Source organism: Pinus tabuliformis, chromosome Q (assembly GCF_031772625.1).
Source record: "Pinus tabuliformis cultivar Carrire ecotype Pingquan chromosome Q, CPIR1, whole genome shotgun sequence".
Lineage (NCBI taxonomy): Eukaryota > Viridiplantae > Streptophyta > Pinopsida > Pinales > Pinaceae > Pinus > Pinus tabuliformis.
In genome coordinates this window covers 975,491,148-975,563,236 of record NC_142296.1, presented here as the reverse complement: position 1 = coordinate 975,563,236, position 72,089 = coordinate 975,491,148, and positions in this window count along the sequence as shown.

The window sequence follows — 72,089 nt, the reverse complement described above, 5'->3', positions numbered from 1 at the left end:
GAGATGCACAACAAGAAAACAATCATGAAGCAAATGTGACAGGTGAGGTGTTACAAGATGCTTTGATTCTTTCTTTTGAAAATATTACTGATTCCTGGGTGGTAGATTCAGGGGCTTCATTCCATGCCACACCTGATAAGAAATACTTTCATGACTATGTTCAAGGAGATTTTGGACAAGTTCGTTTGGGTGATGATAAACCTTGTAAAATCGTTGGAATGGGTAAGGTTCTTGTAAAACAGCAGAATGGAAACCAATGACTATTAAAGGAGGTAAGGCATGTTCCAGATCTAAAGAAAAATCTGATTTCAATAGGGTAGTTAGGCGGTGAAGGTTGTGTGACAACTTTCACAGATAAAGCTTGGAAGGTCACTAAAGGAGCCCTGGTAATAGCAAAAGGCGAAAATGTTGGTACATTGTATTTATGCAATGGTATTTCTAACTCTGTTAATGCTTTAACTTCCAGAGGAGCAGATGCAGCATTATGGCATCATAGGCTCGGACACATGAGTGAAAAGGGGATGAAGATTCTTCACTCAAGGAATTTGTTGCTGGGTTTCAAGAATGTTGATTTGGACTTCTGTGAGAACTGAATTTATGGAAAACAGAAGAGAGTCAGATTTCTCAGAGTTGGGAAAGAAAAGAAGAACGAAAAATTAGAGCTTGTGCATACAGACGTATGGGGACCTGCTCAGGTATCATCTCTCGGTGGCTCTCGTTATTATGTTACTTTTATTGATGATGCAACTAGAAAAACTTGGATTTATTGTATTAAGAATAAATATGATGTATTTGATACTTTCAAGAAATGGAAAGCTTTGGTTGAGATTGAGACAGGAAAGAAATTGAAGTGTCTTAGATCAGACAACGGAGGTGAATATTGCAGCAAAGAGTTTGATAGGTACTGTTCAGAGCATGGAATTCGCAGAGAGAAGACAGTTCCAAGAACACCACAAGAAAATGGTGTGTCAGAAAGGATGAACAGAACAATCATGGAGCGTGCAAGGTGCATGAGATTGCATGCAGGATTGCCTTTATAGTTTTGGGCAGATGCTGTAGATACTGCTGTTTATTTAATAAACAGAGGACCTTCAAGTTCCTTGGATGGTGGTGTTCCAGAGGAAGCATGGACAGGGAAAAAGGTAAACTACTCTATTTTAAAACCTTTTGGTTGTGAGGCCTTTGTCCATATTGATAAAGAAAATAGAACAAAGCTTGAGGCAAAGTCAAAGAAATGTACCTTTATTGGATATGGTGTTAATGATTTTGGTTATCGCTTATATGATTATGAAAATCACAAAATCATTAGGAGCAGAGATGTAATATTCAATGAAAAGGTCTTGTATAAGAATCAGTTGCAGGAAAAGAAACAAGAAAAAGGAAACAAGGAATACGAAGTTCTTGATGAAATTACTGAAAAAGTAAAGGTGCCTGAAAATAATAATAATCAACAACCACAACAACAGCAACCATCACAACAACAACAGGCACCCCAAACACCTGAAAGTGGTGTTAGAAGATCTACCAGGACAAGTAGACCTCCTGAACGATACTCTCCTTCATTATATTATTTATTGTTGACTGATTCCGGTGAACCTGAATGCTATGAAGAAGCAATGCAGGTTGAAAGAAAGAAGAAGTGGGAGGTAGCCATGGAAGAAGAGATGGACTCCTTAATGCATAACCAGACTTGGGATTTAGTCAGGTTGCCTGCAGGAAAAACTACATTTTAGAATAAATGGGTTTACAGGCTGAAGGAAGAAGATGGAGGAAAGCAAAGGTACAAAGCTAGACTTGTGGTGAAGGGGTTTGCACAGAAGAAAGGTATTGATTTTGATGAAATATTTTCTCCTGTTGTTAAAATGACTTCAATCAGAACTATTTTAAGTCTTGTAGCAGCTGAAGATTTGCATCTTGAGTAGTTAGATGTAAAGACAACCTTTCTCCATGGGGATTTGGAGGAAGAGATATATATGTAGCAGCCACAAGGATATTAGGTGAAAGGGAAGGAGAAACTTGTGTGCAGGTTGAAGAAGAGCTTGTATGGTTTAAAACAGGCTCCAAGGCAGTGGTATCTAAAATTTGACAAGTTTATGTCTGAACAAGGTTATACTAGATGTCACTCTGATCATTGTGTTTATTTGAAAAAGCAAAATGATGGCAGCTATATTATATTATTACTGTATGTAGATGACATGCTTGTTGCAGGATCTAACATGCAGGAAATAAATGTGCTCAAAAGAAAATTGGCAAATTCATTTGCAATGAAGGATTTGGGAGCTGCAAAACAAATCCTTGGTATGAGAATAACTAGAGACAGGAAAAATCGTAAATTAACATTGTCTCAGAATGAGTACATACAAAAGGTGTTGAAAAGATTTAACATGCACAATGCAAAACCAGTTAGTACACCTTTTGCTAGCCATTTCAAACTTAGCAAAGAAATGTGCCCAAAGACCCAAGAAGACATGGATTATATGTCTAAAGTTCCATATGCATCAGCAGTTGGAAGTTTAATGTATGCAATGGTCTGCACAAGGCCTGATATTGCACACGCAGTGGGAGTTGTAAGCAGGTACATGAACAATCCAGGAAAGGAACATTGGATGGCAGTGAAATGGATTCTCAGATATTTGAGAGGTACCACAAATCAGGCATTATGCTTTGGTGGTTCAAACATATCCCTACAAGGATATGTTGATGCAGATATGGCAGGTGACAGAGATAATAGGAGGAGCACTACAGGATATGTATTTACTGTCGGAGGAATAGCTGTCAGTTGGGTTTCAAAAATCCAAAGTGTTGTTGCACTCTCAACAACAGAAGCAGAGTATGTTGCTGCTACAGAGGCTAGTAAAGAAATGGTTTGGTTACAAAGGTTTATGGGTGAATTGGGTAAGGAGCATGATATGGGCACGTTATACAGTGATAGTCAAAAGGACATTCATCTTGCAAAGAACTCAACATTTCATTCCAGGACAAAACACATACAGCTCAAGTACCATTTCATACGATCAGTGTTGGAAGATGGAGAGTTGAAGCTGGAAAAGATACACACTAGCCAGAACCCTGCAGATATGCTAACAAAAGTGTAACCAGAGAGAAACTGAGAATATGCTCAGTTTCAGTTGGTCTTCAAGGATGACGATGAAGATGAGAAACAGCGAGGTCCAAAGAGGAGTCATTGTCCAGCAAATGGAGCAACGGTGGAGTTGCTACAATCAGTCTCCAAGTGGGAGATTGTTGGGTGTGGAGCCTGATTATCTTCTATAGTATCGGCATATTGGACCCCAGTTCAAAATGGGGCGGCAACACCGCCCGTAAAATAATCACTGCTGTGGGGGGTCCAGGGGGGGGCAGCAGCGACTTTTGGGAGCCCCCCCTGGCGGGGGGTTTCGGGGGCAGCGCCCTCGAAGCTAAAAACAGCTGTAAAATTACCTTGTAAAAGTATAGTAATTTCTAGTCAATCTGGGCCGTTCATTAGGCGGATGATCTGACGGTAGAACTTATGTTTAGTTTAGGGTTTTTTCCCTAGAAGGCAACCCCTCTCTTTATATGAGGGCATTTTATTTGAGGTTGTGATATAGATGTGTATTCGGTGAGCGAGAAACAAAGAGGTGAGACAGTGAGAGAAAACAGAGGATATTACAACGGTTTTGCTGTAGGTTGTATCTCTTCATTTTGCTGGATAATAGAAAGGAAGGACTGGCTGTTCGGGGTGGACGTAGCCCAAACTGGGTGAACCACGTATATCTGTGTCTCTCTTGTTTTGTGCGTTTTCTGTGTTTATATTTCTGCAATATTTTATGTGTTCCATTGCTCCGTAATATATAATTTTCTAATAGATCGGATTGACTGATCCCTTTCTCAGTCACGCCGATCCTCTTTTGGAAAGTTTTTTAAATATGGGGCCGAAGCTTCCAACTCTAGAAGCTTTGTAACGGAAGTCTGGTAAATGGTTAGACTAGATGGAGCCTAGGAGGTTAGTTTGGGCTCCTTTCCCCTATTAGGATGGAACAAACTCAAGAGATAAAATGTTCTCCAATGAAGATAGGAACCATTTCCCATCCATACAAGCTATATAAACCTCTCTTTTTCCCAGGCAAAAGCTAGTTTTTAGTTTGGAGTTAAAATAATCAGCAAGACATCTATAGTTTGAAGTTTTCTATTGTATGTTTGAGGGAGCATAGTGTGATTTGGTGTGGTTTGAGACTAGAGGGAAAGAAGCCTTAAAACCTATATTGTTAGGGTTGTCCATGAAGTGCTGACATAAGTGTGGGAACCCAGATATGTCGGAGGAGACCAACAACATCAAGGAACCGGTTGTAATCTCTCTCTGATTTATATAAATGCAACTATCGATTGATTTTCTACATGAAGTGTCATTTTACATATTTGTGGCTTAATGTTCCTTGACCTGTTAAGTAGGTTGAATACAATATTGTATTCTATTACATTTGTTGTTTGCTATTTTTTTCTTGTTCAGGTGTTCAAAGGAAAGAAACGAAAGATAGCTAGAGTGAGGAAGCGAGATCATCACCAAGTAGAATAACGTTCTAAGAGGTAGGCCCTCTTACTTGATTCTAGCTTAAGGAGATCTTTCATAGATTGTTTGTTTGTGACTAGACCCGCTCTCTCGGCCTAGAGGAATTGTTTGTGTCCACACTTAGAATTTACCTGCATCACAAATTGGCGACCAAACTAGGGAGTCAATCCTTCTGTTTGATTGATTGTAATTTCATGGTTTTGTGTGAACTTTTCTAGTATCACCATTTCTCTCTAGTGTTCTCTGCTTTGCCTTGTTTACTACTCTGAGTTTGAAATTTACAGTAGCAAGTCTGGTTTTTACCTCAGGTTTTTTTTTTTTTTTTCCTTTGAATCCTCGGCAAATGTGGTTTTTTCTAAAACTGTCGCGCCAATCGGACCGAGTTTTGCAAAAACAGTCACGCCGACCCCCTTCTGGTGCTTGTTTTCAGTTAGGCAGTCACGCCGATGCTTGTAGGTGGAGATTAGGGTTTTACCCAGATCTCAACCAGTGTGTCGTGCTCTCCTGATTTCTGCCTCTTAGCTTCTTTTAGGCTATTTATCCCTGAATGGAAAGCTTGATTTGGCTTGGTTTATGTGCTTGTTGGTTTGCCTTTGTTTGCTTGATTTCTTAAGTCTTTGGATGGTTAGTGGCTCTAGGACATCTAGGTTGTCATCCATTCAGCTGATTCTAAACTCAATGAGTCATGTTGTTGGTGAATTTACTCCTTTCATTTCATTTGTAGTCCTCTTATTGCTTTGATATCCATCATTCGAGTTTGAAAAGTTTTGTTTGATTGTTTAAATGTATCTTTTCTGACATAGATCACGTTTCTTGTCTTGTTTTTGGTAGAGTCATTGCATCATTAGTTTGGAAGAAGTTCTCTTTGTATCTTTTCATTTGTTTTAGGATTGATTATTTCGAAAAAAATTTCATTGAAGTGTTTTATGAAAAATTTATGTTTGTCATTTCATGTAAAGTACACAATTCTAGTTTTCTGCATCAATATGTTACGTTAGTTAGCATCATTGAAGACTAGAATTGCATTTGCATTTGAAAAGAAAAAGAATTATCTCTACTTTTGAAAGGATTTATTGAAGTGCACTTGTTAGGAAAATAGGAATTGGGAAGAGTTTTTCATTATTTTGTTTTCAAAAAGTAAATTAGTGCAAAAATCATTTTTCTTTCAGTTGCTTGGTTGTTTGCATTTGATTGTGTTTTCTACCCTCTATAGTGTAAACAATTCATCGAATTGAAAGGTTCTTGTCTCCTTTAGCTGCATATATGATTTTTTGAGTCACATCGCTAATGCCTAAAAACCGAGACATAATTCAAGATAAACTTTAAAATGAACTTAATTAACCTAAGGCACATTTGAAACATAACGATCACATATATAAGGTCTAGGCTAGAGACATGTTCCAACGTCTTTAAACCTAGCAGCTGTCGTTCTCTTCGGCACTAGACAACGCTAGTACAGACTTGTGCTCCCCGTACCATCGAGTATATAAAGGGAGACCCCACTAGGCTGCAATCCTTTATCCATAGGAAGCCGAGTCTGCTGCCTTGTAAACATGATACACCAAACACAATATTTGGGGAGATCGCCTACCCATACTTCTAGGTATTCTGCAGTTCACGGTTCGCTAGTAATCCTTTCTACCTAGATCATCCTGAGTAGTCATTTGATCTTTTTTACTCTTTAAACTTAAGATATCATCCGAGCACTTGTCCTTTTGAGCTCGCTTCAAATCAAAAGTGACGGAGTCACCTTTGCTTCTTTCTTGACTCTTAAAACATGAAAGAGAACTAGTTTGTTTATGTGTCTTAAAAAATTGTTGCCCATGATCTCATAACATCCCTATTAGTCTTTTCTAGACCAAATCATGAGTATTCCTTTTAAAGTACATTTAAAGCCTTGGAATTTATCTCTATTTTCCTATTATTTAAGACAAAGCCATCGTGGTTGAACCATCCGGTTCACCTAGTTCCTCTTCCTCTCCTCCGTCTGAAAGATTGTTTGAGGAGCCATTTCTTGAATTACCGCAGTAACTTGAGGACCAAGGTGTTGAACTTGGAATTGTTTTGAGCATTCAACCTTTATAATCTTGTCCTCCAAATCCCTCGGATATTGGATCACTTTATGATATTGGACTAGAATCTCCGGATAACCCTATCTAGACTCCTGAGAGTCAGGTGACTACTGACAGTCAGCTTGGATTGGTTGTTTATCCTTTGAATCCTTTGTTCAACCCTGTTGTGATATCACCGCAGCATTTGTACACCTCGTATGATTAGCCTGGTATTCCTTTGGAATTATCCCCTTGAACATCTTCGGTCATTCATCGTCGCTTGTTTCCACCCATGGAACCCGAAGGCAAATTTCCAGTCTCCTCTCCGGGTCACTCAGAGGTTTCCACTCCACACACTGTCGAAGAGGAAGAAGATCAGTTTCCTCTTGAAGGTTTCCCCTACATGGGAAGCATTCCCATCAGTGTTTATCGAGACTTACCTCCTAATTATGTGACTTTAGCACAGTTGGTCTCAGGTACACCTAGCGCCTCTTCACTTTTTCATAATCCTGTTTGGGCGTATAGCGCTATGCCTACCACATGTCCATTCATTTGGAATCCGACCCCCCAATATACAATGATTTCTACAGTTACTTCAGTCCTAGTGCAACCCACCATTCTGAACCCTCTTGTCTCGTCAGTCCAAGTCACCAGTCTGGTGTAGCTGACAGTCTCAAGTTCTGCTTCTGTTAGTCCTTTGGTCCCTCCAATAAGTGCAAAGGTTGTGCCACCACCTGGGGGGCAGAATCCAAATGTCTCTACGGTGTTGGGCACAACTAATGTGAGTAGCTTACTAAATCACATGGTTGGGGTTAACCAACCTTCTTCTGGTGTTATTCAAAACCCTATTGGTCTTGCTGGATCAAGCAATGTCCAGTACCAATAGGTACAAAATCCTGTTGGTCCATCTGGGTCAAGCAATTTCCAGGATCAGCAACCTTATGAGGCTTAGATTCAGTGCCAAACTCCTTATGTTCCATATGGTTCCCAAGGAATGGTAAATCCACCTTACATTCTTCAGCTTGGTCTGACCACCATTCTCGGTGGCTATGGCGAGATACAGTTCGAAAATTTTCAAGGTTTCAATTCAGGAACTGTCCAAGTAACCTTGCAGTAGCAAGGACAACCTCTACAGCAACAAGGGAAACCTTCTTTGCTGCAAGGGCCATCCATGCGGTAGCAGGGGTTGATGATGCAGCAACAGGGACCACTGCAACAGCCACAGGCGCAACCCTCGCAACAGTTGTAGCAAACCATGCAACCGCAAATGCAGTATGTTCAACAAACCTCCCATCCTATGACTTTGCAAGGTCAACCTCTGCAGCTGCAAGGACAACTTTTGTAGCTGCAAGGTCAGACCTCGCAGCAACAAGGCCAACCTGGGTAGCAACAACCCTTATATACATATCAATAGGGTCAACATTTTCAAGGATAAGGTCAGGGTTAAGTCTTGCAGCAGCAGGCCCAAAATCCTCATGTCCAAGGGCAACAAGTTAAAAATCCTTTTGTCCAAGGACAACAGGTCCAAAATCATTATGTCCAGCGCCAACAAGTTGAAAACCTGTATGTTTGTGCACAACAAGTGCAAAACCCATATGTCCAAGGTCAACAGGCTCAACAGCCTTCTAACTCGTATGTTGCTTATCAAAAACCTATGGCTGGACAATTTCAAGGCTTTCAAGGTCAGAATCCTCCCTACAGGCAAGGTAACCTACAGTGGGGGAAAAATCAAATGCCATATGGACAAAACCCTCCACTATGGGGACAAAATCCTTACCAGCAGGGATGGGATCCTCCAGTTGGACCCGCTTATCAACCTCCAATGCCTTTCAATACTCAATTTCTGTTCTTGTCTACACTAGAGTTGCTAGATGTGTCTCGACTCACGAATGATCCAATTCTTCATTCGACATACTAGCCTCCGGTCCCATCCAAGATCCCAAGCGATTGTTTGAAGTGTGATGGGAAAGTGAAAGAAGATCCTCAAGCCCATGTGATGACATATCACCTTTAGTTCTCTTCGAATTCCTACGTTGATGATTATATTCGTCTCCATCTTTTCCAATGAACTCTCACAGGCGTTGTAGCCAAGTGGTACATCGAGCTCCCTCGAAGTACTTATTATGACTTCAACTCTTTAGCCATGGCTTTCCTCATGCATTTCCATTTTCCGGTTCACTATGAAACCAACACCTATTTTCCTACATTTCTCAAGCAAAATACTGCCACCCACATCTCCGATCACATCCATGAATGGAGACGTAGGCGTCGCCTGATCAAATTCGAGATTGCTAATCAGTTACTGACCAAATGGTTCACCAAATCATTCATCGCTCCAATTGCTCATGATATCGCTAAGGGTGGGTGTGTCATGGAGGAGCAAGCCATTTCTCATGCCTAATACTTAGATCTCGTTTACTCTCAGTATGGCACTTTGTATGAGTTATTACCTGCTGCTCCAAGGACATCATCTGATCTAATGACACCAAAGTCACATGATAGACCTCCTGTTGATGGAGTAATTGGTTCAGCATCCTAGGCCCCTGCAAAATCTTCTTCCAAATAGAATTCAGCCTCAAAAACTTCTTCCAATAGTCCTTCTCAGAATCCACCTGGCACTGGTAAAACCTCAGAGGTCCACATTGTTCAGTCTACCACAACGGACAAATCCTTGAATGGTAAGAAGAAAGGAAAAGTCAAAGGTAAAGCTGATGCCTCGAAACAGGGTCCTCCTAAGTCATCTACTGGTGATGCTTCCCAATGGAAGCCTAAGTATCCATGCCTCATTTGTGAGGAAGATCACTATACTAAGGATTGTCCCAGACGATCCGAAGTTAGTCAGTTGCTCAAAGGGACCCCAGCTATCCCGAAAGAGCCCTTTCCATCCCAGCAGACCCAAATGATATACCAGCCTCAGTCATCTGCTTCCTTGGGTTCACAAGTGTTCATGATGAGTACACGGATTAACATGGCTACCAGAACAAAATATTATCAAACTCCTACTCTGAGACCATGGAAAGAAAATAAAGGTGCCCCTTCTTCTTCTACCCCATCAAGTTTTGGTCCTCTCCATATAGAGCGACCTAATCTTGATTCCGTTGTTCGACCTCCTTCTTGAGGTGTTCTATGAAAGTCCTCGTACAATCCAAACGCTTGAGTCGCTCAAAATTATGACATTGTTGAGTATTTTGCTGAAGTACCAGCAGCTATGTCTACTCTCGAGGTCCTTCAAAGCTGTCCTTCTCAGTAGAAATCATTACTGTCGGCTATTGTGGGTATTGATCCTACTAATTCTAATCTTATTTTTTTTGACTTGGAAAACCACATTCCATGTTTGCCTCATCAAATTTCCTTTCTCATGTAGGTCATCGTCAATGATAAAACCATTCATAGGACCATCATCGATGAAGGTGCTTCCACTTGCATCATGTCTGTTTCTTGTTGGAAGGCAATTGGTTCTCCTACTCTGAACTAGTCCCCTAACACTTTGGAAGCTTTTTATGGGCACGATTCGTGACCATTCGGTGTCTTACCAAACCTTTCCATTACTTTGGAGGGCAAGACAGTGCATGTCGAAGTAGAGATTGTTGACACTAATCTCAATTATAATCTTCTACTCAGACGGTGTTGGACCCATGCCATGCATGTTGTAGGCTCCTCCTTGTTTCGTGTGATTAATTTTCCCCATCAAGGGAAGATAGTCACAATTGAACCACTGTTCTTCTTTTCCTCTTCCTCCTCAGATGGCAATGTTCCATATGTCAAGCACATCAGTCCTCCTTATGAGAGTTTGGAGGAAAGACTCTTTAAAGATATTTCTTTGATGGGTAACTTTCCGCTCCCACCTCCTCATGTTACCCCTATTAACATGATTTCGGTCAAGTTTGATCCTTGGGTCATTCCCTCTCCGGATCTTGTTGACACATGGGCTGAGGTAATGCCTTTAAGTCTCGCTGAAATTAATTACATGGAAATTGTTTTGGCTTCGCCTTCAGTATCCTCTAATTATCTTGTTTCGAAAACCTCTCTTGATGCGTATTCTCAATCCGCATGGCTTGGTGCTTTAGAATCTCCCGATCCCTTAGGTGAGACTTTTATTTCTGACGAGAGTATCATGGAAGTAATGTCTCTAGAAGAAGTACCTTGGAATGATACTCATCATCGTTCCTTGTTCTTGCCGAGCCTGACAGTCTTGTCTACTTGTCTCGAGGAGTTCTCTTCTCAATTCCCCTCCCTACCACTTTAGACACTGATCATGACTCATGAAGTTTGGTTAGAAGGGAACATGGGTAACATTACCCAAATGATGCCAATTGATATTTCTATCAAGCCTAGTGTCATTGAAAATATCCATATCGGGGTAACTTGTTCTCTAGAAGAGATCAAGCTCTATACTTGTCAATTCCAAGAGTTTTTTGATGTTTTCCTGGCATTGACCCAAGTATAGTCGTGCATGAAATACTGACTTATTCCCATGTGAAGCCCGTTCACCAACGATTTCGCTCAGTGCACCCTAGAAAAGTGGTCTCCATCAAGGGTGAAGCTGAAAAACTTCTCAAATCTAGATTCATTTATCCAATCCCTCTTATAAATTGGGTGTCAAATATTGTACCGATGACAAAGAAGCAAGGCACGATCTGCGTTTGCGTTGATTACCATGATCTCAATCGTTCCTGTCCAAAGGATAAATACCCCACTCCCTTCATTGATCAAATCCTTGATGAATGTGCTGGGAGTGAATTCTTTTCTTTCATGGATGGTTTTTATGGCTACAACCAAATCAACATTGTATTGGCTGATCAAGATAAGACAACCTTCATCTGTCCATGGGGTACTTTCGCGTACGAAAATCTCCCCTTTGGCCTTAAAAATGATGGGGTTACATTTCAAAGAGTGGTGTCTTATGCATTCCACGACATCCAAATCATCATTCAACCTTACTTGGATGACCTTCCCGCTCATTCTCATAAGCGCTGTGATCACCTAATCATCTTCAGAAATTTTTTCTTCGCTGTTGACACCGCAAAATTCGACTCAATCCACATAAGTGTGTCTTCTGCGTCGAATATAGACAACTCCTTGGCTTTATTGTCTCTAAGGTAGGCATTTGACTTGATCCTCTTAAAGTTGAGGCCATAGTTAATTTACCTCCTCCATCTTCGTTGAACCAACTGAAGAGTCTGCAGGGAAAAGCAAATTTCCTCCGTCATTTTGTACCAAATTATGCTGAGCTGGCTTTAGGGTTCACTTGGTTGCTCAAACAAGGAACACCCTTTATTTGGGATGAAATTGCCCAAAAGCCTTTCGATGACCTCAAGGATGTTCTCATAAAAGCTCCTTTGCTACATCCCTCGAATTATCATCGAGATTACTTCCTTTATCTGGCAATAGCCTCTAGCACCATCGCCATGGTGTTGGTACAAGATGATGACGAAGGCAATGAAAATGCTATTTACTACCTCAGTCGCAATCTCCTCGACACCGAGACACATTATGCTCACGTCGAGAAGTTGGCTTTGGCTATCGTCCAGGTCGTTCAATGCTTTTGACACTACATTCTCCTATGCACTACCACTGTGATTTCTGAATGCAACCCCATGACCTACATCCTGACTCATCAGTTGCTGGGGGGAAAGTATTATAAATTTATTGTCATCCTACAAGAGTTCAATTTGGCGTTCACGACTGCCAATCTAAAAAATCACTGGTTTTTGCCGAATTGATTTAATCCCTTCCTTCTACATCTCTTCTTACTAGCGCCACTGAGCAACTTCTGGATGAGACTCCTTTCCTAACTAGAACCCTCGACCCATGGTATGATGATATCATCATGTATCTCCATACATCCACCTTCCGTTTTGCTTTGACTAAGGATGATCATTGACGCATTCGACATCACTCCCAACCCTACCCTATTATTGGAGATACTTTATACCGCATCGGTTGATGAGCCCCATAAATGGGTAACTTATTGGGATCATTTTGCCTATTATTCTCCACAAATCCACCATTCTTCATAGTTTATGCATGCTTTTGAGTATATTTATGTTAATTGGATGAATGAGAATAGTCACTTGACCATGAAGGCTAATACGTGTTTATTGCAGATTTTTGGACAACTTTTGGACCAAGTTCAAGCATTTATGAGCCATTTGATAGCCAAATATGAGGGAACAAGGTTGAGGATTCATAGGAAGGGTGTCTTCTGCACTAAATGGCCCTTCCTCGAGTTCTCCACCATCAGTTCAGAGTTCAGCAGCCCACCGAAGTTGATTTCCAAGGGCAGCCGAGCAGCGTTTGTGAAGTGGCCGAGTACTTGCAGTTTTGAGCAGCCAAGCCTCTTGAATTAAGGAGTACTGTTGGAGGTCCTCATAGTGCATAAGTAGGAAGGCTTCCAACCTTCGTAGTTTACTACTTTTTGAACACTTTGTATTTTTCACTTTAGTGCTGCTCTACGTTTCAGCTCATTTTGGAGCTTCTACTGTAAAACATTTTTTTGTGACATGATTATTTTCTGAGTAATGGAAATCAGTTTCAGTTCACATCAGCTCTGAGCTTCTTCTTAGGAGTCTTTAGCTCTTGGGGTTGGTCCCAACCAAAGTGCCAGGTCTTCCTTTGTGTATTGTTATATGTTTCTGCTATTTTCATAAAATAATTTCTGCTAGTAGATTAAAATCTTGCTTGGTTACCTAGGTCATTTTTGATGATTGAAAAAGATTTTCATGTTTCAAAGTGATTTTATAGGTTGGTAACAGAAAATATCTTCGAAAAAGGCCATCAAGCAACCCTGGATCTCACCTCTCCCTCCTCGGGACCATGAGCTGAGACCAAGGTGTCCTTGCTGCCACAAAAACACTGTTCTTGCTTCTTCATGCAATTGCTAGTGTTAGTTTCTTAGTTGCAAAATTTGATACTAGATGTGATTACATGCTTAGATCCATTCGTGCTTGGTTTTCATAATTATTTTACATGATTTTATACCAATGAATTTCTGTTCATCATGGTTGCTAGTTCCTAGGTCAAAGTAGGTTAGAATAGCTAGATATTTGGTTTGCATGGTCTTTGTTTGGTCAGTTTCAAGAAATAGTGTGCAGAACACCTGTGATACCTCCCTGCCTACCCTTCCTCCATTAGTGCAACCTGCTCCATCCCCTAACTCAGATTCTTTCCCTTCATTTGCACATTTTCTCACTTTGACCTAATTTCCATATTTTTGTGCAACATTTCTCTATCCATCTTTGAACAAATCCAACCATCCTCATCACTTATTAGCTTCATTTTCCTGGTCCTAGACCCCTCCACATCCTCATCCAACCTCCATCTCCACTTTTCCACCTTTCTTCCACCATCAACCCTTCAAAATCCCCCTTCGCGACATCTTGTAGAACCCTTGCAGACTTCCTATAGAAGATCACATGAGTGGTTTTTTGAGGCCCGAACACTGTGAAACTCTCTGGAAGGGTGTTAGGGACCCCTTAAGCCCTCTTCTTACCTTCCCAACCTCCTGCAAGTGCCTACCCCATTTCCTTTCGCCAATCAACCTCTGCACAGTTAAAAACAATTAATGCACATGCACATATGATTTTTAAAAAACCACTCAAAAATACAAAAAGATGTTCCTTTTCAGATTTCACTTCAGAAGTAGCTTAGACACATGCACTTTACCTCCCCAAGAGTCAATGGCATCCCTTTCTGTAGTTTCATCCTCTTTTTTTTTGCACCAGTAGGGGTAGTCAGTAAAACTAGGGTTTGCTAGGGTTTGCATTTCCTTTCAGCTTTCAGCCTCTTTCTGCAAGTAGATTAGCTTCCTTTGAGTTACTTTCATCCATCACAGTTAAAAGCTTCTTATAAGAGCTCATATAAGTTGGCTTAAGCTCCTAGCGAATTTGTGCCAGCTGATCCAGTGACAGCCTGCGGCAAGAGCTAGTACTTGTGCATATAGCATCGTCGCTTCCAAGTTTGTTACGAACTACCGGGCTGATAAAAGTAAAGAAGGGAGTCCCAGGAGTTGCAGCAGTATTCCTGCAATACTGGATCCCACCATCTTTTTGGCGCCGTTTTTGGGGAAGTGCCAGAGTATTTGTGATTGCTGCTTTTCTTCTATTTTCTACTTCAATCTTCTGTTAAGTAGTTTATTTCAGCAAGCGTAGAGTAGTTGTTTCATTTCCATCCTGCAATTTCATTTCCACAAAAGTAGATTAGACATTTCCTGCTTTCGTTTCATTTCAACAAGCATAGATTAGGTATTTCCTGCTTTCATAGATTAGCATTTCAATTCCGCAATTTCAATTCTACAAGCATAGCTTAGCATTTCATTTCTGCAATTTCATTTCAGCAACATAGATTAGTCATTTCCTGCTTTCATTTCAATTCTGCATTTTCATTTCAGCAAGATAGATTTTAGTTAGTTGCAGTTCAATCTCTTTCAGTTTTGCAGGTACAAGCAGAAAAAACACCAAAACTCCACCAAAAATATTCCATTTCATGCCTTGTAGGAACAGAGACAATACAGGGAAATTCTTACCCAACACCCCCACCACATCACTGAGTCACCCTTCTCTCTTCTTCGATGGCAGTGATCTAGAAGAACCTATAGGTGAACCTCCAGAGATGTACGAAGATCCTATAACAGAAGAAGAGCAAGAAAACATTCCTCTTGAGACCATGGCTAAACACATAAATGGTATAGGAGATGAGGAGAGAATAGAAGGTGCCTTTCCCATCCGAGAGACCAACGAGGACATGAAAATGAAAAACATAAGTCCCTCAGCCTTACCTCACTTCCATGGATTGACCACTGAAGACCCTAATACCTTACTATTTGAGTTTTTTGTCCTTTGTCGAACTTATGACTATGCAAAAGATGAGCAAAAGTTGAAACTCTTTCCCTCTACCCTCAAGGATGCAACACTATGCTGGTTCATGGGGTTACCTGGAAACAGTATCACAAATTGGGCTCAGATGCAACAAGCCTTTAACAACAAATACTAGGACTACAGTAGGTCAAAGGAAATGAAGGGAGAGATCTTTCGGATGACCATGGGAAGTGATGAGTCCTTAGAAGACTATGAAGAAAGGTTCCAACTTAGTTATAAAAGGACCAGGTGCACACTTGACCCCGAATCTCTGAAGCTGGTTCTGCTCTGAGGAATCCCTGAAGACCTTCTAGATACCCTCCATTTTCTAGTTGGAGGAGACATCTACCAACTACCTTATGAGGACATAAAGACTGTGTTTAGAAACCACTCTAGGGCAGCCCGAAAAAGAGGTAGGGGGAATCCACTTTCAGCTAGTGCCACCTTCTCCAAGCATGAGTTTGCAAATCAGATGGAAGACCTCAAAAGTGAGATGAGATAAACCATTGCCATGCAACTGGATACTTTCTGAATCCAACAGAAGAAAGAGGAAGCTGAGAAGGCTTTGGCCATCTTTTGTCCCAGATGTACAAGGAAGCATCCTAAGAACAAATGTCCATTGCACTCAGTGGAGGTATGTTTCGTTTGTGAGGAAGACCACCCCACAAACCAGTGCCCAACCTTACCCGGACTTAAAGCCATGTACCAAGGGGCTGAAGGAGCCACTGAACCACTCTACTTCCTCAACCAAAGGAGGCCGCATGGATCCAGACCTTACCAGCAGGGGATGCAAGGGACATCCCAAACTTATTACAACCCCAACCAATCCGCTCACATGCCTTCTTGGGGCCCCCCTGCTCATCCTTCCTGGTCCGCACCTCCTCCTTGGTCTTATCCATCTCAATACCATACTCAACCTGCTGCTCATTCGTTTCACTCTCATGTTCAGCCACAACCTCAGTGGAATGCACCTCAACCGGGGTGGAGGCCCAAATTCAACTCTCCTCCCACTATTTTGCCTCCACCACTTGCTCAACCCCAACCATTACCTCCTACTCCTCCAAGACAACCCCAGATGCCTGCTCAACTGAACCCGAACCCCAATAACAGACAAGCTCAGTAGGTATACACTGGAGAGATGACATGCCCTACCTATGCTGTGGAGATTCAGGAGATCAACCTTTGATCTAGAAAGGTCCTTCCAGATCGCCAACCTCCTCCCCTAGAGGATGAGGAAGGGAAACGGGAAAGTGAACCAAAAGCCATTCCACCCTTTCTTGAGAGACTAACAGTAGCCACGCAACCAAACCCATAGGAGACTGAACTTCTGGGAGAACTTAAACAGTTGTGTGTGAAAATCCCTCTTCTCCACGCCATAAAAGATGTACCAATCTACAACAAATTGATTAAGGAGAAGTGTTTCAGGCACCTAGGCAGGCGCAAGAGAGATACCCTGACTATCAATGTCATAGGACAACTATCCGATCTGATGTTGGGGCAAATAATCTGTACAAAATATTTGGATCCTGGGAGTCTTGTAGTTGATGTCCACATCAATGGCACCATAATCCCGCACACCCTAATCGATCTAGGGGCTGCCATTAATGTGATAACCAGGGACACTATGCTCAAACTCAACCTTCAAAGTTCCTTAAGAAATACCTCGACAGTACTGCAGTTAGCAGCCTGCTCCACCGTGACTCCCAAAGGGATTGTGGAGGATGTCCTAGTCTCTGTTGATTCTTGGGAGTACCCTGCGGACTTTTTGGTCCTTCAGCCAAAGGAAAAAGTCACTAGATACCCCCTCATTTTGGGAAGGCCTTGGTTATCTACTACGGATGCTTACATCAGTTGTCGAGTTGGGAGCATGACCATCAAGAATGGGCCTATGTCCAAACAGCTAGTCCTATATCCTCTTGCCCAACCTCTGATAGAACATGACTTACCTCTCTGGTTGGAGGAGGAAGATGAGGATGAAGTCTACTCTGCACTAGTGTGCACAGTGGAAGCCACCCGGGGACGTCCTCAAACCGAGGATGACCTAATTGAGAATTTGATTCAAAATCCGCCTCCTGGTATGCTGCCATTAGAGGAGTTGGTGGAAGGTACCCAAGCCAGCGCTTTAGTGGACCTCTGTGTGGCTGATCCGACCTCTCCCAGAGTTAAGAATGTGGAATTTTGCCTTGAAAGAACCTTAAAGATCAGCTCATCCTTATCTCCCTCTCAGGAGAAGGAGTTGTGTAGCTTATTGAACCGCCATTTGGATGCTTTCGCTTGGAGCTATAAGGAGATGAAAGGAGTCCATCCGTCGGTCTATACCCATCAAATTTATATTAAAGAGGATTGTAAACTAGTCAGGTAGCCTCAGAGGAGAATGAATCCAGCACTTAAGGACATTGTTAAAGAAGAATTGCAAAAGTTGTTGGATGCAGGATTCATCTACCCCATCTCGGATAGCGAATGGGTTTCTCCTTTGGTGCTTGTGCCCAAGAAAAATGGGAAGTGGAGAATATGCGTAGATTATCGAGAACTTAACAAAGCTACCAAGAAGGACCATTTCCCTTTGCCTTTCATAGATCAAGTGCTAGATGGGCTGGTAGGGAAGAAGTTCTTTTCTTTCCTAGATGGGTTCAGCGGGTATAATCAGATCCAAATCAGCCCGGAAGACCAAGATAAGACCACTTTCACTTGTCCATGGGGTACCTTTGCCTACCAGGTCCTTCCCTTTGGGCTATGCAATGCTCCTGCCACTTTCCAGAGAGCAGTACTGAGCATATTTGCTGAGCTGGTTCATGATTCGGTAGAAATATATATGGATGACTTTACTCCTTATGGGTCCAACTTCCAAGAAGCATTGACTAACCTGGGAAAAGTTTTAACCAAGTGTATTGAAATGAACCTGTCCCTCAGTCCTGAAAAATGTGAATTCCTAATGACTGAAGGGACCGTGCTAGGTCATACAATCTCTCAGCAAGGATTACAGGTGGATCCTAACAAAATTGCTATCATCCAAAAGGTTCCACCTCCTCAAAAGGTAAGAGATGTTCAGAGTTTTCTAGGCTTAGCAGGATACTATAGAAGATTCATTAAAGATTTTAGTAAGTTAGTCTTGCCATTGTTTGGTCTTTTGGGGAAGATGTTGAGCTTAAATGGACTGGAAACTGCTAAGAGGCTCTGGATGAGTTGAAAGATAAGCTGGTAACTGCCCCAATCCTGAGAGGTCCCAACTGGGCCCTACCTTTCCACATCCACACTGATGCCTCGAACAAAGCCATAGGGGTAGCCTTAGGACAAGTTGAAGAGAAGCTACCATATGCCATATACTTTGTCAGCAAAAACTTGTCCAAGGCAGAATTAAACTATACTGTGACCGAGAAAGAGCTCCTAGCTATAGTCCATTCCCTAAACAAGTTCAGACACTACATCACTGGTTATCAAACATTTGTACACATTGATCATGTTGCGATAAGGTATTTGATGAATAAACCTGAGGTGAATGCTCGTATCATTAGATGGTTACTTTTATTGCAGCAATTTGACTTAACCATTGTTGACAAGCCAGGAAAGGAAAATGTTGTTGCTGATTTTCTATCTAGATTAGATTTGCCTGCAGGTGAAGAAGGGACGGTGGATGACCAAATGCCAGATGAACACCTGTTTTCTATTTCAGTACTCTCTCCATGGTTTGTTGATATAGCAAACTACTTGGTCTCAGCATAGTTCCCTCCAAACCTATCCTCAAAAGAGAAGAGTAGAATTGTGAGGAAAAGTGCCTCCTTTACTTGGATTGGGGACAACTTGTTTAAACTTGGCCCAGATCAGATCCTGAGGCGTTGTGTTATGGAGGAGGAAGTTTTTGACATTCTCCTAACTTGTCACGATGGACGTTGTGGAGGTCACTTTGCAGCAAAAAGGACTGCCTTCAAAATTCTACAAGCAGGCTACTATTGGCCCACTCTTCATCAAGATGTCAGAAGATACATCAGCCAATGTGACTGATGTCAAAGGATGGGGAAACTGACTCTGAGGGATGAAATTACCCTCCAACCTCAAGTGACTTTCGAGCCATTTGAGAAGTGGGGCATGGATTTTGTGGGTCCTATCAACCCTCCTTCAAAGCAAAAGTCTTACATCATTGTGTGCACAAACTACCTAACAAAGTGGGCACAAACAAAGGCAATCAAGGCAGCAAAAAAAGAAAAAGTGGCTGTGTTTTTAAGGGAAAATATCTTCTACAAGTTTGGCTACCCAAGAGAATTAGTGATAGATCAAGGAAGTCAGTTCACCTCTAACCTGATTGAAGACCTACTCGCTCATCACAAGATCAAGCACAAAACTTCCACCCCTTATCATCCGCAAGCAAATGGGCAGGTGGAAGTCACTAATAAGGCTTTAGAAGAGATTTTGACTAAAGTGGTGAGCAGCAGCAGAAAGGATTGGGCAGATCGCTTGGTTGAGGCCACCTAGGTCTACAACACCACTTGGAAAACCACAACAACTTTCACACCTTATGAGCTGGTCTACGGGAAGAAGGCTCTGCTTTCCATAGAGTCTGAATACAACACATTAAGGTTGATAGCTCAGCTGGACCTGGATCTCAGCCATGCGCAACAGGAAAGGTTACTACAGCTGAATGGATTAGAGGAACAGAGAATGTAGGCCCTCCTCCACTTAGAATTAGTTCAACTCTAGAGAAATATATGTCATGACAGGCACCTTAACGAAAATAAATTTCAGCCAGGAGATTTGGCGCTATTATATGACTCAAGATACAAATATTTCAAAGGGAAGATGAGGGCAAGGTGGTTGGGACCATATGCAGTGGAGAAATGTAATGAAAATGGTTTAGTCCTTATCAGGACCATTTATGAAGAAGCCAGCCCCATGCTTGTCAACGGGCATTGATTGAAAATCTATAGGAAGCCCCTTTCCAAGTAGGAGTTCATTGAAACTCTGGATAAATCAGTGCTGGTAGTGGAGCAGGGCCCTGTCTCTACTCCACCCACACCTTGATCATTAAAAAAAAAGAAGAGACAAAAGAAAAAATAGAAAAGAATAAAAATATCCTTGGGTGAAAACCTCTCAGAGGCACCCAGGGCAGAGAGTGAGGGTGAAAACCTCCTAGAGGCACCCCAGCTATCTCACCAAAAAAGAAAGAAAGAAAGAAATAGGCCTAATTTCTATTGAATAATTGCAGGTTGCAGGGAAGACATTGTAGGTTAGGAGGGTCACGCAAAAAAAGGACAGAGGTCAGCAACAGGCTGCAAGCATCCCTCACAGACACTTCCTCCATGATCACTCCCCTTTCCTAGGATTTGATCACATTCGGGTTAAGATTTCACCTTCTACAAGAAGTTTTGGGCCTTCTACAGGAAGTTCCATGTCTTCTATAGGAAGATCCCGTAGAACCTTCAGACAAGCCAAAATTGATCTTGGAAGGGAATCTGAAGGTTGGAATCTGCTTGCTAGGCTTGCAAACACCCCTGTTTCTATCCATCACCACATGTCACCCTGTTTCATCTCTTTACACCTCTGTTGCACCCATCCTATTATTTGTTCCTGTAGAGTCACACAAAAAGAAATCTTGTTTTCCTCATACTGCCAGCAAAACCTTTTATTGACAAATCAAGAGAAGTTTTTTTCACTTACCATACTGTCAATCTCCATCTGGACTCCTCGCTTGCCGAACCGCTCGACAGAAGTATAGCCCTGCTCATGTTAGCTTGCATCTCAGGAGGAGAATCAGCTACAGGAGATCCTACAAGAATCCTATAGTAGCCGATCCCTCTGGGAGACATACTCTAGAGATAGGGACAACCGAAAATGACAAAGGAAACATGCAAAGGGCTCATCTTGAACGAGAAAATATCGTCAACAGCTGAAGCCAAGCAAAACCTGTGCATGCAGCAGTAGCAAATGAAGGAATGGGTTCCAAAACCCGTGCATGCAGCATCAACGAAGGAAGGAATGGGTTCTAACACTCGTGCACGAAGCAACAACGAATGAAGGAGTGGTTCCAAGTCCTGAAATCTGCATAACGCAGCCGTGACCACGCAGGTAAGTGTATAAAATCATTCGTCAATTGCATAAACTATATTTTAAGAGCTGCATGCCTATGGAAATGGTTCGGATTGAATGGAATCGGTGGCCAATTACATAGCCTCGTGGGATCCGAACGAGCCAGCTACATTCAAAGTTGCTGATGGGGTGTGTAGCCAACACGTGTGGAGTGTCCATTCAGGAAGAAATCGTCAGGACTGGTAGTGGTGGCGGTGGTTAATGGCAGAGGGGAGGTGATGGCAGACAGAAAAATGCAGAGAAATTATGGTTGTGACATCGGATCAATGGTTCGGTCTGGCCACCTCATCCCCTCACCATGAATCACGCCGCAGTTAATAGATGCTTGGCTGAAACTCACACCACCTTCTGTTCATTTTTCACTTGCAACATCCTCTACTGAAGTACGCATCCTCCGCTTCCAAAAACTGTTAACCAGTCATCCTCCACTGGTTTTTCTACCTGTTTTCGAGAATCTCTCGCATATCGGGCTCGCCCAGACACATAGAGACATTCTACAGGAATCGGGGGGTCTTCTACATGAAGGGTTCTACAGGAAACCATGCACATCTTTCCGGAGCAGAGAAGCCTGGGATTTTTCTTCGACGAATTTAGAGCTCCAAACGAGGTAGGCTCGAAAAACTCTTCTATGCATGGTATGATTTGAAAAGGTGGTGAATTGAACGGTATTAGATTGGGGAATCAAAGAAAAATATTCCTGGGAATTGGAAGTAAAACATTTGCCTGTGTGTTGCACTGGGTTTCTCAGTTGTTTCTGCATCAAGATTCTCCTCCACGTTCCTATTTTTAAAATTCTCCTGTAGGGAAGATATGCAACTATGGGGGCTAGCTTGTGTATGAAAAATTTTGAATTTGTATATCTGTATGTGTGCTGAGAAGAAAAATTGAGCTCTGTACTCTGTTTGTAGAAACAAAATTCTTCCTTTCATAAATAGACAGCCGAGTTCTGGGCAACAACAGTCTTGAAAACCAGGGAATAGTTGCTAATTAATATTGGATACCCGAGAAATCCCTTCTTGAGTTCAGGGGGAAAACCATAAACAACATTCCTTTTTCTGATCAAAGCATAAAAAAGAGCACTCTCACCATGCCAGGGGGATTCATAAGGAAAGAACCCTCGGACCCCAGCAAACTGCACGAGCATCCTGAGGTGGTGGACCTTTTCACCCGAGCCAATTGGATGTCATTCTTTGACAAAATTTGGGGTCATGACGAGGAGATAACGGAGGAATTTTTAATGTCCTCGAGACCTCAATCAAATACATAGGCCACAGTTAATTTTAGGGGTTTGACCCTATAACTTACCCCTGAGCTCATCAGTCGTGTTACTAGTCTACCATTAGGGCTCCCTTGGAGCAAAGAAGAGAGGTTATTGGGCCAAGTTACCAAGAAAACATTCTTCCTACCCAAGGAACATCTTGTAGAAGACAAAAATGGGGTTAGAAGAACCAGCTTGCCTCCTCTCTGGAGTGAGGCTAGTTTCCAAATTATGAAGTACATTACATGTGAAGGGAGGTTTAGCATTGTATATGGTTATCATTTCAGGTTACTGTGTGAATTACGACATGGAATTGATTTACCTCTAGACAAGAAACTGAGCATCCCCTATTTTCTTCTTTAGTTACTAATTGAATGTGGTACAAAATTGAATGAAGGGATCCCAGATCAGTTGGCCCATCATGGGCTCATCAAGCTATTAGTGGAAGATGCCCTGCACACCTACACTGTCCCCATATCTTGGGAAATCTTCCGAAACATGTCCCGAGATGACGATATTAGAATTCTGGCCGAAGACATCACCTCATCCAGTAATGAGGAGGAAGAACACACTGAAGAAGGTAAGAAAACTAATGGTGAAGGAACACTGGACATTCAAGCACAATAAGGACAGAAAGAAAAAGGGGGAAAGACCTAGATTGCTGAGCCTAAAATAGAGGAAGAAACAACAGCACAAACACCAAGGGAAAAGAGAATGCAGAGGAGAGTAGAGAAGGCAGAAAAACACCAAATGAAGGTTGTCACAGCCAAAACAGACACACAGAAACAAAATGGAAAGACACATCCTGAAATGGCTGCAATACAGACAGAAACAGTTGACACAGGGACTTCTATAGGAAGCATGGAAAAAGAATAGCAAAAGGAGAAATCACTTGAAATATTGGCAAGGGAGGCAGCAGCTGTGCTTGCCGCCTTAAGCACACCTCCAAAACAAAAAGGGAAGAGAAAGAGGCAAACCTCCATGTACTTTAAAGCAAGGAGGAGCACACGGATCAAAGTGGGCAGACCCTGACCACAGTCAAAGGAGCCAATTTTCATTAAGGACACAACACCTAAACCAAAAGAAGGGTCTCCTTCAAAGATATTCGTCACCTATGAACGAGGAAGCCCAAAAACCTCCACCTGGAGAGAGAGAATTAAGACGATGGACTCAAAGACAGCTCTACAGGAAGCTGAGAAATCTCTACAGGAAACTTGGGCTAAGCTAAAAGAGACCGAGAAATTGGAGGAAAAGGCAGCCAAACAATCACAGGAAGAAGAAAAGATAGAGGAAATATTGGAACCAAGCCCTCAGCCTAGCTTGGGCTCATACTATAACCTGTTAGAAGCCGGGAAAATAATTCCCCAAAAATTTGCGGTGCCACTCTTCTTTGCACTGGAAGAAGAAAGAATTAGGACTCACACTTCGATGAGGATTGCCAAGTCCAAGGGTGTGGCAGACATAGGCCACCTGGAAGAACAACTCAAGGAGTCAAGGAAAGAATTGGCCATGGTGAAGCATGTGGGAAGCAGTGAAAGGGCCAAACTATAGGAAGAGAATGAGCTGCTGAAACAACAGCTATGGCTATAGGGACATTATAAGGAAGATAGGCCCTCCATTCTAGGAGAACAACAGCAACATGAAAAACCTCCAACAGACAAAGAAACCTCTGATGAACAGCAGAGAGTGGACGGGCTACAGGCTGAGGTCGAGGCGCTAACAAAACAGCTACAGCAGAAGGAGTCACAGGCAACAGAGGAAATATAGTCTCTAAAGCAACAGGTACAAGAGAAGGAAGCCCAACTGGCCTGCATGGCCAACTGGGCAGTAGAGGCCTTGCAGTGTAGGCAACCTACCAAGTCATATGCCTTATATCTTAAATATCAATGGTTGCAGTTCCAGATTAACACCTTGGCCTAAAGGGGCACCATTCCATTTCAAAATTACCATCAATTCATGACTTTGTGTGACAACGGCTCATCAGAAGATAAGGCCAAGTTATCCGAATTATATTTACACAACTTGGCCCTTCCAAACATGACTCTGTGGGACCCCAATGCTACATTGGGAGATGTGCAAATTATGGCCATGGAATCTTGGTTAAATCACGAGGAAAAGAGGGCAGCAGAGATTTAGAATATTATGAACAGAGAGGTAAGTGAAACACTCATGATCAGGGTGGAGCCAAAGGATACATCAGCTTTAATATATGCCCATCAGCACCTAGCCAACAACCCTCAGGTTTTACCAGATTATATTGAACGACAAGCTCAAGCCATTGCTCACTTTGAGGACATGGAAAGACTGTTGGGAGATAACTGCATTCATGCTTGCACAAGGAGGTGGAACACATTTCCCCACAGTCTAAAAATAAGAGAATACCACTCCCGAACCAGGATGAGGGAGGCCTTGGCAAGGGTACCCCTCTATAAACAGTCAATGCAAAATCTGCAGGCCAACTGGATCAGCCTAAAGTTCAGTCCTCCCTTGCTTTTAGGACTACTGGAAGGAGTCAAAGAAGAAGAGGAACACAGGCAGTGGGAGGAAGTAGAAATAAAATCAAGGTTTCATGACCGAGAAGAAGACATCACCTCAGAGGCCTGGGATGTGAGAGAGGCAGTCAAAGCAATCAAAGATGATGAGCTGGATTAGTTGCTCAGAGGATGAGCAACCCATTTAGCAGGGGGGTGATGATGAGCCCCAAAAATGGGTAACTTATTGGGCTCATTTTGCCTATTATTCTCCATAAATCCACCATTCTTCATAGTTTATGCATGATTTTGAGTATATTTATGTTAATTGGATGAATGAGAATAGTCACTTGACCATGAAGGCTAATATGTGTTTATTGCAGATTTTTGGACAACTTTTGGACCAAGGTCAAGCATTTATGAGCCATTTGACAGCCAAATACGAGGGAACAAGGTTGAGGATTCGTAGGAAGGGTGTCTCCTACACTAAATGTCCCTTCCTCGAGTTCTCCACCATCAACTCGGAGTTCAACAACCCATCGAAGTTGATTTCCAAGGGCAAACGAGAAGCTTTTGTGAAGTGGCTGAGTACTTGCAATTTTAAGCAGCCAAGCCCCTTGAATTAAGGAGGGTTGTTGGAGGTCCTCGTAGTACATAAGTAGGAAGGCTTCCAGCCTTCATAGTTTACTATTTTTGAACACTTTGTATTTTGCACTTTAGTGCTACTCCGCCTTTCAGCTCATTTTGGAGCTTCTGCTGTAAAGCATTTTTTTGTGATATGGTTATTTTCTGAGTAATGGAAATTAGTTTCAGTTCGCATCAGCTCTGAGCTTCTTCTTAGGAGCTTGTAGCTCTAGGGGTTGGGCCTAACCCAAGTGCCAGGTCTTCTTCTGTGTACTGTTATATGTTTTTTCTGTCTTCATAAAATAATTTCTGCTAGTAGATTAAAATCTTGCTTGGTTACCTAGGTCATTTTTGATGATTGAAAAAGATTTTCATGTTTCAGAGTGATTTGATAGGTTGGTAACATAAAACATCTTCGAAAAAGGCCATCAAGCAACCCTGGATCTCACCTCTCCCTCCTCAGGACCATGAGCTGAGACCAAGGTGTCCTTGCTGCCACAGAAACACTATTCTTGCTTCTTCATGCAATTGCTAGTGTTAGTTTCTCAGTTGAAAAATTTGATACCAGATCCGATTACATGCTTAGATCCATTCTTGCTTGGTTTTCATAGTTATTTTATAGGATTTTCTACCAATGAATTTCTGTTCATCATGGTTGCTAGTTCCTTGGTCAAAGTAGGTTAGAATAGCTAGATATTTGGTTTGCATGGTCTTTGTTTGGTCAGTTTCAAGAAATGGTGTGCAAAACACCTGTGATACCTCCTTGCCTACCCTTCCTCCATCAGTGCAACCTGCTCCATCCCCTAACTCAGATTCTTGCCCTTCGTTTGCCACATTTTCTCACTTTGACCTAATTTCCATATTTTTGTGCAACATTGCTCTATCCATCCTTGAACAAATCCAACCATCCTCATCACTTCTTAGCTTCATTTTCTAGGTCCTAGACCCCTCCACATCCTCATCCAACCTCCATCTCCACTTTTCCACCTTTCTTCCACCATCAACCCTTCAAAATCCCCTTTCGGTTCATCCTGTAGAACATCTTGTAGAAGATCACGTGAGCGGTTTTTCGAGGCCTGAACACTGTGAAACTATCTGGAAGGGTGTTAGGGACCCTTTAGGCCCTCTTCTTACCTTCCCAACCTCCTACAAGTGCCTACCCCATTTCCTTCGCTAATCAACCTCTGCACAGTTAAAAACAGTTAAAGCACATGCACATATGATTTTTACAAAACCACTCAAAAATACAAAAAGATGTTCCTTTTCAGATTTCACTTCAGCGCTTAGACACATGCACTTTACCTCCCCAAGAGTCAATGGCATCCCTTTCTGTAGTTTCATCCTCTTTTTCTTTTGCATCAGTAGGGGTAGTCAGTAAAACTAGGGTTTGCTAGGGGTTGCATTTCCTTTCAGCTTTCAACCTCTTTCTACAAGTAGATTAGCTTCCTTTGAGTTACTTTCATCCATCACAGTTAAAATCTTCTTCTAAGATCTCATAGAAGTTGGCTTAAGCTCCTAGCGGACTTGTGCTAGCTAATCCAGTGACAGCCTGCGGCAAGATCTAGTACTTGTGCATATAGCACCATCGCTTCCGAGTTTGTTATGAACTACTGGGTTGATAAAAGTAAAGAAGGGGGTCCCAGGAGTTGCAGCATTATTGCTGCAATACTGGAGCCCACCATTGGTGTCAATTCAGTTCTTCGCCGATGTCTTACTCTCGAGGAGGCTGAGATTGTTTTAAATGACTGCGATTCTGGGGCATATAGCGGTCATATGTCTGGATATGCTACTGCTAAAACAATACTTTGCGTTGGTTACTTCTGGCCCTCCATCTTCAAGGATTGCATCCTTTCTGTTCGCAAATGCCATGAGTGCCAAATTTACCAGCGAAAAATGCGAGCCCCACCCGCTCACCTACACCCTGTTATTACCATTGGTCCTTTTCCCAAATGGGGCATCAACTATATGACATGTAACCCTCGTTCGGCATGGCTATATTATTGTTGTTGTGGGTTATTTCACCAAATGGGCCGAAGCGATGCCTACATACTCTGCAGATGGTAAAACAATGGATCAATTTTTATTCAATCATGTTATTTCCAGGTTTGGAGTGCCTCAGGCCATTGTCACCAACCATGGCTCCTAGTTCTGAGATTACATGATGGCTGAGTTGACCTCTACATTGGGTTTAAACCATGATGGATCAACCCCATATTACCCTCAGGCCAATGGCCAAGTTGAAGTTGTGAACAAAGTCTTGGTTACAATGCTTTAGCGCACCATTGGGATGCACAAGTCAAATTGGCATCTCATGCTCTTTTCACTCAGTGGGCTTACCGAACCTTGACCAAGGATGTAATTGGATTTACACCATTCCAGCTAGTTTGTGGTCTGGAAGCAACTTTACTGATTTAGTGTGAAATTCCATCCCTCAATCTGGTTGTCGAACTTCTCCCCGAGACCTCGCCTTAGGAAGAGTGTCTCTTGTATTTAGAATGACTAGATGAGACTCGCCGTCTTGCTACTTTATTCATCGAAGCGCAGAAAAAATGAGTCAAATCCCTTTTTTATCAGTCCGTTTCTCCTTGAGCCTTTTATGAAGGCGATTTGGTCCTTCTGTATGATTAGGCTAATGATAAGCTAGGGGCAGGCAAGTTCGAAACCATTTGGCATGGGCCCTACATTGTTAAATGCATGTTACAAAAAGGGGCCTATGAGCTTATTGACTGCAAGGGAAATCCCTTAGACAAGCCCTGTAATGGGATTTATCTCAAAAAGTACTATGCTTAGGTCATCTTGCATGGTTACTTTTGTCCAATAAGTGTGTCATTCATTTTTTTGCAGTGTGGTTGGTCAGTTGTTTTGCAAGCATCTTTCCTACTAATTATGATTTTTCCTTCTTTGCAGATGTTGGTGTCTCCTAACATCGATTTCGTTGATGGTGCTTGCCAATGTACCTGAAATCTATCATCCACGGCATGTGCCATTTATGACCCCCATGGTGAGTTGATTGATCTTCAAGGTATTTGTCTAGGTCAATCAACTAATAACATCGCTGAGTATAGTGCAATTCTCAAATTATTGTCAGAAGCTATCGCTCTTGGCATCCGGGATTTGGTTGTCAACCTTGATTCACAACTTGTCGTTCATCAACTCAACAGGAAATATTCCATCAAAAACCCTCAGATATTGAGAATGTCTCTACATATTCGTCCATTGGAGATAAATTTTGATTACATTACATATCATCATATTCCTAGACATATGAATACATTGACAAATGCATTAGCTAATTATGTGCTGGATAGACATTTGCGAAACATGTAAAAATAAAAAACAAATTATATATATATATATATAAAAAACAAATTATATATATATATATATATATATATATATATATATATATATATATATATATATATATATATATATATATGTCAATAATGTTTTTCATACATCAAAACCCCAAAAAATAATATGTGTGTTCAAAAACATCCATGGCTCGTAGGCCTCAAAAATGTGGAATGCTAGACCTATGCACTAATCAGCATGATGCTCATGGTAGCATGTAACTGCTCGGACTACACGAGTCAGCAGTCGGTGGATCCGGTCTGATACTCCCACCGTGTGCCTCTAGTACTGGCACGGGATATCACCCACCTGGGCATACTTTGGGATACCGTGGGTCAATCCCTCGAGGTTCCACGCAATCTCTTCCTCATTATCGCTTCCTTCTTGATAAGGAGCAACATTGAACTGATGAGAAATACACCTAGCAATCAGGAATATCTCGGCAGGGCATTCTAGTCCAACATCTGCATTCATAAAATTGAAATGTCATGAATACATATATTTAAAAAACAATAAAAAACATCAAAATATTAAAAAATTGTTTGTTTTTTACCTTCATCGTCAAAGTCCTCCCCCTCTGGGAGTGGCATATCTAGATCTCTACAAAAGTTGGTATTGTTGTACGACTAATCCTCCACTGTGATTAGCTATCGTCATAGCCATGAGAAAAAGGCGGGCTTATAGGACATCTTTTGGCCCCCAGTAACCTTGGGCATCAACTTGCTCCAATGGACCATCCTTGGGTCTCGTGGAATCGACAGATCCACCTCTGTCAGCTAGTATTGGAATAGCGGAACCCACTCTAGAAAGAAGGTCACTAGCATAGACCCAAAGCAAAATTGCTTCAAGTTTCCCACTTTAGCTTTTGATAGCTGGCGCTTCATGTTGATTTTCATATATTCCACCCAGTTAAAAATAGTGGGCGCTGTGCACTCGATAGCATATAGAAACTTCAACTTGTTAGTCTCATGCGGCACATGGGACCCAACCACTCTGTTGATGGTCAACAATAAAACTCTCAACACAAGATCCCAGACAGTCGTGATCTTGATCTTGCCACTTTTGGATTTGAGAGCTTCTGGGAAATGTTCGGCAAGTAGCATGGACACACTTGCCCCAATCGGCCTCGACCCATATAGGTTGACTAGTTCCCCTCTCTAGGATAGTCCTATGATGAAATAAATGTCTGAAGTCTCCAACTCCAACTCTTGGTCACCGATGATGAAAATTTCTCGATTTATGTCCCAGAGACTAATCAGGTACCGTAGCAGCTCAGGTTGAGCCCACATCCTTGGTGTGAGAAAGAACTTGAGGAGCCCATAGTTCCTCAAAGCCTCCAAGAAATTTGGATTAGCTATTTCTTGAGTATTGATATCCTCATGCTCTCATTCTTTCCAATCCACTATTTTCAATGATTTTCTTCCTGCAAAAACCATTTAATCAAGTCAATGATCATCTTTTGACGGAAAAATTTGGATTCAAGTGGTCGAATTGAGCAGAGATGTGTTTTTCTTTGCTCACGACGCCGACATGATTGTTTTAAAAACAGTGGTGCCAACAACGCGGTTGGCGGTTTTCTTAACCCCTGGTCAGTGCGGATCCATGGCCAGAAATCACACCAACCGGGGGAATTTTTTTTTTCCAAATCCCTTCCATGAAATCCAAAAAATAAATAAAAATAGGTAAAAATAGTATGAAAATGGAGCTTAAGGTCTTGTCTCTTACCTATGACTAATGGCTCGGCAAATGACCTCCCGGATCTCCCGCAATTTGATCCAAAACAATTAGGACACAAATGGGTAAAAATCTCTTCACACAAAGGTATAATGGTAAATGGTAAAAAATAATTACTTCCCCCCCTTTTTATTCATTTTTCATGAAAATATTAGGGTTTTTAAAGTGTTTTTGACCTATTTTCCTCAAATATGCATAATGTGTTTACCTTTCTTGTGCAGTGATAGGTGAAAGATTGTTGACGATGATAATCGAGTCCTGTTTAATCTCTTTTATTGGCTCATAAAACTCAAATGAAAATATCGACGAGTATTTTCCCTTTTGTCTCGTTAAAGAGAATAAAATGGGGGGTTTTCTTTCAACTCTTTTTTGACCTTTTAAACATGAAAATATTGTCAAGCTCTTGTCATTTTGAACTCGTTAAAGGATGCAAAACATTGTTTACCCAGTATATGCTTATCCCCTTTTCAGGTTGGGATAAAATATTTATGAATAAGGTACTCCTTGACTGAAATGGTCAAGCGGTTCTCTCAAGTATTGTTTTCTACCTTTTCGGGCTCGAGAGTCACAAATGTATGAAAAGGGACCATGTGGAGTTTTCTTTTCTGTGTCTTTTTAAAAATCTCTGGACATGAAAAACATACCGAGTTACACCTTTATCGGACTCGTTAAAGCATTAAACGATGTCGGATTCGTCTCCATGATGAACATGAGATTCTCCTTCCTAGGGTTCATTCAACTTACTAGGTTAGATTCGTCCGAAGGATGAACTTACAGTGAAAGAACATGCTATCCCCTTCAAGCTTGCGATAAAAAATAGTTGGGGTACCTGCCAGAAATGGTGGGGGAAAATTGGAAATCCTATCAGTCGTGTCGGTTGCTCACTCTTGAACATGACACTCTTTGTTTCGTGTCGGGTTGGGATATCCTCATTTCATCATTGACTTTCATGGGTTGGGCATTCACTTGACCTTCCATTTGATCTCTGCCACGTCATCATGGCTATCAATCTCATGGATCCAAAAGCTTCCAAACTCCAGAATTGTGTCACCGATATGTTCGATAGTTAGTCCCTCTACAATTACACTTACTCCTAATTCTTTCTACCATCTGAAATCATTTGCATCCCTGTGTCTCACGTCGATGATATGGGATGCATCATGTCCCTCCTTTGACACAGTCACTTCCTGTAGACTTCAACTCATTATCCAGGAACCTGACCAAGAGACTCCCTTCTAGTACCTTAGAGCTTGCATGCCCTAATGGCAAGTTCTTCGCACTCGACGACAAGTTCACATCATTGGCTTTTGATCGGGTGATTTCATGGGTGTTCGACATCAATTCCTTTATTCACATTCTGTGAACTATGCTACCAGTACCTTGAGAGCCATTGTCATTATTGGTGGTTTCTCTCGTGCTTGTTAATGGTTCACATCATTGACCGCTAATCAAGCAACTTCTTTGCATGTTCGACTTCAACACATTCATTCCCATGTTAGGATTTGTACTTTGATCAGGTCATGTTGGAGCGCAAGACCCTGGGCTCAGATTAAAAATGTCTACGTTGCAAGGTGATGTGACATGATCATGATGATATACATGTCTCTTTCAGATGGATGGTTGCGACTATACCATGAGTTGTTATATGTGATTCTTCTCATTGTTGGATGGTTGCAACCATACCTTGGTTTCATTATGATCCTCTCTATTGGATGGTTGGGCCCATGCCTTGGATCCATTTATATGATCATTCTATGGATGGTTGCGTCCATACCATGATTCATGTAACATTTGTCAGAGTTTTCAGTGATGTATATGTATCTATGATTGCTTGCATGTTCTCCGACGACGGACTCCTGTTCCCCGCACGCACTTGTAAATCATTTCACTCCTCACTCTAGTTCGGCCTTCATGCTTTAGGGGGCATCTGTTACACAACTTTTTTTCATTGTCCCTGTACTCCCCCTCCATGATCTTGGAGGATCTCTACAGTGAACCCCACATGCTTTCCTCTCATGAAGAAACTCTCATTATGTCCCTCTTTATGAGCAGAACAATTCCCTTTTGCATCATTTCCCAAAAATACTCTGTTTACCCTAGTTTACAAGACTGATGCTAATGGCCCACGTCATCCTCACATCGACATGCAGGGCTTAAAACTGTCACCAATGCCGATCGGATCGACTGAGCCCTTTCTCAGTCGCACCGCTCCTCTTTTGGAAAGTTTTTTAATATGGGGCCGAAGCTTCCATCTCTAGAAGCTTTGTAACGGAAGTCTGGTAAATGGCTAGACCGGATGGAGTTGAGGAGTTCAGTTTGGGTTCCTTTCCCCTATTAGGATGGAACAAAATCAAGAGATAGGACCTTCTCCAATGAAGAGAGGAACTATCTCCCATCCATCCAAGCTATATAAACCTCTCTTTTTCCCAAGCAAAAGCTAGTTTTTAGTTTGGATTTAGAATAATCAGCAAGACTTCTACAGTTTAAAGTTTTCTAGTGTATGTTTGAGGGAGAATAGTGTGCTTTGGTGTGGTTTGAGACTAGAGGTAAATAAGCCTTAAAACCTCTATTGTTAGGGCTGTCCATGAAGTGCTAGCATAAGTGTGGGAACCCGGATACATCGAAGGAGACCAACAACGTCAAGGCATCGGTTGTAATCTCTTTCTGATTTATATAAATACAACTATCGATTGATTTCCTACATGAAGTGTCATTTTACATCTTCGTGGCTTAATGTTCCTTGACCTGTTAAGTAGGCTGAATGCAATATTGTATACTATTACGTTTGTTGTTTATTGTTTTTTTCTTGTTTCAGGTGTTTGAATGAAAGAAATGAAAGATAGCTGGAGCGAGGAAGAAGGATCATCGCCAAACGAAATAACATTCTGAGAGGTAGGCCCTCTTAATTGATTGTAGCTTAAGGATATCTTCCATAGATTGTTTGTTTGTGACTAGACCCGCTCTCTCAGGCTAGAGGAATTGTTTATGTGTGCACTTAGAATTTACCTACATCACAATCCTACTTAAGTGTCCTTTTAGACGTGACAAAAATACCCTTATTAGATGTGGGGTACCCCCTGGGAGGTCCAAGTGAGTTTGACCAATGTCTACCCCAGGTACATCAAGGACATCCCCCCTATCATTTCCCACGTAAGGAACCTAATATTATGGCCACTACAGCTACCATGTACATCAATCCAACTTGGGGGAAGAATTGTCAACTAGATCTACATGCAAGGGTAGGGAAACTATGCCAAAAAACCCCTAATAGATTACTCAAAACGAGTTGTACTCATCTAAAGTGAATCCTCAAGTAATACATGTAGATCAACGCCACCAAGACCAAATGAAGTGGGGTAGATCACTCCACTAGCCCCAATGTGACCTCGTGATTAACCCTTGTGTGAGGAGGGATTCCAAGGCAATGTGCCACCACAAATGGATTTTATCTCCTTACCACGAGATGCTAGGTTTGTTTATGTGGTCTTGGAGGGTTGACCTCACTTCCATATTCCAGGACCCTAGCATAAGTTACTGTTGGTGTGCTACCAGTGAAAAGTAAAAAGATTATATTGGTTAATTTATGCATTAATTTTATGGTTGTTATTTACTCAAAAGGAAGTGGCGTGCAACTGATGTGGTGTGTAAAGACTCAAGACACAACCCTAATGCAAGATATATGGAAATGTAAATTTTATTTTTTTCATTCAATGAAATCTATCTACACAAGGGAATAGTGTATTTTTCCTTTATCAAATGAAAGATAACAACCTCACACATTCTCAATTTTCACTCCTGAAATTCACTAAATTTATAGCAAAAATTGACCCAAAAACAACTCAAGACAACACTCAAAAAGTGCTCAAACAAAAACCAAACAAGAACACCAAGCACTCGAAATATAAAATTTGGATTTACAACTGAAAATATTACCAAAAATTAATCATTCAAAAGATAATAAATAGAAAGAAGGAAGCACAAATAAATTTTTAGGGTTGTAGTTCAATGGACAACAAACTCATGCACCAATAATGATCTACAAAGGTAAAAAAACCAAAACATAATTCAAGGCAAAGACTATAGAAGTATGGAAACAAAAGAGAAATTTTCAAATATAATCAAGTAGAAAAATTTGAAATATTCAACTAAATATCTCTGATCTAATTTTTCACAACCACATACAACAAGGAGAAAAAATGCTACTGAAAGCAAACAGAACAAAGCAAGACAAGTTTGATGAAAACACCAAAATTGAGAAATTGATCAAATCTAAACTAAAATATATGTTTTGAAGAAAATATGAAGTATATTTGAACCTAAACAATCAAAATATATCAGATTTAAGCTCAAGGAAAAAGATGCAAATCCGATCACACTAAAAAAGGTCTCAAACATGCACCTTCACAAAAACTACTTTTTCTTTTTCCTCTTTATGGTGTGGAAGGAATCATTAAAAAATCCATCAAAAAAGAGGTTCCTACTAGTCTCTTCTGAAAGAATAGACTCCCTAGGTTTCATAAGAAAAAACCTAGAACAATTTTCATGAAAAAAGAGTTTTTTTACATTATATAACCTGTTAAAAACTCAATTTAAAAATATCAGTGTAGGTTAAGCAATGACATGCCAGAAACAATGGCTCTGATTAGTATTGTACAATCAACTCCAATTCTATATATCACATTATAATTAACTGAGAACCAATGAAAACAACCAAAACAAATTTAAAACTCATATCCAATCCAAATACAATAAGATCTAAAGAAAACAAGATTGAAATATACCTATATCAAGTTGAAAAGCAATAGAAAAAGCTCAGAGACTAATGGAAAACCAAAATAACAAGAAAAAAAGGAGAATGAGAACAATGGGGTAGACTCCCTGTGGAGTTGCCAATTTTGTTGTGATAAAAAAATTTGATTTATAAGGAGCTATTGCTTTGTGAGCCTTGCTTAAGACTCACCAGGCAATTGTGTGTGAAAATATAAATGAAAAACATTAATGTCTATTTCATTCATGCATAACAACTCAAACAACTGGCTTGAAGAAGTGTACCTAAAACCTCGTAAATGTGTGATGGGTACTAGATCTGATGTCATAGGTGAAGAACCAACTTCTTCCCAAATATCTTGCTCCTATTGATCCTGATCCAAAAAACCTACACAAAATCATAACCAAACAATACAAACTTTCCTTCTACAAAGGGTAGATTAGCATGAATAAAATATAAACATTAACACGATAAACATAGCATTTAGAGAAGGGAAATCATATACTTTCATTAGTGAATCAAAAGGATACATATATAATGGCATACCTTCAAGAATAAGTCCTCCTCTCTTGCTTGCAATTTTGTCTCCACCTCTATGAAGGATAGCCTCACAAATAAGAAAAGCTCTCGGGCTATGTTAGACTCTGTAGATCTGGATATAATTGGATCTAGCTCAATCTAGCCCCTTTCCTCTTGATAGGGTGAGATTATGTAGGTGTATTCTAACCTCTAGGAAAATGTATCTAGACACTTACTATCTTGAGAAGCTAGGAAACTTATAAAATAATGGACCCATAGCCAACTCATACACAAGCAATTCAAGTTTATCTCCTTAGGAATGACAAACTATAAAACATTTTTCTCAATTTTGAAATAATTATTATTTCTTAATTATGAATTTTTGTAAAATAATTATGAGAAATTATGCAATTATATATTTTCACCCTTTTAATATGGAATAAATCCATTGTAAGACCCATATAAGTAAAAGAAAAGGTGAAAGGGGATGAATTCTGGACAAAAACTGAGGTATGTTGAGCTTGGGTCTCTGATCTAGACTTATGCAGGAACACAACATAATACAAATATAAACATAAACACAAAGCTGCAACAAAAATAAAACTTCATTTCATTAACATCAAAGAACTAAAATTTGCCTACATATAGAATGGAAATAAACTAGCTCAGGCGATGGTAGCTTATCTCTGAGAAGCGATGTGGTGGATACATGGCTCTGAACTGTGTTACAATGAGGCTCAAGGGCCCTTTTATTATTGAACAAAAAAGGGAAACCCTAAAAAAATAAAATCCTAACCCTAGGAGATGGAACACCAAGAGTTTGTGGGCCTTGTTAGGATTGGTTGGGTAGCCAACATCCCAGGGTCGTTGCTTGGTCATATGATCTTCGTTTGGCACATACGATACCTTGTTAGAAGGATCTCTCTAAGTAATATAGGAATTGTGGTAGGTCCCTACCCATAGTTAGGGGCATACATCTAACATACAAAAAATATATTTAGGGGGTCAAAACAACTCTGGAAGTTCAAGACCTGAAAAACTACTAAAAATAGTAAATGATGCTATAATCAAGGAAAATGATGAAACCGACAAGAGGTATAGGTGGAATAGGTGGGTGGCCAACAATATACACCTAGATCAGTCCTCCCCCTTATGAAGCAATGGTCTTCCTTGCATGCAGAGCTTGCATGAGGTGAGGGAATATATGTTGAACGGAGTCCCTAGTGAGCCACTTTCCTTGGTGAAGGAGTTGGCTTGCTTTGACAACTAAATATAGTTGGATCCTCTACTAGTGAGTGCTCTTGATCTATGCGTTCATGATCTTATTAGTTGTGGCTTGTTCGATACAACTCGGGTTGATCTCGGGTAAAGACTCAAGACACAACCCTAATGCAAGATATATGGAAATGTATTTTTTTTTTTTCATTCAATGAAATATATCTATAGAAGGGAAGAGTGTATTTTTCCTTTATAAAATGAAAGATAACAACCTCACACACTCTCAATTTTAACTCTAGAAATTCACTAAATTTATAGCATAAATTGACCCAAAAAATAACTCAAGAAAACACTCAAAAAGAGCTAAAACAAAAACCAAACAAGAACACCAAGCACTCAAAATATCAAACTTGGATTTGCAACTAAAAATATTACCAAAAAGTAATCATTCACAAGATTAGAAATAGAAATAAGGAAGCACACACAAATTTTTAGGGATGTAGTTTGATGGAAAACAAACTTATGCACCAATAATGATCTACAAAGGTAAAAAAACAAAAACCTAATTCAAGGCAAAGACTACAGAAGTATGGAAATGAAAGATAAATTTTCAAATGTAAACAAGCAGACAAATTTGAAATATTCAACTAAATATCTCAGATCTAATTTTTCACAACCACATACTGAAATGAGGTTCTTTTGGATCCCTTTTTCGACAATGAACTGCTATGGAGAACCCTTCTGCCACATCTATGAGTAGAAGATATGCTCCCCCTCCTCTGGATCTTCAGGCTCAATCTTCTAGATCTTGGTGGTGGAAACAATGGTACTGGGCTCTGCATCAATAATCTGCTTCCCTTTTTCATTTCCCTTGTCAAGTTTTGACTATGAGTAGGAACATGCATATGATTCAGAAGCCTTCAGCTTGACCACCAATGAATGCTTCGCTCGACATTCACTTGTGTTGTGAGTGGGCCTCTTATGGAACTCACACCATTTTCCTATGTCCTTCTTTGTCTTCGTGGTGTTGTTCTTTGCTTGCACTTTCAAAAGGTTATCCTAGGTTGCCCTGCCTTGGATTTGTCCTTTTTTCTATAGTTTGGGGGCGCCTTTGCCTTGCTTCAGATTCATAGATCCAAAGTCTCACTTCTTCTATTTAAATTTATGCTCAATCTTAACAGTGTATTTATAGGCGACGCCAAGTGAGGAGATGTGCAGGAACTCCATCTCATCTTAGATGTACTTGTGTAGATAGCTACAATACTTACATACCAAATGCCACTACGAATCCTTGATACTCAACTTTGTGTGAAGGGTATGGAAAATATTTGTGAACTATGACATGTCTTGGTCCCTTCCCTACTGCAGCATGGTCCACTTTATGTATTTATCTTTATAGCTCCTGATAGGGTAATATTTATCCTTGATGGTGTCTCAGAAAGAATTCCAAGTGGGTGCGGTTGAAAACAATGAGGTTTCTCTCTTGTCCTTTTGTTCATAGTACATTTCCCACCAGTCCTTGACATGGGGGGGCGACTTTGAGGAGTGAGAAAGTAATCTTTTCCCGATTGGAAAAATCATGAACCAGAAAATATTTTTCCAACATATTTAACCATCTATGTACGACTTTTGCATCTATCTGACCTTCAAATATGGGAATGTCAAAGTTGAATTTTACCTTAAACGGAGTGGCACCACTATAGTGGTTGTTATATGAAGATGTGTCGCCTGTGGGTATTCGTTAAAGGATCTGGGAAAGGTTGTCCATCATCACATTCCTTTGTCGCTTGAGGGCTTCTTCGAGAAATATTTTGAAAGGATCTCCTGCTCCCTTGCCTTTCTTTTCTTCCACCATGGGAGGTCGTTGGGGTTTGCGAGGCTGGTCTTGCAAAGGTTAAACCAGTTTGAGCCCTAACTCCTTATACCCTCACCTCGTTGGGACATGAAAAGAAAAAGATAGAAAGATCAGACCAATTTGATACCACTGATATAAACTTATGCAGGAACACAACATAACACATATATAAACATAAACACAGAGATGTAGCAGAAATAAAACTTCATTTCATTAACCTCAAAGAATTGAAATATGCTTACATACATAATGGAAATAAACTAGCTCGGGCGATGGTAGCTTATCTCTGAGAATAGATGTGGTGTCTACATGCCTCTGAACTATGTTACAATGAGGCTCAAGGGAATTTTTATTATTGAACAACAATGGGAAACCATAAAAAACCAAAAACCTAACCCTAGGAGATGGAACACCAAGTGTTTGTTGGTGTCGTTGGGGTTAGTTGGGCAACCAACTGCTCGGAGTTGTAACTTGGTCATATGATCTCCATTTGGCATGTATGATACCTCATTAAAAAAATCTCTCTGATTACTACAAGATTTTCAATAGGCCCCTACCTATGGCTATTGGCCTGCGACGAACCTCAAAAAAATATCGTTTAGGGGATCAAAACAACTACAGAAGTTCAGGACTTGAAAAGCTGTTAACAATAGTAAATGCTACTATAATCAATGAAACCAATGAAACCAACTGGAGGTCTAGGTGGAATAAGTAGGTGGCCACTTGAGGAAAAATACATTGTTGAGCAATTTATTATGAACTTTATTGGTACTGGAACCTCCTCATGTGCCTGCTGACTGTTATTGGACATTTTGGAGACCTTTTTGATGAAACCCTAATGAAACCCTAGACCTAAATGATAATGAAACCCTAGAAAAGACTTCTGCAATCTTTAAGACAAAAAGGTGACTGTATAAAATTTTTGATGAATAAACATGAGCCAACAGGTAAATGACATGAGGGAAACTGTACAACAAGCCACTACCGTCAGATGATCCATGCTCCTAATGGAATGCAGTTGACTGAGCAAGACACCTAATATGCAATGCAACAAGAGGATTTGATCTCTAACGGAGGGATGAAGATACCGACACTAACATTGGCTCCAATGAGGATGGTAGCTCCTTGGAGGTGCCAAGAACTACAAATCTCTGGGAAAGTAGGCAGTGCCTTCATCCATTGGGCTATGGAGTCAATAACTTCAACAACCCCAAAAACCAATTACTATGAAACTTTGACTCAAGACTCATAGTTGAACTGACTAATCCAAAACTGAAACAAGACTCTCAAAAGCTGAAACTGGACACTCAACTGAAAATATCTTTAAACTCAATGAAACAAAAAATGACTCAAGACTGACTTAACTGAAACAAGTACTTACAAAGCTTTTAAATGGCAGCAGACCATCGAGATTTGAGAACTTCAAATCATGATGACAACCACCTGCCTACTGATGAAATATGTACAATCATGTGTAGTGAGCCTTCCAATGTAACCAATCCAACAAATGGCTACTCAATGAAATTCTGCTCTCACTTTCCTTGAGCAGGAAAAATGATGTACATGTAGGCAACTCACAATAACCACTGAAACCAAGGCTTATGATAACGAACTAGGCAACATTTATCTTCTCTAATGCTTGCAAAAGAATGCCAAAGGGATCTTGATAATCCTGAAGCACTATTTTGTCTTGAGATCCAGCAGCAAAAATACAAGTACTCCCTTCATTCTGATATGAAAGAACCACTAGTTGCTTAGTGATCGGAAGGCACAGAGAGGTATAAGCTTCTGCCTTTTGAGTGTTCGCTGTAAATTCCTTGACCGTGAAAAATTCTGGCATATTGTCTCTCTCAAGCTCATATTCCTCAACTTCATGGTCTAGGTCATTCTTAAATAGAAAACAAGCTTCAAGATCATCAAACATGACAGTCTTATCATCTTCATGAAAGAAAATATTATCTATTTGCTGATCTATAAAGCTAATTACAAGACTGTCATCTTTTTCAAAAGAGGAAGAAGTTCTACCATCACCTTCTTGACCATGTGCACATTGTAGATCTGCATTAACTTGAGCTGTAACCTGACCTTTCAAGAGTCGATCTATCTCACCTTCAGACAGAGGAGATAATACTTTTTGTTTTGTTTTTCTCAAGTGATTTTTGTCTTCTTGAAATAACATTTCAAAACATAAAAAATCTGAATGACAGTCCTGATATTCTGAAATTTGGAAACATTGTTGATCATCTTCATATGACATGGCAACCAAATTATCATTTACCACTGAGTTATAGAAATAATATTTTTCACTTACTTGAACAAAGGTTTCATCTTGCTTTTCATAAAATGACTGGATTACGTCCTCATGAAGGCTTTGTTCAATAACTCTGTCTTCTTCATTCCAGATGATCTCAATAGCAGAGCTCTCCTTCATGGGATTCAGAACAAGGTTTTCTTGATCATCACGATCTAAATCTAGATCTGAAATAACCAACTTGACTTTATCACATTCTAAGATTGAAACTTGACTTTCCTGCATGCTGTCTTCTTCTATGGATAGATCTGAAATAAAACCTTCTCTTTCATCATCTTCCACCATACTAAGATCTTGATCCTGCTGCAAATTTTCCTGATCATCTTGATAAGTATCACTCTCTGTATGCCGTTGAAATGGATTTTCATACAGGGCTTCCATGATCTCATCATCCATGAAGTCATCATCTTCATAAACTTTCTCAAGATTTTCAATAAAACTATAAGCATGTTTGCAACAGTTCTAAACTAGATTTAATGATGGATAAGATTCTTTATACCTTTCAAAGAGCATGATATGAAAATCCTTTAAACAGTAAATACAAGCAGGCGGTAAAATTTCATACCAAGATCGGGCTTCACCTTCCAGAGTGGCCATGAATATCTTCATCAAGCAATCTTCAGGAAAATCAACCTTCAACTTACGAATATGTATGTGAAGTCTAACCAGATGTAAAGCAACATCACTCCTATTATCATCTTTAAACATAGGAAAAATCCTTTTTACCTTTGGAATTTTATTCAGAAAACCTGGAATGTGATCTCGGCTCATGGGAGCATACCGTTGAGCAAGCAAATCCATTTTGATAACAATGAATTGACCAAGAAATTGTTTAGGCTATTGATTCTTGAAGAGTAGAGTCCCCATAAAAATTCTGAGCCTTGGGATTCTTCGACACTAGAGTCGCCAGGTGAATGATTTCAGCCTTCATATTTGTCTGACTACTATCCACCATCAAAAATTAGATCTAAACTTGATATATGTTACTGGGGCAATTTGCAAGTCAGATGTTCAGCTTGTAAGACTAGATCGGAGATTGACTAAAGAAGCTTTTATCTACTTATGCACTCGCAAAGCAATGTGCAGTTTGAAGGCTTCCTGGCATAACTTCAGGCTCCGTCTGTAGTTTATAAAGCAAGAACACAACTTTTCTTCCCCATTATGGTCGCCACTATGTTAGTGCCTAGATTTACCTTAGGCTAAAAAGGTAGGATCCGGAGCCAACGTCAAACCACACTCAGCTTGGTAGCTAGCCCTACCAGGTCAGGAGAGGGCTCTCTCCAGGTCAATCTCAGCAAATAATGATCGATGAGGGCTTGTGATGACTGAAATATCATCTAATCTTAGGCTAGGTATGAGAGCAAGAAATTTTGATTGAATAAAATAGTGCTTTTTTGGCTCAGAGGGAAAGGCACATTTTGTGGTGCGGGGATTGAGGCTCAGTTCTGTAGAGATATCAATGGGGCAAGGTAGGAAATTGTTTTAGCACTTAAATTTGAGTGGGATGGAAGGAAAAGATAGGTGAGGTGTTGAAGAGGGCAAGAGTAATCACGAATCCTCCCCAAACAGCTGAAAACATAAAATAACTAAAGCAAACTTCAAGTAGAGCATTGCACTTTCAATGAATTCTACTTACACTCTTGTTTGTTTAGTTCAGAAGAAATAAGATAGATAATGAAATCACATAAAAAAAGTCACAATTACAAAGAGAAGCACTATACAAAGACAAATTGCCACATGAATCCCAAAGAGTGCTGCAAATCCTAGTCTCAATTCCTTAGCCAAAATGAAAATATGAGTGTACAATGAAGCTCAATGCTTTCTCAAGAGTCCAACCATGCTAATGACTGAAAAACAACATAATATAGACAAAAATAGCTCATCCTTGCCTCTAGGGGTCGAGATCACATGTTTAGGAGCTGATCCAACTAGTTCTAAACTAAGAACTAGAAACTAGGCAACATAACAACATGCCTCTAGAAACAAGGGAACTGATTCATTCAGTTTCAAACAACCTTTAAACTTATGAATCTACCTCTAAAAGTGAAAATATAACATATTTACATCATAATCCATAAATTTTCATCAAATTACATCATAAATTTTCCATTAGGAAAGCGAAAAATTAAAACTAGGCGAAGCTGGGCGAAAAATAGAGCAAAACTTGGTCAAACTGGCAATTTTTCCTCTATGCGCCACGCCTGATTCTCTATGCGTAGCGCCTGTTTGGACCCACTCTTGGAGGCCTTCCTGATGTCCAAATTATCTCCATGTGTTCTTTTTTAAAAGGTCTACCTGTCTACTTTCCAACCCAAGTGGAATTTTTCAATTTGGCCTCCATTTTCCCCTCCAAAAGTCCATTCTCCCAACACTGCTTCATGTGTGTCAAAATAGGGGCAGTGAGGCCATTTTTTGAGTGTTTTTTACCTTTTTGAGGGATCAAAACCTGCCCAAATTTCTTGTACATAGGTAGGAAAGCATATGCTTTCATGCCAAATCCAAAAATGCTGAGATTTTGTGCTTTGGAGGCTCCTACCAAAAGCGAGCGCCACGTGGCGCGGTGCATAGGGCAGAAAATTCTGTGTTAAAAAATTTCTATGTGTAGTTCCTTTTTCCAGACCAATTTTGAGGGCCTTCCTAGTGTCCAAATTGGGTGAAAAATAGCTTGTTGGAACGTGTATTGAGTCTACTTTCAAAAAAACTTGAAATTTTCAATTTGGAGTTCATTTGCCCTGTCAAAAGTCAAATCTCCCAAGACTGGTCAAAATGTGCCAAATGAGGCTGCCTCAAGGGCAGAGTACTATTGCAATCAACGTTTGAAGGTCTTCCTCAACTCCGAATCGAGCTCATGATAGCGCATTGGAAATATTTTTGTGTCTACTGATCATTTGACTCATAAATAAATTCATTTGACCAACTAGGCTAGGAGAAAACTTGATTTTACCAAGGTCACGTTAGAGGTGCATCAATTCTCCTGAGGCAATTGTATTTTTTACATTTCTCTACAAAAATGACACCTGTGTAAAGAGTGAAGGAGGTTTTTCTTCCCTGGCCTATTTTGTACAAAAACCTCTCTCAGTTGTCCCAAATTCATCTTTTCTTGCTCATAAACATCATTTGAGTAAAGCCTATCTCGATTTGTGGAATAAGGGATTTGTCGAAATGAAGTGAAATGAAGGGGATAAGTGGCTCCTAAATTCTTGAGAAAATTTTTGGAAGTAGGGAGGGATGTTAGGAAGTAAGGGAAAGTGGAATTTCAAAGATTTAGTGAGGGGAAGGGGTCTAAATAGGCTAAACACAGGCCCAACCTAGAAAATTGTCAAGTTGTAGCAAGAAACTAGGGTTTGTGGAAAAATGAGGAATTTGGGGGATCTCAGTGATGGGAAGTGTTTAATAAGGTATATTAAGGATAGGGGAAGGTGTATGAACATCAGGATACAAGTTTTGCTGATGATTTTACCATCCAAGAGAAATTAGCTTCAAAACCCAAGGAGAGGGAAATGAACTTTACCTAGGCACAACTAAAGCATGAACAAGGTGTAAAATGACCCATTGGAACTTGACATGATGATGAAAACCCTCTAAATGATGGTACACTCAGCTGAATGGTGATATGAAGCTCTTGGGACAATAATTAGGGTTTGGGAATTTTTAACTAGGGTTTGGGATAGTTAGGACTAGGGATTTGGGAAAATGGGAATTGGGGATAGGTATGACTGAATATGGGAGTTAGGGAATGGGTGGATAAGCTGAGAAAATAAATGGAGGAGTGAAAAGTGAGGGAGTGGTAGAAGGCAGCAAAATGACAAGTACAAAACCCTAGGCAATGGCTTTTGAGAAATTGCAAGATATTAGGGTTTGGATTTTCTTTTACACAACCACCATAAACTTTAAGAAAAACTCCTTCACTAGCAAGGAAAAGAGCTTGGCTTACTTGTACACTAGAAGGTTTGAGCAATTTTGGCAATTTGAGGGAGTTATTGATGACATAGGGCTTGGCAGCTCTATGTGCCACACCACAAACCCAATGTGCCACGCCACCTGTATGTGCCCTGCTAGTGCAAATTAACACTGAGGAGAGTAGCTCTATGCGCCACGCCGCTTGTATGCACTGCGCCACTCACCCAGTGCTCCGCACCTCCAAAACTAAGTGCCTTTGCTGCGATTTGCTCTCCCTTTTCCAACATTGCTTTCACTTTGCTCAATCTTTCTTCTTGGAATTCTAATGAACTTTTGAATTGTGAAAAATGTTTTATATACAAGAACTTTTAATTTTTGATTCATGAAACCCGCTTTTTGTTTGCATTGTAACTTTACTTCTTCAACTCTGTTTTTTGGGCAGTTTATTTTCTTTGTGCCTTTGATGAGTTAAATAACTTGATTTTTTGTTTGCCTTGCAGAGGATGGAGCAGCTGAAGCTTGGGAAGGAGACAAGGGTTGCCTCTGAGCTGATTTACATTCAAGAGAAATGAAAATACATGAATTAATACAATAAAAACCTAGAATACTCCGTTTTTTCTCCAAACAGATTTTTGAGGAAAAATACATTGCTGAGCAATTTATTATGAACTTTATTGGTACTAGAACCTCCTCATGTGCCTGCTGACTGTTATTGGACTTTTTGGAGACCTTTTTGATGAAATCCTAATGAAACCCTAGACCTAAATGACAATGAAACCCTAGAAAAGACTTCTACAATCTTTAAGACAAAAAGGTGACCGTATACAATTTTTGATGAATAAACATGAGCCAGCAGGTAAATGCCATGAGGGAAACTATACAACAAGCCACTACCATCAGATGATCCATGCTCCTAATGGAATGCAGCTGGCTGAGTGAGACACCTAATATGCAATTCAACAAGAGGATTTGATCTCTGACGGAGGGATGAAGATACAGATTTGCTTGCTTGACGGTATTCTCCCATGAGCCGAGATCACATTCCAGGTTTTCCGAATAAAATTCCAAAGGTAAATTGGCAAAGGAATTTGCCTATGTTTAAATATGATAATAGGAATGATGCTGCTTTACATCTGGTTAGATTTCACATACATATTCGCAAGTTGAAGGTTGATTTTCTTGAAGATTGCTTGATGAAGATATTCATGGCCACTCTGGAAGGTGAAGCCCGATCTTGGTATGAAAGTTTGCCGCCTGCTTGTATTTACTGTTTAAAGAATTTTCATATCATGTTCTTTGAAAGGTATAAAGAATCTTATCCATCATTAAATCTAGTTCAGAATTGTTGCAAACATGCTTATAGTTTTATTGGAAATCTTGAGAAAATTTATGAAGATGATGACTTCATGGATGATGAGATCATGGAAGCCCTGTATGAAAATCCATTTCAGCAGCATAAAGAAAGTGATACTTATCAAGATGATCAGGAAAATTTGCAGCAAGATCAAGATCTTAGTACGGTGGAAGATGATGAAAGAGAAGGTTTTATTTCAGATCTGTCCATATAAGAAGACAGCATGCAAGAAAGTCAAGTAGGTTATTTCAGATCTAGATTTAGATCGTGATGATCAAGACAACCTTGTTCTAAATCCCATGAAGGAGAGCTCTGCTGTTGAGATCATCTGGAATGAAGAAGACAAAGTTATTGAACAAAGCCTTCATGAGGAGGTAATCCAGTCATTTTATGAAAAACAAGATGAAACCTTTATTCAAGTAAGTGAAAAATCTTCTTTCAATAACTCAGTGGTAAATGATAATTTGGTTGCCATGTCAGATGAAGATGATCAACAATGTTTCCAAATTTTAGAAGATCAGGATTGTCATTCAGATTTTTTATGTTTTGAAATGTTATTTCAAGAAGACAAAAATCACTTGAGAAAAACAAAACAAAAAGTATTATCTCCTCTGTTTGAAGGTAAGATAGATCGACTCTTGAAAGGTTAGGTTACAACTCAAGTTAACACAGATCTGCAGTGTGCACATGGTCAAGAAGGTGATGGTGGAACTTCTTCCTCTTTTGAAAATGATGACAGTCTTGTAATTAGCTTTTATAGATCAGCAAATAGATAATATTTTCTTTCATGAAGATGATAAGGCTATCATGTTTGATGATCTTGAAGATTGTTTTCTGTTTAAGAATGACCTAGACCATGAAGTTGAGGAATATGAGCTTGAGAGAGACAATATGCCAGAATTTCTCACAGTCAAGGAATTTACAACTAACACTTAGATGGTAGAAGCTTATACCTCTCTGTGCCTTCCTATCACTCAGTGACCAATGGTTCTTTTAGATTAGAATGAAGGGAGTACTTGTATTTTTGTTGCTGGATCTCAAGACAAAATAGTGCTTCAGGATTATCAAAATCCCTTTGGCATTCTTTTGAAAGCATTAGAGAAGATAAATGTTGCCTGGTTCGTTATCATAAGCCTTGGTTTCAGTGGTTATTATGAGTTGCCTACATGTACATCTTTCTACCTACTCGGGGAAAGTGAGAGCAAAATTTCATTGAGTAGCCATTTGTTGGATTGGTTACATTAGAAGGCTCACTACACATGATTGTACATATTTCATCGGTAGGTAGGTGGTTGTCATCATGATTTGAAGTTCTCAAATCTCGATGGTCTGCTGCCATTTATAAGCTTTGTAAGTACTTGTTTCAGTTAAGTCAGTCTTGAGTCATTTTTTGTTTCAGTCAGTTTAAAGATAGTTTTAGCTGAGTGTGCAGTTTCAACTTTTGAGAGTCTTGTTTCAGTTTTGGATTAATCAGTTCAACTATGAGTCTTGAGTCAAAGTTTCATAGTAATTGGTTTTTGGGTGTTTTGAAGTTATTGATTCCACAGCCCAATGGACAAAGGCACTACCTGCTTTCCCAGAGATTTGTAGTTCTTGGCACCTCCAAGGAGCTACCATCCCCATTAGAGCCAATGTTAGTGTCGGTATATTCATCCCTCCGTCAGAGATCAAATCCTCTTGTTGCATTGCATATTAGGTGTCTCGCTCAGTCAGCTGCATTCCATTAGGAGCATGGATCATCTGATGGTAGTGGCTTGCTGTACAGTTTCCCTCATGTCATTTACCTGCTGGCTCATGTTTATTCATCAAAAATTGTATACAATCACCTTTTTGTCTTAAAGATTGCAGAAGTCTTTTCTAGGGTTTCATTGTCATTTAGGTCTAGGGTTTCATTAGGGTTTCATAAAAAAGGTCTCCAAAATGTCCAATAACAGTCAGCAGGCACATGAGGAGGTTCCAGTACCAATAAAGTTCATAATAAATTGCTCAGCAATGTATTTTTCCTCAAAACTCTGTTTTGAGGAAAAACAGAGTATTCTAGGTTTTTATTGTATTAATTCATGTATTTTCAGTTCTCTTGAATGTAAATCAGCTCAGAGGCAACCCTGGTCTCCTTCCCAAGCTTCAGCTACTCCATCCTCTGCAAGGAAAACAAAAAATCAAGTCATTTAGCTCATCAAAGGCACAAAGAAAATAAACTACCCAAAAAAAAGAGTTGAAGAAGTAAAGTTACAATGCAAACAAAAAGCAGGTTTCATGAATCAAAAATTAAAAGCTCTTGTATATAAAACATTTTTCACAATTCAAAAGCTCATTGGCATTCCAAGAAGAAATATTGAACAAAGTGAAAGCAGTGTTGGAAAAGGGAGAGCAAATCGCAACAAAGGTACTCAGTTTTGGAGGCGCGGAGCACTGGGTGAGTGGCGCGGCGCATTGGGTTTGTGGTGCGGCGCATAGAGCTACCAAGCCCTATGTCATCAATAACTCCCTCAAATTTCCAAAATTGCTCAAACCTTCTAGTGTACAAGTAAGCCAAACTCTTTTCCTTGCTAGTGAAGGAGTTTTTCTTAAAGTTTATGGTGGTTGTGTAAAAGAAAATCCAAACCCTAATATCTTGCAATTTCTCAAAAGCCATTGCCTAGGGTTTTGTACTTGTCATTTTACTACCTTCTACCACTCCCTCGCTTTTCACTCTGTTTATTTTCTCAGCTTATCCACCCATTCCCTAACTCCCATATTCAGTCATACCTATCCCCAATTCCCATTTTCCCAAATCCCTAGTCCTAACTATCCCAAGCCCTAGTTAAAAATTCCCAAACCCTAATTATTGTCCCAAGAGATTAATATCACCATTCAGCTAAGTGTACCATCATTCAGAGGGTTGTCATCATCATGTCAGGTTCCAATGGGTCATTTTACACCTTGTTCATGCTTCAGTTGTGCCTAGGTAAGGTTCATTTCCCTCTCCTTGGGTTTTGAAGCTAATTTCTCTTGGATGGTAAAATCATCAGCAACACTTGTATCCTAATGTTCATACACCTTCCACTATCCTTAATATACCTTATTAAACACTTCCCATCACTGAGATCCCCCAAATTCCTCATTTTTCCACAAACTCTAGTTTCTTGCTACAACTTGACAATTTTCTAGGTTGGGCCTGTGTTTAGCCCTTTTGGACCCCTTCCCCTCACTCAATCTTTGAAATTCCACTTTCCCTTACTTCCTAACATCCCTCCCTACTTCCAAAAATTTTCTCAAGAATTTAGAAGCCCCTTATCCCCTTCATTTCGCTTCATTTCGACAAATACTTTGTTCCACACATCGAGATAGGTTTTACTCAAATGATGTTTCTGAGCAAGAAAAGATGAATTTGGGAAAACTGAGAGACATTTTTGTCCACAATAGGCAAAGGAATAAAAACCTCCTTCACGTTTTACACAAGTGTCATGGTTTTAGAGAAATGTAAAAAATACAGTTGCCTCAGGAGAATTGATGCACCTCTGAAGTGACCTTGGGAAAATCAAGTTTTCTCCTAGCTTGGTTGGCCAAATGACTTGCTTGATGAGTCAAATCATAAGTAGACACAAAGATATTTCCAATTAGCTATCATGAGCTCAATTTGGAGTTGAGTAAAACCTTAAAAAGTTGACTTCAATAGCACTCTGCCCTGAGGCAGCTCATTTGGCACATTCTGACCAGTCTTGGGCGATTTGACTTTTGACATGGAAAATGAACTCCAAATTGAAAAATTCAAGTTGGGTTGGAAAGTAGACTCAATAATATTTCCAACGAGTTATTGTGAACCCAATTTGGACACAAGGAAGGCCCTAAAAATGGGCTTGGAAAAAGGCACTACGCATAGAAATTTTTTAACACGGAATTTTCTGCCCTATGCGCCGTGCCATGTGCTGCTCGCTTTTGCTAGGAGCCTCCAAAGCACAAAAACTCAGCAATTTTGGATTTGGCATGAAAAAATATGCTTTCCTACCTATGGATAAGAAATTTGGGCAGGTTTTTAGCCCTCAAAAAGGTCAAAAACACTCAAAAAATGACCTCACTGCCCCTATTTTGACACACAGGAAGCAGTGTTGGGAGAGTGGACTTTTGGAGGGGGAAATGGAGGCCAAATTGAAAAATTCCACTTGGGTTGGAAAGTATACAAGTAGACCTTTCATGAAAGCACACATGGATCTCATTTGGACATTAGAAAGGCCTCCAAAAGTGGGTCCAAACAGGCGCTACACATAGAGAATCAGGCACAGCGCATAGAGGAAAAATTGCCAGTTTGACCAAGTTTTGCTTTGTTTTTCGCCCAGCTTCGCCTAGTTTGACTTTTTCACTTTCCTAATGGAAAATTTATGATGTAATTTGATGAAAATTGATGGATTATTATGTAAATATGTTAGATTTTCACTTGTAGAGGTAGATTCATCAGTTTAAAGGTTGTTTGAAACTGAATGAATCGGTTCCCTTGTTTCTAGTGGCATGTTGTTATGTTGCCTAGTTTCTAGTTCTTAGTTTAGAATCAGTTGGATCAGCTCCTAAACATGTGAGATAGACTACTAGAGGAAAGGATGACCTATTTTTGTCTATATTATGTTGTTTTTCAGTCATTATCATGGTTGGACTCTTGAGAAAGCATTGAGCTTCATTGTATACTCATATTTTCATTTTGGCTAAGGAATTGAGACCAGGATTTGCAACACTCTTTGGGATTCATGTGGAAATTTGTCTTGGTACAGTGCTTCTCTTTGTAATTGTGAATTCTTTTATGTGATTGCATTATCTATCTTATTTCTTCTGAACTAAACAAACAAGAGTGTAAGTAGAATTCATTGAAGGTGCAATGCTCTACTTGAAGTTTGCTTTAGTTATTTGATTTTTTGAGCTGTTTGGGGAGGATTCATGATTGCTATTGCCCTATTCAACACCTCACCTGTCTTTTCCTTCCATCCCACTCAAATTTAAGTGCCAAAACGATTGCCAACCTTGCCCCGTTGAGATCTCTACAGAACTGAGCCTCAATCCCCGCACCCCAAAATGTGCCTTTCCCTCTGAGCCAACAAAACACTATTTTATTCAATCAAAATTTCTTGCACCCATACCTAGCCTAAGGTTAGAATATATTTCAGTCATCTCAAGCCCTCATCGATCATTATTTGCTGAGATTGACCCGGAGAGAGCCCTCTCCTGACCTGGTAGGGCTAGCTACCAGGCTAAGCATGGTTTGATGTTGGCCCTGGATCCTACCTTTTTAGCCTGAGGTAAATCTAGGCACTAACAGATACCTCATTAAAAAAATCTCTCTGATTACTACAAGATTTGCAATAGGCCCTGCCTATGGCTATTGGCCTACGACGAACCTCAAAAAAATATTGTTTAGGGGGTCAAAACAACTACAGAAGTTCAGGACCTGAAAAGCTGTTAAAAATAGTAAATTCTACTATAATCAATGAAACTGATGAAACCAACTGGAGGTCTAGGTGGAATAATTAGGTGGCCGCTAGTTTCCAACTGGATCAATCTCTATTGCTATAGTGGAGTGGAAAATAGGGTTATAATAAGAAGTCCAACTAAAGTTTTAGATCATAAAACTCATTTTGAAGCATTTTATGGTTATAAACCAACAATAAGCCATTGACGAATATTTGGAAGAAAATCATTCTCTGATGTTCCCAATGAAGATAGGAGGAAAATTGATGGAAAATATATAAATTTTATTTTCATTGGTTATTTTTTTGATAATAAAGTATATAAGTTGTTTAACTCCCCTGCACACAATGTTTTTGAAAGTAGAGGTGTTTTTTTGTGAGCTTGCATATGAAGGCCATAAGGAGGACAAGTATGATGCATGGAATATTCCTTATGAGTATGATGATGTCAAGGAGGAAGCATGATCCAGACTTATATAGGAATAAAACAAAATACAAATATAAACATAAACATAAACACAGAGATGCAATAGAAATAAATATTCATTTCATTAATATCAAAGAACATAAAGATGCTTACATATAGAATGAAAATAAACTAGATTGGGCAACGGTAGCTTATCTTTGAGAAAAGATGTGGCAGCTACATGCCTATGAAATATGTTGCAATGAGGCTCAAGGTCCTTTTTATTATTGAAAAATGAACGAAAACCCTAAATAAACACAACCCTATCCTGAGGAGATGGAACACCAAGAGTTTGTGGGCCTCGTTGGGGTTAGTTATGCAACCAACTTCTCAGGGTTGTAAATTGGTCATATGATCTCTGTTTGGTGTGCACGATACCTCATTAGAAAAGTTTCTCTTAGAACTATAGGATTTGTAGTAGGCCCTTTCCTATGACTATGGGGCTGTTGCAGATCTCAAAAAAGCGTCGTTTATGGAGTCAAAACAGCTCCAGAAGTTCAAGACCTGAAAAAATTCTAAAAAATTATAGTAAATACTACTATAATCAAGGAAATTGATAAAGCCAATTAGAGGTCTAGGTGGAATAATCATGTGGCCACCAATATCGCTCTGGATCAATCCTACTCCCTTAGGAAGTAATGGTCCCCATTGCGTGTAGAGCCTCCATGAGGTGAGGTAATTTCTATTGACCCTGGTCCCTAGTGAGGAACTTGCCCTGGTGAAGGATTTGACCTACTTTGACAACTCGTTGTAGATGGATCCTCTACTGGTGAGTGTTCTTGATCTATGTGTCCATGATCCTATCAATTGTGGTATGTTTTATACTACTTAGGTTGAGCTTTGTTGGTGTCTGTTGTTCAACAATGTCGGATGTCTCCAAAAAATAGGGGAAAGTATGGTCGCAACTGATCCACATTAAATACTAGATGCAAACCAAGGAACGGTGGAATGATGAACTCGAAAGCATTATCCCCTATAGCCATAGTGATGGTGTAAGGCCCATATCAATGCGATTGAAGCTTGTGGTGGGCTCTAGCGAGGCGCTCTTTTTACAAATGTAACCAAATTTTGTCGCCCACCTAGAACTTGTGTGGCACCCGATGTTGATAAGGACGATGTTTGTACTTAGCATTTTCTCTATCCAATGTGTCATGGAACTACTAATGATGTGTTGGATGTACTCAATGAAGTTGTTAGCCCTTTCAAATTTGGACTGGACATGAGTCGCATCTTCCTGAGTAGCTACAAATGGTACGGCAACACCAATGGGAAATAGTGGTTGGAATCCAAATCCCACCTAAAAGGGGCTATGGATAATCAATATGTGGAGATCCCTATTGTAGCTATGTTGGACATAGGGGAGGCTCTCATCCCATGTGCATGGGTGCTTCAATTTGTACATGCACAGGATGTGTATGATCATCCTATTGATGACCTATTTTCGGCCATAATTTTGGGGGTAGAAGGCCGTGGACTTAGTGAGCTCGGTATCCAACAACGGCCAGAGGCCTGAATAGAATACACTTAGGAACCAATTGTCTCAATCTAGGATAATGGACCGTGGGATTCCAAAGTGTACCCATAATCGTTTGAAGAATATTTTTCTCAGTGGCTTGTGCTGTGATACTCTTCTTGCAAGCTTCCAAAAGGGACATCTTAGAGAATCTATTGACACCACGAAAACAAAGTTGTTTCCATGCTTGGTAGAAGGAAGGTCCGACATGTAAACAATTGAGATAGATTCCCAGGGCCGGTTAGGAGTCAAAAAAGTAGTTTATAAGCCTTGTTTCTTAATTGTAGGTTTAGAAATGGTGGAGGTAGTGCATGATTTGATGTAGATCCTAACATCATGTTGAAGGTTTGGCCAATAAAAGTACTTTTGCAACAGTGCCACTATCAATTCTACCCCAAAATGTCTAGCAAATCGACTATAGTGTGCCTCCGAAATAATCTTCGCATGCTCACTTGAAGGAACAAAAAGTTGTCCCAAGTGGAATAATAGTGTGTCCTAGAGGTGAAAATATGGGGCCTTCTTACCTTCCAGGAGCATCTGGTATGTGGTATCGAATTTTGGATCACTCTTTTAAAGATGTGACCATATTGAAGTCTTGTGTCAACAAGATTCAAAAACATTGGTTAGCGACATAACTGGCGGTCGACTATAGCAGTATGCAACATTATTGGTGTTTCCCTTTTTATACTTAATATTCAAATGGAGTTTTTTCAGATATCTGGACCATTTATGATGCTGATCATTCTGCAACTTTCCTTGTGTTGGCATGAACTATAAGGGTCAATGGTCTATATGGATGGCATTTTCCTTCCCTAGAATGTCATGCTTCAATTGTCAGCAGGTCTGCACAATGGAATACATCTCCTTGCCATAGGTGAGATACTTTCAAACTATATCTAAAATTGTCTCACTGTGATATGCCACCAGATGCCCCTGCTGGGTAAGAACTACACCAACAACATAGTAAGAGGAAGTTGTCTCAATTTCAAATGGTTTTTGCAGGTCTAGTAATGTGAGCACTGGTGCAAAGTAGAGGCAACGATTTAACTTTTAAAACACCTTCTGTTGATATTTAGACAGAAATAACCTTTCCTTCACTCTACCCTTAGTGACTTGAATCAAAGGCCAAGTGATATGAGAGAATCCAAACACGAACTTGTGATAGAAATTGGCAAGACCCAGAAAGCTGCGAAGCTCTGTTAGACTGGTTGGGGCTAGGAAATATTGAATAACTTGTATATTGGATGGGTCCACATGCACACCCTGCTCATCAATGATGTACCCTAGATATTGAACATGGGTCATACCAATAGTGAATTTATCCAAATTGGCAAATAATTTGTGTTGTCGCAGGGTTTAGAGGACCTATCAGATATGGTATATGTGCCCTTCCCAATGCTAGTTGAAGATTAGGATGTCATCTAGGTACACTACCATGAATGAGTTGGTGAATGGTTGCAAGATGTTGTCCATTAACCGCATGGAAGTCGTGGGGGAATTCGTTGACACGAAAGGCATGACCAACCATTCGAAAAGGCCCTCCTTGGATTTGAAGGTAGTCTTCCACACATCAGAGCATTCATTTAATACCTGGTAATAGCCTGACTTCAAGTCAATCTTTCTGAAATATTTCCCCCCTTGAGCTGCTCCAGAAGGTCATCAATCTGTGGGATTAGATACCTATTCTGGATAGTGATATTATTTAGTGCCCAATAATCAATAGAGAGCCTCCAGGTTCCATCATTATTCTTACTAACACGATTGGGCTCCCATAGGGTGATGGACTTGGCATGATGTGACCTTTCTACAATAGTTCCTAAATCTTCCTCTTGATCTCATTTTTCTCCAGAATAAAGCATCAGTAGATTGGTCCATTGGGTAGCGAAGTGCTCAGGGTCATATCAATGTAGTGTTTGACCTGATAGTCTAGGTCTACCCATGTGGGTGAGGTGAAGATGTCCTTGTACTCCTCCATGACCTTGTTTGTCTATACTTCCATGTAGACGAGCCTTATTTGGAGGCTGTGGATGTGGCCAAAATCTTCCTCTTGTTCTGAGGGTGAATCATAAGGAAGACAAATCTCCTAGTATGGGAAATGATCTTATTGTATTTATTAGCAAAGATCAAAGAAAGGGTGGTAGGTGGTGCTACATATGGTATCCTATACAATTTGTAACCCAAAGTAATAATAACAGAATGAGGACTAGATTCATATACAACATGACACTTCCATAAGTATGGTTGACCTAATAAATCATCACATACTTCTAGAGGGGAAACATTGCACAATACCTCATATGCATAGGGATTGATGTTATAAGGCATGCGACACTACTAGCTAACACAGAGATCTCACCCTTGGTGGAGTCACCCGATGATGTAGGGATGTGGGTGTGGCATTGTTGGCAACTTTAATCTCCTAACGGCCTCAGCTGATATCAGGCTCTTCTAGCTCCTACTATCAATTATGAGCTGCACCGCCGAACCCCTTACCCACATCTGCAAATGGAAGAGGCACTCCCCATACAATGGATCCTCAGGTTCTACATTTTGGAGCTTGGTGGTGGCTACCATTGCAATAGGTTTGGCGTCAATGATCTGCCTTCCCTTGTTTGGCTTTGGCTCAGAGTCAAAGCATGCATTTGTCTCTGATTCTTTCGGCTCATCCACCAGCATTTGCTTCATGCGACATTCGTTTGTGTTGTGAGTGGGAGTTTTATGGAACCCACACCACTTTCCAGTGTCTTTCTTCGCCTTCCCATTATTCTTGGCTTGCGTCTTTGATGATTTTTCATGGGGGTTGTGTCTTGAATATACCATTTGATTTATGGCTTGGCGGTGCCTTTTCTCTACTTTGGGTTCCGAGATCCAAAGTCTCACTTCTTCTACTTAAATTTCTGCTTAATCTTGGTAGCATATCAATTTTCTGTACCAAGTGGGGAGATTTCTAGGAACTCCATTTCCTCTTGAATGTATATGTGAAAACAATTGCAGTACTTGAGCACAAGATGTTTCTCAGAATATTTGATACCCAACTTTGTGCATAGGGTATGGAAAAGATTCATCAACTTATGCACATCTTGATCCCTTTGCTGCAGCATCGTAGTCCATTGTATGTACTTGTCCTCATATCTTCCCATGGGGTAATAATATTCCTTGATGGCATCTCAAAAAGAATTCCAAGTGGGTTGCAGCAAAAAATAGTAAGGGTACTCTCTCATCCCTTTGTTCACAATAGGTTTCCCACTGGTCCTTTACACGAGGGGCGACTATCAAGAGTGAAAAAGTAATATTTACCATATTGGAAAAACCATGAACCAAGAAACATCCTTGCAACAGATTTAACAATCTAAATATGGTGTCTGCATCTATTTGGGCTTAAAATATGGGAATCTCAAAGTTGACTTGTACCCTAAAGGGAGAGGTGCCTCTAGAGTGGCTGTCGCAGGGGATTTTTTGACCAATATTTTGAAGGGATATCCTTCTCCCTAATCTTTCTTTTATTCCACAATTGGAGGCCATCGGTGTTTATGAGGCTAGGCTTGCAAAGTTTCAACGGGTTCGAGCCCTAACTGCTTATACCCCGACCTTTTTGGGGACATGAAAAGAAAAATAGAGAAAGATAATATTGATCTGATAAAACTAATATGGACTTATTCAAGAACATAATTGAATATAGATATAAACATAAACACAAAGATGCAGCAAAAATAAATCCTCATTTCATTAATATCAAAGAACAAAAATATGCTTACATATAGAATGGAAATAAACTAGCCCGGGAGATGGTAGCTTATATCTAAGAAGATATGTGGTGGCTACATGCCTCTGAACTATGTTAAAATGAGGCCTAAGGGCCTTATTATTATATAATAACAAAGGGAAACCATAAACAACCAAAACCCTAACCCTAGGAGATTGAACGCTAAGGGTTTTTGGGCTACGTTGGGTTAGTTCGGCAAGCAACTTCCTGGTGTGGTAACATGGTCATATGATCTTCGTTTGGCACGTATGATACCTAATTAGAACGGTCTGCCTGAGTACTACAATATTTTCAACAAGCCCTTTCCTATGACTCTAGTCTTGCTGTGGATCTCAAGAAAACATTGTTTAGGGAAGCAAAACAATTTCGAAAGTTCATGCCCTGAAAAAATGATAAAAATAGTAAATGTTGCTATAACTAAGGAAGCTGATGAAACTAACTCGAGGTCTCGATGGAATAGGTGAGTGGACTCTAATATCCACCTAAATCAGTCCTCACCCCTTAGGAAGCAATGGTCCCCACTGCATGTAGAGCCTCCATGAGGTGAAGAAATTTTTATTGATCCTGGTCCTTCATGACCCACTTTCCTTGGTGAAGGAGTTGGCCTGATTTTTCAACTCATTATAGTTCTATCCTCTGCCAGCGAGTGTTCTTGATATGTGTGTCCATGATATTATTAGTTGTGGCTTGTTCGATACAACTTGGGTTGAGCTCTGTTGGTGTCAACTGTTAAACAACATTAGATGTGTCCAATAATGGGGGAAATTATGGCCGTAGCTGATCCACATTGAAGACTAGGTACAAAACAAGGAATGGTGGAATGATGAGCTCTAAAGAATTGTCCCCTATAGCCTTAGTGATGGTGTAAGGCCCATATCCAAGCGGGTGAAGCTTGTGGTGGGCCCTAGTGAGGTACTCCTTCTACAAATTTTACCAAATTTTGTCGCCCACCTGGAACTTGTGTGGCACCCGATGTTGATCATGATACTATTTGTACTTAGAATTTTCTTTGTCCAATATGTCATGGACCTGTTGATGGATGTGATGGATGCACTCAATGAAGTTGTTAGCCCTGCTAGCTTCAAACTTGACATGAGCCGAATTTTCCTGAGTGTCTACAAATGGTATGAAAACATTAATGGGACATAACGGTTGGAATACCAATCCCACTTGAAAGGGGTTTTGTCTAGTTGAGTTGTGGAGAGCCATGTTGTAGCTTTGTTAGACATAGGGGAGGCTCTCATCCCATCTGTGTGGGTGCTTCGAGTTGTACATGCACAGGATGTGCACAATCATCCTGTTGACTTCCTTTATTTGTCCATTAGTTTGGGGGTGGAATGTTGTGGACTTAGTGAGCTTGGTATCCAACAAAAACTAGAGGCTTGACCAAAATTAACCTAGGAACTCACTATCCCAATCTGGGATAATGGATTGTGGGATCCCAAAGTGTACCTATAGTCATTTGAAGAAGACTTTGGCAGTAGCTGCTACTATGATACTCTTCTTGCAGGATGCCAAAATGACCATCTTAGAGAATCTTTCAATGACTATGAAAACAAAGTCATTGTCATGCTTGGTAGAAGGAAGACGCGATGTGTAATCTTTTAGAACTTTGTAATTCCTCCAGAACGAGGAGAGGAACCCAAACGTAACCACATACCACTTTAAAACTAGAATATAGCCCTTCCAGCTTCAGGGAGGGCTCTCTCTGTATGATATTTCAGTCACTTAGGTCTTAGGCTAGGTATTGAAATCATAGAGGAATAAGTTTAACAATTTGAAGGTAGGGAAGAGAGAAAATCCATTGGGCATATGGTCATATGGAGCTGATGATTTTCAATGATATGATGGGGAAAATTTGGAAACCTTAGACAAGGGAAAAATAGGAAATCCTTATGGTGTTTTTTATCAAATTCATTGAATAGGTGGTGATAAAAGAAGTAATGGAAATAATAACATCTAAATAATCTAACTGAGGATGAATTCTAGATGTCACAATGATAGAAAAACGTTAAATGTTCGGTAAGCTATGAGAGAGCACTTAACAATGAATTCTCAAAAAAATATTGGGTTAACTAAACATGAATAAATAAAATTTAAATATTGATTGTAACAAAAGAGAAACTCACATATACAGGAGAAAACATCACCATATCTAATTAACACATGAATCCCTGTAAACATCGACTTAAGCCTTCATCATTCACTAAAAATTCTATGAAGATATACAATGCACAATGTTTTCTTTCTCTAACCCTGACCAACCAAACTTTTTCACACTAAAATTAATCAAATATATACAATTATATCATCCCTAGACTTAGGGGGTCTGGTTCAACCTTTTCCCCAAAGATAGAGTCAGTGACATTAAATTTAGAAACTACAAGCTAGGAAATAGGGACCGAATTTTTGGAAACTAGGGGTCCAATATTAGCTCATATCTCTCGAATGATAACATATGTTAAAAAACCTAAGGAGGTTTTTTTAGATGAGATTTTTCTTGAGAGAAACCTCTGTCATTTTGTGAAAATTCGTCTGCATATCCTCAAAATCCACACCCAAATATCATGACTAAAACAAGAAATTACGAAATCGGAAAAATAGGTTGTAAATATTTATTTGAATCTTCCAATATATGACATATATTTTAAAGTTGAATTTATATTGTGTGTAACAAAAAACTCTTTTACATTTTTAATATTCATCTCCATTTTATCAGAAACTAATCTTGAATTTAACTTCTAAAATAGTAAAAAACAAAACAAATCCCCTAAAGACAAAACAAAACGAGCTTCCTTTTCATATTATATGATCAATTCTTGAAAGATTAATCTTCAAGAAAATAAAGGAAACTTTTTATAACCATATAAATCAATTTTAAGAGGTCTGGAGTCAAATTAGAAGGTCAAATTGTTGACTGTGTGGAAGTGCAACGCATTCGTTGTGCTACTTCAAAAGTACAAAAAATTCATGATTTACAGGCTTATGATCATACCCTGTACTTATTGATGTGCCAAAAAAGTGGAAAAATCCCCTACATCATCAAAAACCCATCGGAAAACACCTATCTCAACTATAAAATTCCACCCATAAAAATCACCACCTATAACAGAAGCGCAACGAATTTCCACCTACGTATGTTTCACGAAATGTTGGCATCTCTCTCTAAGGAAAATAGTTTGTTAATGATGTTGATAGTATTAAAAACCTCCTTGAAGCTCCATACATAATAAATAACACAAAAACACATTCTTCACAAAGACTAATAACTTTATCTCTAAAAGACCATAACAAAACTTTTACAAATTGACTAGAATGATGAAAAGACTAAGCCTGACTTTTATTACTATAGCATAGGACTCTAACATTGGCTCCAATGGGGATGACATCCTCCTTGTGAGGTTCAAAATAACATCATAGACTAGTAACCTGATCCATTGGGCTGCTCCCAATCCTGTAAGATGTTCTTGCTTTGCGAGCCTGAGAACCAAAACTGAAATCCAAATTGAATTGTACACTAGAACTATACATAGTACAAACTGAAATTTGAAACTACTGAAAAACATGCTCAAATTGCTAAGATTAACGGCACACCATTTCCTACTCTAACCTACTGAAGAATTGTTGATATCAAGTGATACAAAAATGCCAGTGAAAATCAAGTCGCTGCATTAGATAGTATGGCTTTTTGACCATGCTTAAACATAATCAAAACTGAACAATATAAGAGAAAAGGTAGTTGATAATACATTTGATCCTCACAGTGGAAGCATAAATGAAATTGATGTTGAAAATTCCTTCCATATAGATAGCTATAGGATCATAAAAGGCATGGATATCATAGTTTGAGTATTGATCCTCATGGCATTCTACAATTTGATTATCATGGTTGGATAGTTCATATCTTCTATCTTTTCCAACATATGGTTTTAGTTGTGAGTCATCAAACCATTCCCCCCAAAAAAAAAAAACTTCAATCTCGATATCAAATGATAGCACCGCCTCCTTTTGTTTTGGATAAATAAGGTTTTTAAAGGACTGACTATGACCTTGAAAATTATCGGATTATATTTGGGCCTCTAAAACATCAATATATTTCATAAGATTTTCAGCAAATGTTTAAAAAAAAATGATCTTAGATTCTGAGATGCATTTGCATGACTTTAAACAAATAGAAAAAAAACCTTGAAAAAGCTTCATCAATTTGATCATCATCAAATTTTTTCCAAGATTCCTTAAAACCTTAAATAGAAAAAAGAATTTTAGCATACCCTGTCATCTCGATTGACTAGGCAACTGGATCTGAAATTATGTGTTGTAGTGTTTTCTCCTCAAAGGTGTATGAAAAGGAAACACTTAAGACTATGGATGACAAACAGTCTCAAAAATATAAATGGCCATTAAACATTGTAGATCTGTAGCAACTGATAGAAACAAAACTTGCCAAAATTTTGATCTATGCCACAATCATAGTTAAACAACCAAAAGAAATAGTAATAACTCCAATCATCTAATGGAAACCAGATATATAAAGAATAGTTTTTATTATAACACCTGTGAAGGGAACAAATAGATGTTACCTATCCCCCTCTATGGGATGGGTTCTTGGCTATCCTCAAACGTCTTCAGCTTGTGCAAATTCTCTCCCCTCTATAATGTGTAAACCCAACAAAAAATGGTGTGCAACAATGAAAACAATCATAGTTACAACAGTGAGTGCAACAATGAAAATAATAAAAAGTGAATAATGAATGGAAAACCCTTCTATTTATAACAAAATATTGAGTTATCCTCGAATAATAAGCAATAACAAAATATTATTAACCCCATTCTTGGAATGATAACTTGGAATATTTTATTATATTTGGTTAGGAGTGAAAAAGATTTAAAATTTTATTTAGAAATAATAAATAAATAAATGATTTATTTATCATCTCAAGTAATTGGTTAAGGAATAATAAACAAATAATAATTTATTTAATTATTCCTAAGGGATTTAGTCAAATTTGACAAAGAATAATAATTAATTAGTGATTAATTACTTATTCTTAGAGAAAAATAAGATAATTAATGATTTATCTATTTATTTTTCATGATAGGGTCAAATATGACAAGGAATAATAATTGAACAATGGTTTAAATAATTATTCCTAGAAGAAAATCAAATAAATAGTGCTTTATTTAATTATTCTTCATGGGTTTAACTATAAATTACTTAACAAACGTGGTTTATTAAGTAATTTCTCAGAGTGAAAGAAATTTTACTATTGTAAAATTGGCTTTACATGGTGTACTTCGATCCATCTAGTAAATTAGGCTAGATGACCAATTTTTTGGCAATAACAGATTTCCCCCCAACGTACAAGTTTTAGGACAAAAACATATGACCAAAGTACGTTGTAAAGACACAATCACTGAACAACATAGGGGAGTCAGAGAGACAAAGAGAGACCAATAAAGTTGAAGTGAAAGAGGATAGGGACAGAGGGGGCAAGACTAATGCAAGTGTCATTTTATGTTGTGGTACCAGACCTCAATGAGGTGGGGGAGGCATACCCATACCCACCAAGATAACTTAGTACAAAAATAATGGTGCGCCCATAAACATAAAATTGATCAATGAAGCGCATGCTGAATGGTACATGACATGCTCACATAACAAAGCCAGAAAATAATACAATGTGTCCCATATACATAATGCACCTGGAAAAACATGAGCCAAGGATGAATTCAATAATATCTAAGTACATGAGATATAATGGCCCTTCCCTCAAAAAATGGGTGGGAGGGAGGGTTAAAAAACCGAAGGAGCCCTGCTGAACAGGGAAGGTCTCTGCAAAACTAAATGGATCATTGTAAGGAGACGTGCATGTTATGACCAATATGATCCGTAGGAACCGAACCCATCAAATCTGCGGAACTGCATCTGAGGCTGTAGCATAATAGGAATGCATCCGAGCATGTGGGAGGATACTTGAAGGGCCACCATCTCATGAGGTCTGAAACATCTCACACACACCACGGAATCATTGGTACAACTTTCTACATCACTGGACCATCAAGTGTATGAATCACAAACATGAAACAAACAAGTCAAAGGGAAATAATGATACCGTCTGCTTGATCTGAAGCACCGAACAAGAATGGAAGTTGGAACCAAGATATACCGCCCTCCAGGCCGTTCTTCTGGAATAAATAAGCTGATGTCGACATAATAGGGCCCACGATAGGTGAGGCAATGAGGATCCTCAACTCACGCATGAGGGAAAATAGTAATTTGACTGATGGAATGACACCAGGGATAATGGGTAAAGTGGTACAGAGTGAAAAACATACGACTTCCCTTGTCAGAGCATAAAGTGCATGGTTGACCTGGCAGCAACTGACTCAACTCCAGAGGGGATGGGGATAGTATGACTAGAGGCCAAAATGGGCAACACAGGATGAACGGTATGCAAATATGGATGGAATACTATGACATGATATAATGGGATGTGAAACAGACTCCAAGGATGCAAGGGTGACTCATCGCGGATGCTTTGAACAAGGGTGACTTGACGACACTGGCACACAAAATAAGCCCGGTGGGGACCATTGAAACATGAATAAATGATGGTTACTCATGACAAAAATTAACATGTGGTATGAAAAGAATTAAGAGGAGGTGGAACTCAAAGTATGAGTGTCTCTTTATGAAGAAATTTTATTTTCAGAGGCAACAAATTGACCCTTCTTGGAAAAATGGCTTCCTAGTGAAGTGTCAAATCATAAAAATTGAGGAAGACCCATTATAGAGCTCATTGAGAGATTTCTAACGGTGTTAACAGTTCATCAAACCGAGCTACGGTTTGGTCGCAATGGGTGTCAAAACAATTGTGGATTTTTATATGAAAGGATGTTTTCCCTCCAATTTGAATTCATTTGCTAAGTGAGTTGTGGTGAATTTGGAGAGCAGGAAGAGGCCCTAAATTTGGTGGAGATCGTAGTGGACAAACTGACCATTGGAATCTGGATCTCCAACTTTCAGGAAAGTGGACTTACTTGTCTAAAGATGGTCTTAATGCTTCTTGGAACGATGGTTCCTAGTGAAGAATTAATGGAATAGGAATACGAGAATGAAATACTAACGGACGTCTAGAATCATCCTCGCCCACTAATTCAACCATGGGGACTATGTGGTCATCGAGTATAATATTTGAAGATATGGTATCAAATGTCTACAATATGCAATATGAATATGGCTTGCTGGAGAGGCTGGTAGGATAAATTATCCAAGGAATGGGAGGATAATTGACCATACCAAGATCCAATGGGATCTAGGCTGAGACTTATGTTAATCAATTGAGAATATGGCCAGGGAAAACCATCATGCCCCCAACCATGGGATACTTCTAGCAAACATACGTGATGGAGGGGAGGGATCTGGTATGCAAGGTGGGAATGATGCCCCCCTAGTAGGAGGAGTTTGTGGAGAGCCATTGTGTTTCGAGTGCTCGGAAAAAGGATTCAAGCATCTCGACCCAAATTGGCATGAGATATTCGAAAGGAGATGTAGGGGCCTATGTGCCCCCAGTATTCTATGGGCATACTGGATGTATCAGAGTAGTGGACTTGAAACACTTATATGTTTTATGTGATACATAATATGATTATGCATTTTTATATGACGATGATGGTTCACCATGTGTTTTTTTTATGGTTGTCTTCTGTGGTATACATGTGCTAAATGTCAATCTAGGATGTTATTTGCAATGGTATCTACATAGTTATTTTGGGCTCTAGGAACATGACTGGAAGTAATGGTTTAAAATTCACGTACCATCAGTTTAACTCGTAGATATTTTCTAAATAGGACTTAGTTATGCACATCATACACACCATTCAATTGCATGATAAGTAGCAAGGAATCTAAATGAACATGAAGATGAAGGATGCGATGAGCGAGGGCACCGACTAAAAAACCTATCACTGCATCATATTCGGCTTGGTTATTGTTGCCAAATCCAATGGACACACCATTCAAAAGGACTAACATATGAAAGGGGGTAAAAATGGCCCAGGATGTCGAGGATAGATTCCTGGAGAAGCGACTCGCACCGTCAGTGTGACTGATATATGGTGTGGATGATGGATCCATATAAAAGTTGCAAAAGACAATGGATGAGATGACACAATCTACCTAACTTCATGGCAAAAATAAAGACACGCAAATCAAAGGGATGTGTTATGAGCAAAATTTCCTGAGGTAGAGTGCACTAGGAGAATTAGGAAGGAAGTGGCCTTCAAAATCCCCCAAAAATATGTCCCCTTTCCTAAGTGCAAGGGTAATCAGGGGTAGACATAACTTCCATGATGTTGTCATCAGACTGAAAGATGGGCAGATAGGAGGAAGATTGACTGCATGATGCGGCGACGTTACTTGGCACATTAACCCGACAAATAAGGTTCAAATACACATCAACATGAATAGTAGATGATGACTTGATAGGTGGAGGATCTATGGATGTTGAGACTTGGGATTTTGTTGAAAGAGGTTCGATAAAAGAGTGCACAGAAACCTCAGAAAGGTTTAGCTGTGAGGAACTCAAGCATGACAATAGGTAAATAATATGGCCTGTGGTGTCTGTCATCTCAACATTGTGGGGAGGGATCATGATGGTGGGACTAGAGTCCCCCTATTCTGGTTGACTAGTGGTACCAGAATCCATGGGTAGAGGAGTAGATGTTCCATTATGAGTGGCCTCGTATTCATGAAGCAACTCAAGGAAATCGTGAAATTCATCGAGATGAGGGAAATAATGGGAATAGTGACCATGATGATGACACAGGACACAAGGGTGATATGTGTGTAATGTTTTGAGTTTCTTTGGTGGACCTGATAAGTTAACATGGACTTCAGGGATATTTGACTCAAGGAACATTTCATGAACCAAAGGTTTAAGATGACGAAGCTCGGGACAATTATTGGTGGCGTGCCTAACAACTTTACACAATGTGCACGGAGGTGACGACTTTGGGGCCTTAGGGGATGGAGGAGCTTGGGGAGCCTTGTCCTTAGGTTCTTTCCTCTTAGCTTTACCCCCCTGTCTGGATGCTTTAGCAAGTGGAGTGGGTTCTTGTTGAGGTTGTGATGGAATTGAAGCAGTGACAGGGGCCGTAGGGACCAGTTGAACCAAGGTCAAATCATGATAAGGTCTTAGCTGACCAGGTAGAATGCTTGCACGGGGATCGATGTACCATACTAGGATCCCCAAAGTCATGCTAGGAAGGAGCAGAAAAGCCATGAAAGGGTCAAAAAATACTCCGGGAGGGGGAAATAAAAAAGTTATCTGGCCTGTAAGGTAATGTCTCGGCAAAATCGCTCCTAGATGGTTGAGACTTGGAGGAAAATTTCCTGGTGGAAACATAGTAGAGGCACCCAAAAACAGAGGAGGTCCTGGGGGAGTGGATCCAGAGGGCTCAACTGGGATGGATAAAACAAGGTGTTGACGAGCTGGTTATTGATCAGATGTAGGAGATTACTTGAGAGTAGCTTGTGATGCTTGTAACATGCAAACACTCAAAGAGGTAGGGTCTGAGATGAGAGGGGGAGGACATGGGAAAGAACCCAACAATGAGGAATCTTTGTGGACTCTAGGTGAAACATTGATGAGAGGAGGTGAGGACTACTTAGCCGACATGGACGAGATAATGGACTTGGGGGACGTCATGGATGCTGGCTCGTAGTAAGTCAATTAATTGATGGTAATGATATTCCATCCATGGGGGAATCACATCTTGTGGAACAACGTAGATGCGACAACTGACATGGAATATGTGTAACTATGACCTAAGATAATGTTATAATCCAAAGAGGCATCAATAACCTCAATGTTGACATGAACACTCTTACCTGCAAAGGTCATTGGACGATTGCGGTACATGCCAAGGGGCTAGGAGGAGTGTTTGTCCCAAGAAAGAAAAGTGATGGTGGAGGGGGAAAACTTAGGTGAATTAAGTTGTTTCCAAATGGTAGTGGACATCACATAGGTGGATGCACCTTTGTCAATAATGCATCAGGAGACGATGGCATTGCAGACTCGAACTAGTATTTGGAAAGCAACAGATGAAGGCAATGGGGGATGTACTAATGTATCATTAGGGAAGACAATCAAATGATCATCAGAAGGATCTACTGCACCCAAGGTAGTTAGTAGAGATTTCTTTTGAGATGGGCATGACTAGAGTACTTTCAGCATCGACATGGTAGTAGGTGATTGTGCTAAGTCGTCTCCTATACTGTATGTATGGGCAGCTTGGTTAGAAGCCGCATTACGACGTAATGGTCCCTTTGGGATCTTAGGAATGGCCTCAACTTTAGGTTGAGGGATCTGTAATGGAACATTTGGTTTCATAAGAGGCTTATTATATTCTTTGGTTTTGGACTTAGTGGTGGATGAAGCCAATGGCTTGTCATATTGATGCGACCGAGTTTGCAGGTTGATATTGGAGGGGTTAACCTCATCAGAGTTCATCAAAAGGATCTGGTAGTCACCAGGACTTAGAAGGTTGGGGGGGATGGGCTGCTTGACTTGGTTGAGGTTGAGTAGCAAAACATCCTTGCTGAGGGAAAGGATTTGTAAGCACTGCCAGTTGAGATGACACCTGATTTTGAGGCGATTGTTGACCTATAGAAGTTGCTTGAGCTTCCCGCATTTGGCACATCTGGGGTAAGAGAGGATGCTTACATGTATAATGGCCATGTACACCACAACATTCGCAAGGCTTGTTCGTACGAATAGCCTTGTTTTTCTTGGGCTGACTGCCCTATTGCTAGTTGTTGGTGTTAGGCAGGTTCCCCTAGGGTTCACTAGGTTGGTTACCTTGATTACCCTAGTTACCCTTGTTACCTTTTCCCTTATTCTTTTTCTTCAAATTTTGGGGATTGGTCGCACTCTGCTGTGCGAACAATTGAAGATGAGGGGGTGGTGGCTGCTACGGCTGAGGATGCATGGGAGGCTGTGACAGTAATGCTTGAGGGGATGGAGCACTCAGTTGTGCATAGGGAGGAGAAACCATTTGGTAGACAGGTTGGGGTCTTGAAAACATGTTTCTAGTAGGTGGGGCATTAGTGTTAGAGGAACTGGTGCGCCCTGTAAATATCCATAAATTTTCTGAGTATATGGTGAAGGATGTGAAAGGGTTCCAACAATACTGTTGGTGGCATGAGATGCCCCCGGTGCATTGGCACTTCCAAGGTGAGGGAGGTCTGGAATGACGATATAGACATAACCAGATTGCGCATAAATTAGGTCATATCTCATAGAAGTTTGGAGAGATTCTTCCTTGGTTTGAGGAAAATGGGATGCGACATATTTTCCAATGGGTGCTAAATGGCTCCTAAGAAACCAATCTAGATAGAAATGATCTTTGAAAGGTGGGGCACGAAATGTGTCCTCTTTCGATGCCACTCTTGAACATGTTTGGAAAGGCGGGTGGCGGAGTATTGATGGAATGAGGTCAATATCTCCGTACTAGTTTCATATCAGAGAGGTAACTAGAAATATGAAAGGAACACTTTATCAAGCATCGTGAAAATAGAATGAGATGTGGTGGGCTGGTCTACATACCATTTTGCAACGTCTCCAGTGAGTGTAAGTTGGAAGAGTCGAAGATGAATGGAGTCATCGGTAATGGAGTTGGACGAACACCACATGTGGAAGGAGCATTGGTCGGATCCTCTCCATCATTACCCTCAAACTTTGGGATGTCTGAGGGAAGCTTAGGCAGCATAACATGCCAACCAACATCGTCGTGTATGGGGTCATTTATCAACTGGCTAAAATATGGTAGACTTAACCCAGCCATAAAAGGGAGCATGGGGGGTTCTAGAATGGTGCTTGATACTATTATGCTTGATGTGACTGTCGGGATAGAACTAGAGCCAACACCAGGTTGGGTTCCTGCACCAGCTGTGGGTCCAGACATGGTGATGATATGCAGTGCTAGGGGCTTGGAATCAGATGAACCAGGAGAAGAGTCAACATGGGGACTCAAGGAACTATGAACTCGAATCTTGCGGGGAGGAGTAAAATGTACAAGCAGAAAATGGGGATGAAGGCCTAATAGTCTCCATGACAAACACCTTCATGGCACAATGGTGGTAAGACACACGTAACATAGAAATGGTGAAGGGAGATCAACAATATGCCTTTGTCTTGATGAGGTGAGATAAATTTATTATGTTAAGTCTTCGCTTGGTGGTGTAAACCAAGTGCCCTTCACTTAAGGTGTGCTTGTGTTTGCAAGTGTATTTATTGATTAAGCCCAGATCATGTTTGTAAAAAAAAGAAAAAAATTTGCTGAAAATAAACTAAAATTAGCACATAAAATGAACAACAAAACAATTAACTAAACCCCACCCAAACTGGGTTTGCAAACACTGTGCTATTTGGTGGTTAAATCGATGGGAAACACACTAAAAAGGTCAAGATATCTAATTGTTGGTGTGACTGGGATCAAATGACACTAGGCTGTTGGAAAGTGGTGCAACAACAACAAAAAACTAGAGAGGAAGATCACTGCAAAAAGACAGGGAGATGGGTGAAAAACCTAGGGCAACCAATGGGGCCATAAAGCCAATGACCAAACAAGTTTTAATATGAAACTTTTGATGGTGAAAATCTATCTTTATGGATCTGAAACAAAAGGGTACAGATATGGAAAATATGGATGAAAGTGCTCCAGAAACTCAGACTGCTTACTCAACTAAACTCTTACTATAGAGGTGGAAGCGTACTAGAAGCCCTATGGGGATAAATTCCACTTTGATGAGTAAATTAGAGTATATCAAGGCCTAATTGGTATGAGACAGAGGTCAGACAACAAACTAGACAACTCTCGACAAAACCCAGAAACAGATCTAATAAAAACCCGGAAACCCTAAAATCAAAAGTACTGACCTGTTTTCAGGTGAGATCACACTTTTTGGGCTGAAAAGTGTGCTATGGACTCTAGATTGCACTTTTTGGTCTAAAATATGTGACTTGTGCTCTTTGATTCCCGGTCGGTAAATCTCGGAAAAAACTGTCATCTCTGTCGCAACTGGTTCCTATGACCTGCGGAAAAGACCAGAAGACTTGTGGAAGTCAAAAATTTAATAGATCTAGGGTTAAAAAGCTAGGAAACATTAAGAGACTAAAAAAAGAAGAAACCCTAAGCTGAAAAATGAAGGTCACCCCGGTTTCTAGATATGAAGTATAATACCAGTGGAGTCGCTAATTTTGTGACTGGAAACAATCAGAAAATCCCTAGTGGAGTCACCAATTTTGTTGTAATGTTTTCTCCTCAAAGGTGTACGAAAATGAAACACTAAAGACTATGGATGAAAAAAGTGTCTCAAAAATATAAATCTTTGCTAAACATTATAGATCTGTAGCACCTGATAGAAACAAAACCTGCCAAAATTCTGATCTATGCCACAATCATAGTTAAAAAAAAAAAATAGTAATAACTCCAATGATCCAATGGAAACCGGATATACAAAGAACAATTTTATTATAAAATCTGTGAAGCAAACAAATGGATGTTACCAATCCCCCTCAATAGGATGGGTTCTTGGCTATCCTCAAACATCTTTGGCTTGTGTAGAGTCTCTTTCCTCTATAATGTGTAAACCCGACAAAAAATGGTGTGCGACAATGAAAATAATCAGAGTTACAAGAGTGAGTGCAACAATGAAAATAATCAAAAGTGAATAATGAATGTAAAGCCCTTCTATTTATAATAAAATATTGAGTTATCCTTGAATAATGAGCAATAATAAAATATTATTAACCCCATTATTGGAATAACCACTTGGAATATTTTATTATATTTGGTTAGGAGGGAAAAAGTATTTAATTTTTTGTTTAGAAATAATAAACAAATAAATGATTTATTTATCATCTCAAGGAATTGGTTTAGGAATAATAAACAAATAATGGTTTACTTAATTATTCCTAAGGGATTCAGTCAAATTTGACAAAGAATAATAATTAA